The 72089-nt window shown below is 38.6% G+C and overlaps 1 protein-coding gene and 1 pseudogene across 2 annotated transcripts; one reads left to right on the forward strand and one right to left on the reverse strand.

The window, feature by feature from the left end:
• Positions 1-22596: 22596 nt before the first annotated feature.
• Positions 22597-33118, forward strand: CCDC195 (coiled-coil domain containing 195; the record flags this gene model as incomplete). The annotated part of the gene is made up of 3 exons (XM_080799437.1): positions 22597-22858; positions 27708-27960; positions 32995-33118. The coding sequence occupies 3 exons, from the start codon at positions 22597-22599 to the stop codon at positions 33116-33118; spliced, it is 639 nt and encodes a 212-aa protein (XP_080655563.1).
• Positions 33119-44336: 11218 nt separating this feature from the next.
• On the reverse strand, positions 44337-55671 carry LOC308340304 (large ribosomal subunit protein uL15-like; annotated as a pseudogene). The gene is made up of 2 exons: positions 55247-55671; positions 44337-44536 (listed from the first exon to the last, which is right to left on the reverse strand). The product of its transcript is annotated as a large ribosomal subunit protein uL15-like (transcript).
• Positions 55672-72089: the final 16418 nt, after the last annotated feature.

A 72089-nucleotide genomic window follows, 5' to 3' on the forward strand; every position in this document is an offset into this window, starting at 1 on the left:
TGAGAGAGAAACTTTTGCAAAGGACCATTACAAAAATTGCATCTCATCAGGCAGTAGTGGGGAAAAAAATGAGAATAAGATTCAGTCATTAGGGAACATTACTTTTCATATTTGCCCATATTTCATGCAATCATTCTCAAAGTTGTAAAAAATTTGGCAAAATGAAGACACATGCAAGCCATCTAATTTTTCATTCTATCTTTCTGTTGAAAAGAAAAAAGTGAGAATGTGCAATGATCATTATTATGTTCTGTTTAAATAGCAATTTTACATCCTAGGCAAATGCAGGTAAGAATTTCCCTAAAAATGTTGGAAGTAACCTAGAAGAAACAGGCCCATTTACCATGTTTACTGGTGATTTTTCTATGCAAACTTTTTAAACTTGGGTTTTTTTCTTAAATTATAGTACAGTGTCTGCAATTTTATGGTGACCCAGATTTGGGGAAGATCTAGATGACCCCATCCTATTTCAGTCTTCTCAAGTTTGCTTTATGAGATAAGACTGATGCAGTTACTAAAAAAGCAGATTCCCAGGCTTTTTCTCCAGGAGAATCTGATTAGTAGGGATGAGATGAGGCCTCAGAATCCATCTGTTTGGTTTTCAGACCAGTATCCTAGATTTATTTTAAAAAGATTTATTTATTTATTTGAGAGAGAGAGAGAAAGAGAAAGGGCAGGAGGGGAGGATGGCACAGAGGGAGAATGGGAGAGAGAATCTCAAGCAGACTCCCCGCTCAGCACAGAGCCCAAATGCAGGGCTCCGTCTCAGAACTCTGAGATCACAACCTGAACTGAAATCAAGGATCCATTGCTTAACCGACTGCACCACCCAGGCATCCCACCCCAGACTGGCTCTGATCCTTGACCAAATTTTGTATATCACAGAGGCCTCCGGGGATTATAGGCAACACATCTGGACTTCATCATTGCACCACTTCACTGCTGGGAAGTCCAAAATCATACACCAGCAGATTTGGTATCTGGTGAGAGCCCATTTCCTCAGGAGCAATGCCTTTTTGCTGTGTCTTCCCATGGTGGAAGGTACGAGCTAGCTCTCTGAAGTCTCTTTTATAAGGACACTCACCCCAACCCTGAAGGTTCTACCTTCATGACCTAACCACCTTCGGAAGGCCCTACCTGCTAATGCCATCACCTTGAGGGTAGGATGCCAACATGTGAATTTTATGGGGGCATAAACATTCAGACCACAGCAGCCAGGGATGTTTATCTACAGTATTTTGTTTAATCTAATCTACCTTGAGAACCTCAAATGGTATCTAGCTTACAATAAGCCTTTAATAAATTTTTGTAAATTGGAGTGCCTGGGTGGCTCAGTTGGTTAAGCATCTGCCTTTGGCACAGGTCATGACCCCAGGGTCCTAAGATCAAGCCCCGAGTTGGGCTCCTTGCTCAGCGGGGAGTCTGCTTCTTCCTCTGTCCTTCCCCCATGCTTGTGCATGAGCACGTGCGCTCTCTCTCTCAAATAAATAAATAAAAATCTTAAAAACCAAAAATATAAATTTTTGTCAATTAATATGTACATTCAGGGTCCTGCTAAGATCCATGTATGTGCATGTAAAATCACTTTGTAAGCCAAAAATTCCCCATTCAGGTATCTTACTACTATTAGGCTACTATTAAAAATATATATAACTTCATCTAAAGATATAAAATTATTTTTTACACAGAATGTATTTGAGGTCAATAGCAATGTTAATTTGCTCTTCCAATGTTGTTACATTTATTAATAAGTGAAATATTACATAACTATTACATGCAATAAGCTCCTTATAGATGAAAAGCCAGTAGTTTAAATTCTCAGTTAAAAATGTCAGAAAATCTGCAAATAATTAAAATTTTCATGGGATTGTTTTCATAATCTCAACATTAGATAAAAGCAATCCATTTACCAATCTGAGGAAGAACTAGAATTTCATGGTTCTTATCAAGTTGTTGCTGCTTTTTGGCATTTCAGTAATTCTGGTTATTGATGACCTCAATCTGAACATCGAGTTCTTTCCAGCCTCTTGACTGACACTTTACCACAAACAATACTTAGCAGAAAATGAAAGCTGAGTTGAATTACTTTTATTTTCATTCAGTAGCTTCTCCCTGCTCAATATCTGTATTTCCATTATGCTCTCCATGAGTCATATGGCCACAGTGCTCACCGTGAATAAACACCCAAAGCTGAACCTCATTAGCCATATATGCAGAATTCTAACGTAGGAGGTAGGCATTAATAGAGACCTCTCCACTTCTGTTGAAAATTTATAATCATTACTGCAAAACTTCTCATTCCATAAGCACGTACGCCTGGACACTGTTGCTGGTATAAGTATCAGCACCAATAAGAGTAATAATCACTTATATCATTTGAAAACATACTGTGGGGCACCTGGGTAGCTCAGTCAGTTGGTTAAATGTCTGCCTTCGACTCAGGTCATGATCCCAGGATCCAGGGATGGAGCCCTGCATCAGGCTTCCTGCTCAGAGGGGAACCTGCTTCTCCCTTTCCCTCTTGTTTTTATTTTAATGAAGATATACTGTGTTCTCTGCATTGCTCTAAACACTATTTACACCTCACAACGACCCTATGGAAGGATTATTATTGTCCCTATTTTATGGGAGAAGAAACACACATCACACACTTTATCAAAAATACAAACCCCAGCACTCGACACCGAGTGGACACGTTTGTCCTCAACTTATTCTGCCTCAGGATGGTTTTAAGGACCTCATTTCCAAAAGAAGCAAAGATGAACAGTAGGTGTCCAAGAGAAGGTATTGCATGGTTGATGTGGTAGAAAAAGAGTTATTTCAAATCCATTTTTAATACATAGGGAAAAAAGCAAATTATGAAGTTAGAGGTAACCTAGAAACCAAGAATTATACTTTTGCATATTAATTTTAAGTATTTTCATACAGTTGGTGGCCCCGTCTGAATGGCAAGTTTTTTTATTTAACTTCCATGGCTTTTATGTACATTTTTAATTGAGATAGAATTCACATGCTGTAAAATTATACATGCTACAGTATGCATAAATCTTAAAAACACTATCTTTAGTGACACAAAATGCTACATATGTTATGATTCCATTTGTATGAGGTGTCCAGAATATACAAATCCAGATACCAAAAAATAGATTAATAATTGTTAAGGACAGGGAGGGAAGCAGACACGGGGAGTGACTGCTGATGTTTCTTTCTGGAATGACGAATATAATCTAGAATAAGACAATGATGAGGACTGAAATGTAGTTTAATGTTGATGACTTGTAAATGGCAAAGGCTTGAACAAATCTGTAAGTGGACCAAAATGGTCACTGGCCATTCTTTGTTGAAAGAGAACACTACCTTTAATTTCTTCATCCTTTTAGGGAAAACCAGTAAACATTCAGTAGGTACATGAACCTAGGGACAGATTGGAAAGTGAGCTATAAGAAAACATGAATGTGTAGAGTTCTTGATGGTTAGAGAAAAACACATCTTAAAAGTTTGTATACTGTGATCTGTGATCTCAGTAATTAATTGCCCTATGCATTTATTTTTAAAAACCTGAAGAAATAAATAGCCCAACAAGATACCCTATTTCTGTGTCACTTCATTACCATTCAATATCCCCGAACCTTTGCCTTTCAGATTAATCATTTACCCGAGTGACATAAAAGAAGCAAGTCTAAAACCCCAGCATAATACTTTTCTGTCAAGAACACAAAAAAGAACAGAGGACCCCCAAATGTTAACTACAAAAAAAAATTTTTGATGGACTATTTAATTTGAAATAAAGTCAGAAAAAATGGCAATAGCAATATAAATACAGAAACTTCAATGGAAAAAAACAAAACCAGACACCTACTCGTGTCCTTTAGTTCTGATACTTTTTTTTTCTGATACTTTTTTTAAAGCCCACCTTCTGAAACACTGCTATTCTCTATAGTAATACACCGAAAATCATAGAGGAGGGCCAGGTCCCTGAACAAGGTTTACATGTTTTCCTGCTTCATTCCCAAGAGCCTAGAGCTAGAGACAGCCTCAAAAATGCTTCAGTAGATGAATGGCTGTCTAAAAACAAACAAACAAAAACAGATGGCCATTTGCTTAATTATAAGCACCTCCAGAAACCAAGAATTTGAATTGAACATAAGCAAGAATAAACTCTTAAATACTTGATGGAAAATATTTTTTAACAAAATCATGAATGCAATCAAAGACTATAATTTTTATTATTAACTTCAACCTATATGTTTCTATACTCATTGAACCAAATCTATCATAAAACCCACTGAACCAAATCTAATACAGATCTCATGTAAAAACTAGACCAGGGTGAAATAAAATCCAGTCACATTTTCAGTGAGTTGTAACTCTGGCAAGATCAAAAGAGAACTCACCCCTGCCCATCACTGTACGTAACAGTCCCTTAGTTAAATGGCTCTTCTGCCATGTGAACTCTTTTCCATGAGCTGGCATGTGAATTACTACTGCCATAGGAGGTCCGCCTCAGGCCACCATAATGGCAGTGGAGTTGGGAAAAGAAGGGGCATGGGATCCCTGTTTCAAGAACTCCCAACCCAGCCAGACTGCATAAAACCACATACCAATGATCTCACAGGGATTCCATCCAGAGTTAAATAGTCAAAAACTTGTGTCCAATCCAAAGTATTTTCCATGCTTATAAAAGAATCAGCCATAGGGCCCATTTTTAGGACATGAGCCATTTTTTTAAGCAGGTATTCTTAGTTCTCTCTCTATTGGCAAAGTACCTTCTATTTATTTTTTTAAATACATTCAGAGAAAATTACTATTCATTCCTTTCTTTACCAAACATGCCCTAATAGCATAAGGAACAAAGAATGCTCTTTGTTCTAATACAATGGCAGTAGTCAAAATAGCACTGTTTATTTTGAACAGTCTCTAACGTAAACTAGTAAGAGAACAAAAATAGTTCATTTATTCTCCTCATTGAAATAAAATTTTCTCTTCAAATCACACACAAATGACAAAATTCAGTGAGACAGTTCATCCTCAGATAAACCCAAGGATATCTTGCCTCTTAAAATAATCAGACACAGTAAGTAGTATTTCTTGAAAATAAAATTGTTTTTTTCTACCACAAAATGCAGTCACTCCAAAAGCAAGACCCTTCCAAACATGTCATAACAAGATCATTGTTGGCAAGCTTGGGATTGAAAATTATTTTACTAAAATATCCTGGGTAGGAGAAATTCCTTATATGACATTACATGTTAATGGATCACAAAAATATTTTCTCATAAATCATCCTGTCTCTTCACATTCATTACCAGTTACTTAATATCTGCTCTAATCTATTCTCCATCAAAAGCCCAAAAGACCTTTTTAAAACTTAAAGACTCAAAATGAAAGCCCGAGTCATCCATCTGGCAGTTTTTTTGTAGGGTTCTCACGTTCTCACCCTTTATGCTGTGAGAGATCTTCCCTGACCATCCTCAAAGAAAAATCTCCTTAAAGAAGCATGGCTTCTTCCTAATACTGATTAACACAACCACTAACTGTAATGCTAAGTACAATTTATGTTTTTATTATTGTCTGTATTTATTTAGTTGTCTCTCTTATTCAAGCATGAAACCTGTCTGTCTCCATGCCCAGGATAGTACATTCGATAGGTAGATGCTTGAAAAGTTATTTTCCAAAATGAAAACGAACAGGCGAATGAATAAATGAATTGCTTCAAACTCTTGAAAAGAATGACACACAGAGCATCTCAGCTTGTGATAAAGATAACTTTCCAAGCTACTGATGAAGTTCTAAAATATACGTGAGGTTCAGTGGGATGAGGTCCGGAGCCGATGACCAAGAAAGAATTCTTGAGACACCTTTGGTGCAAAATGGTGGTTTATTAAAGCATGGGGACAGGACCCATGGGCAGAAAGAGGTGCTGTTCCGGGGTTGTGAGGGGTGACAGGTTATGTACCAAGGGCAGGGGGGCGGGGCGGGGGGGTGGTGGTTAAGGAAAAGGGAGGTTTCAATAAAACTTTCATATGCTAAAGAGGACCTACAAGATACCGGATACCAGAGGCCTTGCCATCGCCAAGGTCATTCTGCTTTTTAGCAAGCTATTAAGAATAGTTGGGAGATTCCTAAAGAATGTCACATATGTCCCACCCAGGAGTGGGGGTGGGGGAAGGTTGCAGGGTATCAGCCTTTTGCTTTGTGCTCAACCAGCCTTCTGTTCCCTCATCACAGGGATAAATAACCTGCCCCCTACACACACACTACTGTCACCATTCAGAAAACCAGAACAGTCTTAGCAGCAACAGAAGCAGGGGTAATGTTTACTGACACTCACTACTTGCCTCCACAGAATCCTTCCATCTGGCTGACTAATGAGAAAAGAGAGAGAAAAGGAATAAGGAAGTCTTAGAGAACAAGCTTTTTCAGAGGTCCGGTGTGTAAGGAGCATAATTACTTCTTCCCATATTCCAATGGCCAGGACTCAATCACGTGGTTCCACTTAACTGAAGGGGAAGCTGGGAAATGTAGTTTATATGTGAGCCAAGAAGGAAAAATAAATATTTGTAGATATTTTCCTCTGAAGATTGTTGTAGTCAGCCCCACAAATCTTCATTTCTAATGGTCCTAATTTCATTTTAATTTTTTTTAAGACATAACTGTTTTTTTTCATTTCTATATGGTGAATTCTTTGGGGTAAGGAGTAGAGATTGCTCCCTTTGTCCATATTTACTATCTTCAGAGACCATGACTCATAATTTCCACTATTTTATTTTTAATTTTCAGAGGTTCTTTATTTTTCTAAATGTTCTCTTTTTATATATATTTTGGTTTTTTTCTTGAATGCTATTCTTCACATATTTTCCAGGAATGTTAATTACAGTTAATTGAATTTTCTTCTCCCTCTACTTGTCTCTGTTTCCTACAAGGACCTTTATTCCATTTGTTTGTTTGGGCCTCCTCTTTCTTGATAGATAATTCTCCTGATTGTTATTTATTTACTACCCATTCATACGCAAAGTGAGGTACTACTACAAGCTGACATAAACTCAGTGTATGCGAGATTGGGGGACGGAGTGAGAAAAGAGAAATTACCTCTCCATGGATAAAACCATCAACTGACAATGTCTATAGATCTTGGGCTGGTCAATGTCCCAGAAACCAGAGAAAATTAACTAATAGTTACAAGCATTTTTTTTTAAGTTCTAGAATTTTCACCATTGAGTGATGGTGAAAATGGTAATGCTCACTTAATCCTCCTTTTTCAGTATGGTATTCACACTTTGAACTTGGTGTGCCCAGTTCAGAATCCCTTCGGTTCATCCTCACCAAAGAATAAATCTCCAATGTTATATTAACACATGGGAAATCAACTGGATATGTGGCACAAGGAGGGCATCTAGGAACCCAATTGTTTTAACCATTCTCCTTCTTTTGGCCTTTCAGATATCTGCACATTTATAGGTACCTAACACCAAATTCTCAGCGTTTTCATGATGATTCAGCCTTTCAGAGATTTTACCCAGGCTCCCATGCCCTCTCTCTCTGGTTGGCCAGGTCAATTACCACTTTTCTCTCTGATTTCTAGTTTCAGAAAACTGTTATTGTCTCTTTGTCCTTGTAGGGTCATGCCTTCCTTTCCTTTCTCTTTAATGGACCTGTGAGAGGAGGTGGAGAAAAACATACACATTCTGTCTGCTATACTGAATTTGAAGACCCAGCATATCATGTTCTTTTTCTCTATTGTTAGATTGTCTGTGTCTTTTAAATCTTTCCATTGTAGCCAACACTGAGCTAGATTGTACAATCCCACACATAATTCCCAATCCAAGCATCTGTGTGAAATTTATCCATCCATAATTAGGGCAATATTGATTGTTAAGAAGTATTCTTTTTAGGTTTTTTTAATATTTTCTATTAACCAGCAAGTGGGGTTTTTTGGTGGTGCTGTAAATTTTTATCTCTAGTGGTTTAGAACCCTATACATACTCTTTGTCTTTTTTCAATACTGCCTCTACATTTTTTTTAATAATTCTTTTTTTTAAAGACTCTTATTCATTTGTCAGACAGAGATCACAAGTAGGTAGAGAGACAGGCAGAGAGAGAAGAGGAAGCAGGCTCCCCGCTGAGCAGAGAGCCCAATAGGGGCTCGATCCCAGGACCCTGAGATCATGACCTGAGCTGAAGGCAGAGGCTTTAACGCACGGAGCCACCCAGGTGCCCCCTGCCTTTACATTTTCGACAGAACTATTAAAATCTATGTTCTTCTATAGTTACATGAAATAAATCAATATTTACATATTTCCCTAAAGAGGAAAAGAAACTTAGCACTCAGTCACTTTACCAATCCCATAATACATCAGGTCATAAATTATGGGACTTTAGTTCCAGATAGGTTACTATGAATTGTTTTCCATATTATGCATCAAAGATTAATTCTATGTTTTACTGATTTTGTTTACCTGTCAATTTCTTATATATCAGGTCTTACTCTTTCTTTGATTCATTTTTCAGTTTGCTGTAATATATCCTCGAGTAAATCTTTCAGAGAATGTATTTGGCTGGTAAACTTTCTGGGTTCTAGCAGGTCTTAAATTTTCTTCCTCTTGCTCTTAGACTTAAATGTTGTTGGGCTGGGTATGGAATTCTAGGATCAAAAATATTCTAAATCAAGACTTTGGTATTTATGTCTCCTTTTATTCTAGTGTCCAAGTGCTGCCAATGACAAATATTTTGGGAGCAGGAATTGTTTTTGTCTGTTTGTTTTCTGCTCTGGACACTTTCAGAGTTTTCTTTTCATCTTAGAGATTTTGATAGTAGACACATTAAGATGTATCCAGATATGAGTCTTTTTAAAAAATTCATCCTGTTCAGCACTCAAGAAGATATGCCATTCTTCAACATGTCAGATATATTTTCTTCAGATATATTTTCTCCTCTTGTTTTTCTAATCTCTATTGTTGTTCTATTAGTTATCTGTCACAACATAACAAACCATGTCAAAACTTCAAGACTTAAAGCACTTCATCATTTCTCATAGTTCTGTGGACTAATTGGGTGGTTCTTTTGTTGGCCTTACCTGAGGTTACTCATGCTGTTGCTTTCAGCTGGCAAGTCAGCCTGGGCTGGGCTCAACTGGAACACTCTCTCCATCTGGGCTTCTTCATCCCATGGGAGGCTCAATGCAGCATTCTAAGAAGACACACATGGAAACTTCAGGGGATCCTAGAGTCTAAATGAAGTCACACATCACCTCCATCATTTTCTATTGGTCTAAGCAAGTGACAAGAACTACCTAGATTCAAGACTAGGGAAACAGACTCCATATATCAATGGGAGGAGCTGGAAAGAATCTGTGGCCATATTTAATCTCCCGTAGTTGCTTTGACTTCTTCGGGACCTCTTACTGGACAGATGTGAGACTCCTGGATCAATTCCCAATGTCTCCAAACTGTTCTCTCATTGGCCTAGAAAATGGGTCTTTGATTCACTGAATCTTTTGGCAAACACCCAAGAATATACTGCAGTAGTGTACATTCATTATTCACTCCTCATGAACAGAGGGACTCGTAGCCAGAGTTTTTGAAAACGTGAGGTACTCTGGCACGTCTGTGAGCAGTTCTATGTTTTTGTGGACCTTAGAAAACCGAGAAACTGTTACTTCTTTTGGGGGCACATCAACATTCTCTGTAGTATGGCCACCACAATAAATTTCCACATGCTTATTTTTTCAAATTATATCTTTCTATTGTGTCATCTCTCATCTTTCTGTTAACCACATCATTACATTGTTGTAACAACCACAAAACTTTCAATACATACAAAATAGTTTTATAATTGACTTGAAATTCTTTTCTGCCTGTTCTTTCATTTCACAGTTGGGAGCTAGTAGCAAAATAAAATAATTTAACTATATTTTCAACTTAGATGGTAGAGGTAAGTGGACAAATTATTACTGGTAAGATTAGATCTAACCTCCAAAAGATTTGGGTACTCCCAAATGATCGAGATTTTATCAGCCTCTAATTAATTGTATAACCTTGAACTTGTTTGCATGTCCTAGATTAGTGACTAGCATATAGGGAGGAATTAAGAAAATGCCTTTTGATAAAATGGAAAAAGATACCCTCTAAGATTCAAAACATATGCATTCCATTAATTAATTCCATTAATTCCCCCCAGAAACCTATGTATTTTAACAAGCATTAACAAGCATTACTACTATGTGTCTGGCACTCTTCTAGGTTATAAAGATACAGTAAAAATCAAAGCAGACCAAGGGCCTCCTTTCATGATGCCTATATTCTGGTGAGAGAGGTACACATGCATAAAGAAATAAATAAACGAATATGATATCAGGTAGATATGGCCTCGGGAGTTAAAAAAAAAAAACACCAAGGTGGGAGGTAGGGTGTGATAGTGGCCACTGTCTTAGGTATTAAAAGCCTTTCTGAGGAGTTGATCATTAAACAGAACACTGAATAAATGACTCCGAGGCACCATGACCTGAAATTCCAGGTCTCTATGATACAGAAGTGACTCAGATATTTGTGAATGCATCCAAGATCCTTGTATGAATCAGCTCAAGCTGCCATAACAAAATATCAGAGGCTAGGTAGCCTACACAACAGAAATTAATTTTCTCACGGTTCTGGAAGCTGGAAGTCCGTGATTTCGAGGTGCCCGAAAATTTGATTTCTAGTGAGAGCTCCCTTCCTGGCTTTTAGACAGCCGCCTTTTAGGTATGTCCTCAAATGGCCTTTCTTTGTGTGCATGGAGGTGGAGCAAGATGTCGGAGAGACAGAAAGAATGAGAGAGAGGGGGAGAAAGAACACTCTCTAGTGTTTCACCGCATAAGGACATTCATCCTATCAGATCAGAGCCCATCCTTATGACAACAATCAGCTACTTCCTTAGAGGCTCCATCTCCTACTACAACCACACTGAAGGGTTAGGGCTTCAACATATGGATTATGAAGGGACACACACATTCAGTCCATATGAATCCTACATCTAGAAAGTGACAGAGATGGAATTACAGCTCAGGGCCTTTTCTCTGCAAAGCTAACACACTATATCCATCATGGTGCAAGATAGCACTCCATAAGACAGGATTGCTCTTGGGACCAAGTAGTGCAGTGAATGGGAAAATCCTCTGTAACTATTCACGCACTCTAAGAATTAAAACAGTATTATTACCTCCAGGAATGTTGCTGTTCCTTACAACACAAACATCTTATAAAGTGCTGTAGTTTCATCTTAGTGGGGCTTATTTGTGTGGTGAGTAATTGTAAAGAACTAAGAGCTAAAGAATCAACACAATATGGGTCCCTGGATGGCTCCGTCGTTAAACATCTGCCTTCGGCTCAGGTCATGATCTCGGGGTCCTAAGATTCAGCCCCGCATCAGGGGAAAGCCCTGCTCAGTGGGAAGCTTGCTTCTCCCTCTCCCACTCTCCCTGCTTGTGTTCCCTCTCTTGCTGTGTCTCTCTCTGTCAAATAAATTTAAAAAAAAAAAAACTTAATTATAAAGAAGAATCAACACAATAAACAGATGAAGCACACAGAATAGGAAGTGTCCAAACACAGCAACTCTGATAATTGATTACTTTTTTTTTTTAATTTCAGAATGCTGACCAGCTACCAAAAGTCATTACAAAGTTGGCTTCTTCCTTCCCTATTTATTTCTTGTCCTCCATTCCAAACCTAATTCTCTGTACTCCTGTCCAAGATGCTGGCGAATGAGAAGCATAATGAAAATGCCCAAAGGGGATCTAGATTAACAGAAGAGCTTCAATCTTTCCTTAAAGAAAATGTTAATAAGCAAAAGGTTGGCACCGTAAAGGCTACTGAAGCAACAACCTCCCAGGACTGAGAGAAGACACATACTGGCTAGGTGAAAACTATCCTCCTTAGAGCTTCTATTTTCAGAAGCTCGTCCTAGAGGATAGCTTTGTAATATTCTGCAATATGAGCCAATGGAATGTGACCCTTTGGGAGAAAGAAGGAATGCCTTTTCAAAAGTAAGGAGGCCCTGATGCAGACATTGTAGTCTGCTTAACACTGTTAGGATTACGAGCATCATGCTATGCAAGACACTAAATGAAATCGGAAATTTTTCAAAGTCCCATCTCATTGATAATTAATAGTAGCCAAGGTTCAGCAAAACCACAAGACACAGATTTCTTTTCATCTGTAAAACAGGATAAGCAATATAACACCAGACACATTTCTGGTAAATTGGCTTCCCAAAGCAGATATGTTTCTAAATGGGTAACTTTTTTGTTATTTGCATAACTGTATTCCTCTCAGGGATAGAACTTGTGAGTCATGGCCTCCTGGAAAGACAGAGCACTCTGCTGACTCCCTGTGAATCATCTCACAGAGCTGTATGTGAGTGTGGATGTTCATAAAATCACCATCAGGTGACCATAAGGAAGCATATCAATGCTCACAGACTGTTTTCAGGATTTTTCTAGCCCAACACACCTGAAAGACCAAATGGGACAGTCCCTCTGGGTCACAGCAGTTCCTTGGACAATAACGTTTGGAGAAGAGAGAGAGCGTGGAAATACAAGTCCACAGACACACAGAGGCAGCCTAAGCTACAAATTATTGTCTAGAGAAAGTTCTCTTCAAAAATAAAAGACACTGAAATCAGTTAGGGAATACAAGTCAGTGGGAGATACTTCTTTTTTTATTGAACTGTTTGCTTTTCCCGCAGGATTTTGAGGAAATAAAAGAAGTGAGAGAGAGGAAGAGCACCAAACAGGTCTTGAGAAAGGATCTGACCCACACTGAGGCCTGCTGCTGGGTGCAGGAAGTGTGCACTTTTCAGATAGTCCTTCTTTAAGATTTTAGGTGTTGTGCATGTGAGGGTGTACACACATGCACACATGCACACACACACACACACACACACACACATCACATTGCTTGCGATAAACAGCATAATCAGGAGTTGTACTGTTGAAGGATCTCCCAGGACAGTGGATAGATCCTGTGTCTGGACTGTCTGATGCTGCCTGCACCAGCCTCATGCAGCTGTGGATCTCATCTCAGGGTCCTTCATTATCTTAATTGCATCAGCAAAGACCCTTTCTCCAAATAAGTTCACATTTGCAAGGTCCAGGCACTGAGACATAGATATTGATTCTGCGGAGCCCATTCGATCCATTCCAGAAACCACACCAGCCTGGGGCCCGTGGGAAGACCCACCCAGATCCCCCTTGAGAGGACCTTTTGTGGGAGCATTATTGCCTGGCATTCCCAGCTCAGCTGTCACAGCTCTAGATCTGCTGTGACAAACATGTCCAAGCCCCACGTCTCTGAACTCTTCCGGGTCAATGCTGAGCCCAGCAGCGGCAGGGGGTGGAGGGTGACCCGTGCTGGAGATTTTTGCCCAACACAGGCTTTCTCTAAGGAGCAGTTTTTGCTTGCGAACCCCACACTGACCTGGCCCAGATTTTCTCAATGTTGTGCTGAAGTCTGACACTCTCCTTATTCAGCCCTTCCTTCCCCCTCTCCCTGACTCTCCCTACTACTTTCTGACCCCTTTCCCCTTTAGCCTTCACAACATTTCCCCTACAAAATCTCCTGTATGTCTAACCCTTCTTGACATCTGCTTCTGGGAAACACAAGATGGGTGCAGTCAAGTACTGGGGGTGCTGTGGGAACAAGACAGTCCCTGTCTTCATGGGGCTTAAAATACAAAGGCAGAGGCAGCTATACAAGGAACAATTTTTTTCTTACTATTTTGACAAAAGCTACAAGGGAAGTATATGGAGTTCCCTGAGAGAATGTGTTGTGGTCTCTTAGCTGGTCAGGGGATTCCAAGTAAGCATCGGCAAGGAAGGCGTACTTAAGCTGGGACCTGAAGGATAAATAGGAGGTTTCAGGAGAAGATGTAGAAGGGAGTTTTCAGGTCAAAACCAGCAAGATGTGTCAAGACTCTCTAAGAGAAGAGGACATTTGGACATCTAGAAAGGTGCGGGTGGTGTGAATGTGGTGAGTGAGAAAAGGGTAACAGGAAGATGAACAATGAGAGGTAAGCAGGGACCTGGGTATTTTATTTACTCATAAAAGCAGACGTGTGAACAGATCAGAAGTCACTATGAATCATGAACAAGATAAATAGTGATAAAATCATATTCTAATGAATAGAAAAATTGCTTCCAGAGGAATGAGAATTAAATTTACCACAAATTTACTAGCAACAGAGGCCAAAAAGCAATCAAAAGGTGTATTCAAAATACAATTTTTTCTTCTGAACAAATAAATTCCTTTTATTTAGAGTCCATACAAATACCTTCAAAAGTGCAATGTTACTGGAGAAATAAAAGTTGAATCACATAGAGAACAAATCTTGCCCATATTCCTTCATAGGATGGAGGGTGTTATCCAAGCTACAATGTTTACACTATCTGATTCCATCAAAAACAACCAACATAGAAATGAAGTGGAAACAAACTGGAGAGATCCCGGGTATTGAAATCCTTACACCTGCCTCTTTCTGCTGTAGTGCTGAGAACAATTTTGTGATCTTGTAGTTGATAGATAGAGTTTAAAAAAAAAAAAAAAAAGTCAGGGATGTCCAATGAGGTCCAAGAACTTTCAGGAAGCCTTACAGGTATTGTGAAATTTTATATCCCACTAAACCCTTATTCACAAGTTAAAACAAAATAAAAGCCTATCTAGTTATAAAAGCATAGTTCAGATGCCCAAAGACCCTCATTTTTTAAAAAAACTGGTAAAAAAAAAATTCACTAAATCAAGAAGAAAGAGGAACCCAAGGAAAAACACAGGACAAGTCCAGAAGAGTCACAATATATTGTTAAATTTAGTAATCTGATGACGGCAAAAAAAAAAAAGCATGTTTTTTAAAAACAAATTCTAAATAACAATAACAAACAAGAAGTGTTTAAGGGGAAGGTAAAGAATGTTAGGTTTTGTAATGGCCAAGAGGAGGAAGTAATATCAAATAACATTTCACATTATGAAAAAATATGTGTCTTTAAAAATTGACAGTGTGTATATATGTGTGTGTGTGTGTGTGTATGTTAAAGGAATAGAAACACAATCAATACAGAGCTTTCAAACCAGCAGAAGAATAACAAACACATTTTGAGGACTTTCTGTATACTAGCCACTGCTGAAGTGCTCCACGCCATCCTTACAACCTGCCATGAGAGGACCGCTCCTAGTCAGCATTTCTCTCCGGTAGGCAGCCAAGGGCACAGAGAAGTGACAGACCCAAGGTCGTATTGCTAAAAAGCGGGGAAGCCAGAACTCAACGCCAGAGAGTGCTTTCAGAGACTGTGTTCCTTTCTATAGTACGATATAAAGGTGATTTTATTAAGCCATCTGATGACAAATGTTAAGGAAGAAAAGGAAGCCAAGGGAAAAAGAACTGCAGATAGAGAAATAAATAGAAATGAGTCCAAATACATCAATAATTTGGGTTTCATAAATTTATCATTTGGAAAAATAATCTGAAGCCACCTGCTCTGTCTCCCCCTCTACCTGGCTGACTTTCTAGTACTTTCTCCCAAATCCCATCCGTTCCAATGGCTCTGGGCTCTGTGACACCAGCACACATGACAAGAATACGGTTGCCTCATTGCTTGTGTTCTTTCCACTCACTATGCCAGACACGCTACTTTCTCATCAGTGTTCTCCCTCCCTTCCTCGGATCACCTTCACAGGGACACCTTTCCTAGCTGCTCAGCTTCTAAAATGAATTTAAAATCGAACTCTCACTGCCCTCACCTGGCATTCTGTGTGCCTTCTCCCTGCTCTATTTTCCTCCACAGCCACGTCGCTTCTAATATGCTTTACATTTTCCCTATATATTGTGCTTCTTTGCTCTCTGCCTGATTAGAATAAAAATTCCACTCAGGTAGGGAGTTTTTGTCTGTCTTGTGTTTTAGTAAAAGCCCAGTACTTTGCACAGGGCTTGGCACATGATAAGAAGTATTTCTTGACGGAATGCATGCGATGATAACAATAGAAATGACAAAACATTCAGAGCTACATGATAATGCAAGTATTGCATAATAAAACAAATCTGAGACTCCAATGGATAGAACTAAGAAACCCCATGGAAGTACTTAAAAGGAGATCTGAATAAATGTCATAATAAAGACTTAATACAGAAAAGATGTTGATTCTTCCCAAATGACCCATAAGTGACAAGAAGGATTTTCAGAAAGTAAAAATAAAGTGGCTCAGCAGAAAGGAATAACTTGCTGGCAGTGACACAAGTATGAAGCTTGCATAAAGCTTGCAAACCTTGCAGCAGACCAGGCTCTCTTCCCCAACCCCTCCTCTGCCTTCCCATCCCCCTCCTCGCTTGAGAAGCCCTCTCCCTGCAGGGCTGATGCTGGATGGCAAAAAGAAGGACCAACCAGCAATATTCGATTTTAACATTTGATGTTATTCAACTACATTTATTTGAAATTGACTCATTTCAAAGTACTTGTTGTAAATTCATTTACTCTTCACAGTTATTCATGGAGATAACTGTGCTTCTGTTTCACTTACAGGTACAGATACAAGCTCAGAAAAAAGGAGTGGCTTGGTCTTGCAGTGAAAGTTTATCCAGTAAAGATCTTTACAGGTTACCTCGCCTGGAGACATAAACTTGGTACTCAGCAAACGTTCATTAACGCAAGCTGATCTTGGAGAACTATATTACTTTTCCGATCCTAAATTTCTCATGGGAAAAAGGAAGGACTTTGTTTCCACACATTTAAAACTGAGAGAATCTATTCATTCTCTCTAACGCGTTTTGTTGGGGCTGCACAGTATATTTGAAAAGTTGAATTAGTTGTCTAGCTTTAAAAATGTGGGGATCTCATATAAAATCTGGATTCTCAGCTTTTTGGGGAATCCAAAGCACTGCATTTCTGCATGGCAACAAATGTCTGGAGGTGAGTAGTTGCTGAACTTGGCATCCTCGTCCATTGACTTTACCTGCCTCTCTGTGTAAGGCATTTGATTTATAATTTCTGCAAAGCCCACAATTTGTGAATAAGATTTAATAATGAATTAGTGACAGAGCAGAAGTTAGGACTTTAGGACCCATGATTTTGCCCTGTCCATTCTATCAGTGCAAATTCTTTGCACACATGCCAGTCTCAGGGAAACCCTGAAAGTCTTTTGCCCATTAGAGACTCACCAGAGGTCAGCAGTCACCTATCAGATGGTGGTTGTTCCTTTCCATACCTGTCTCTATGGCAGTCTCCTCATGCTCACAAAGCCAGCCAACGCAAGATCATCTCACATCAGGCTGCACAGAGAGGCAGCTAATCTCTTTCTTGTGAGTTGACCCAGGGCATCCTTAAACATCCCTCTCACAGACTTAGCATTTCATGGATGCTGTACCCATCAAAAACTTCTCATCTCCTCCTTCCTTTCCACATGGCTGCTCTGCCACTGTGTGGTACTCAAATGTCAAAACAATGGCGAGATGGCAGACTGTCAAATAGGCTCCTGAGTCTGGGCTCATTGCAACACCAGATGCTTCCGGTCACCTGGGAAATCACTCTGACAATGACTACATATCAAGTTCAAGGTCAGAGTGAATTCTCAGCAGATCGTGCAAAAGTCAAATTTCTCAGCAGCTGTTTAAATAATTTAAAACAGCAGGATGTATGCCTGCCTGAAAGCAAGACATAAGATTTCATGTAAGTGACATTTTTCTCTTATGTTTTAGAGGGGAAGGCAATCAGGTGTTTCCACATAGGATGTGTGGTCTAGTGGTAATGATGCAGTTAAATCCCAGAGTTCTAATCTGACCTTGTTCATCCTCTGTCACTGACTAAAACTGAAGGTTCTGACACATTGAGAAAGCCACATTAGCCCTACACACCATAGTCCAGCAAGGCATGATTTTACGTCCAGAAAAAAGACAGGCTGGGTCATCATTTATTCAAGGAGGATAGAAGGAAGTACCAACTCTGTTGTCTGGAAAATGGACATCCTAATGCACCTCATCTGCTTTCTTAAACTTTTTCCTTAGATGTAGGAAAAGCCAAAGATCTAGTGCATTTCCACCATGTGGACTCATGCTGGAGGCTGGAGGGGAGTGGTTTATTAGCTGATGTAGAAGATGAAGGAAGTCACTACGTGGAAACCTGGGAAGAAGCACCGTCAATCCCAGGGAGAGCTAAGACCAGGGTCCTAAGGCAAAAATGTGTCTGGAGTGTTTATGGAATGTAGAAGGCCCGTGTGACTGGGGTGGAATAGAGTGTTGGAGCAAGGGGAGTGGCAGATGAAATGAGAGCAGAACCAAAAACCAGAGGGCTAAGACTTTGGGCGTCACTATAGGAATTTGCCCTTTACTCCCACTGCTCTGGAGGATGACTGGAGGCTACTGTGCAGAAGACAGACCAATACCTAGTGCATTTAAGTATGTTTGAACTTACTCAGGTGTGCAAATCCACTTTTTCAAATAACTTTATAAATCTGAACACAGACCAAGTATTTCCAATGAAAATTTAGTATCTGAATTATGATGGGCTGGAAGTGTAAAATGTACACTGGATTTTAAAGACTTAGCAAGAGCATTATCATGTAAAAATATCTCACTAGCAATTTTAATATTATTTGCATTTGAAATGTTACTAATCTAGATCTATTGTGTTTAATAAAACATATTAACTTTAATTTAATCTGTTTCTTTTTCTTTTTAAATGTGCTACCAGAAGCTTTGTAATTTCTCCCAGGAAGCTTCTTATAACATAATTTACCAAGTCTACTGCAGGAGAGTGTGCAACAGGTACAGGGTTGAACCCTAGACCTGCATTTTAGCAAGCACTCCCAGGTGATGCTGATTGATTCCTGCTCTAGAAAAAAGACCCAGAATCTTGATTTTGTTGGCTCAAGAGAAAGATCCAAAGCCCCATCAAGGAGTCATGGTGGCAGTGGTCATAGTTCTTCCACACGTCAACAATCACCTGCTCTGCCATTCTTCAGACTGGATCCCCAAGCCAATTTATTGCCTGGATTATTACTTGAAAATAAATCACATATAGTTATAGAACCACCAGTCCTAGCATTTACATAAAAATGTACCAATTCTAAATAGCTTTCACTCATACATCAAATTTCAAAATTACTGACAACTATTAAAAACCAAAACTAGGGGCGCCTGTGTGGCTCAGTGGGTTAAAGCCTCTGCCTTTGACTCGGGTAATAATCTCAGGGTCCTGGGATCGAGTCCCGCATTGGGCTCTCTGCTCTGCAGGGAGCCTGCTCCCTCCTCTCTCTTCTGCCTCCCTCTCTGCCTACTTGTGATCTCTGTCTGTCAAATAAATAAATAAAATCTTTTTAAAAAAACAACAAAAAACAAAATTAGTTTGGGAAGGAAAAAAATTTCCAGTTCTCACTGCCATTTGACTTAATCAAAAGTTAAAAAGAAATCCCAAAAAAATGTGATGTTAGTTCATTTTATTAAATTTCTTTCATATTACCTACTTTCTTTCCATTTCTTAATTTTTTCCTTACAGAAGTCTTACATGTAACTATATATATATATATTTAATTCAGAGAGCATACAGGGATAAATAAAAATCATCCAAAATCTTACCAGAAATAGGAATTGTTTTCCTTTTGGGGTGTTTCCAATCCATTTCACATGGTTTTGATTTTACTCTATATACAGTTGGATATATTACTTTTTTACTCAGTGTTTTCAGGTTCAGAATACTATTCTGTTTTATGGCTATACCATATTTTATTTATTGATTCTTCTTTATTGAACATTTAGATATTTCCAAGGTTTTGCTATTAGTGTGCAATGAGCATCCTTTTATAAAATAAAAATAGAAAATATAAAAAACTTTAAATGTAATTACTTTCTTAGGTAGAATTTAAAGGTAGAATTTAAAAGTCTACAGTTAAAAATTTTTTAAATATCCTTACTACTTGCTTTTAAATTGCTTATCAAAAAGAAACCAATCAATCAATAAGTATTGTCAGTTGATATGTGTCTATAAACAATTGTTATTTTACATTAATTTTATTCACTTTTCAAAATCTTTGTTAACTTATTGGGCCCCTCCAAAAAAAAAAAGAAAAAAGTATTTCAGTGTTACAATTTGTAAAATTACTAGTGATACTGGGCTTTTTTCACATTTTTTGCCATTTGTGTTTCTTCTAGGAATTGTAACTTCCCATCTGCAAATTCACCAATGTTCACTATTTTCACTTTCAGAGCTTCAGACTATACTGAAAAATTTAATAAGGCAAGGACCCAATAAATACTCTACTTTCGCATACTTCAAAACTATTGTCTCCAGATGATCTTTAGAATGGGTTCATCAGTTTTGTTTTGTTTTGTTTTAAGTCCCATAGAGATTTCAATTGGGCTTCCATTAAATCTATAAATTAGAAATAAATTAAGACTTCTTCAAAATATACAATCTTCTTACTAAGATCATAATCTCCATTTTCTCAAGTTTTCCATCTCCATAAAATCTAAATTTTTCTTCATTATATACTTTACAAACTTTTTAAAAGATCATTTCTGAGTTTTTATATATGGGGGGACCTCTTCTCAGTAGAGTACTTTTCAATTATATTTTCTATACAGTTATTAATAGTATTAAGGAGAACTATTGATCTTTAAATGCTTATTTTGCAACATAAGGGTAAATTACAAAATAATTTTTTTTATTCTTTTCCTTGAACTTTCTAGATATTCAATCAAATTGTCTATATAGAATGATGGCTTTCTTGTCATTTCCAACAGTTATACAAGTTAATTTTATTTCCTGCTCTGTTGTGCTGGATGCAATTCCAAAAATGATTTTTACTGCCCACTTTCATGGCATAGTTTCCAAAAAACACTTCATAGAACCTAGGGCAGTGTATTCTATGTTATTCTGATCCTTCAGGAGAATGTATTCAGGGCAGATGTTCTAATTCAAGAGGCTTATCAACAAATGGAAACATGTTTGAAAGAGAGTGTCCATGATGGACCTAAGGCCCTTGATCCCACATTAGATCACAAATAGCTGAAGAAATTGGGGAGGTTTATTCTGGAGAAGAGACACTCATTGGAATATGATGGAATGAGACTTTTCATTAAAACAAGGATTAGATGTGTTACATAACCTCTCCAAAGAGAAGAATGAGAAACAATATAGATAGAGGCCAATTTTTGGTCATTGTGGATAATTTTAATTAAAACATAAATAGCATACCTTGGTAAGAAGGGGATCCCCCTAAAGGAGAAATTCTCAAATATAGGGTCAATAATCCATTACAGAGATGCTCTGGAACAGATTTTGAACATCTGATAGGTGGTTCAACCGATAATCTTTAAAATCCAAATTCTGTATTTCCACTACCCACTGCTACAGCATGTAGAGTGCCTGGCACAGAAATGTTTACTAGAATGCATTTACATACAAATAGAAGTAGTATAAACAGCCTTATTATTTTTAGACTGATTTTTTAATAAACACATCCCAAGATTAAATACATACAAAAATGTGTATACATATAAAGGGAATAAGACTTTCTCTAATCACTCCTTCAAACTGCAGCCTTGGATCAATCAACAAATATTTATTAAGCTAGGCAAAAAAAAAAAATCAATATATACAGAAAACAGAAGGAAATGAATGTGCAGGGAAAACAATCACCATGAAAAATTTTCTAATCATTTTACCCTATTGCAGAAGTGCGTATGTTTAAACATTAATTGAATTTCCAAATAGATACTGCTATCAGAGCATATGCTATTTAAGATTCATACTTTTCATTCCCAACAAAGAAGCCTCTTCAGGAAATAGGTAATGAAAGCTGTTAATTGTTGTGTGTCCTTCTCATTCAAGATTAATGTTCAACCTATATCTTCTTACCTTCCCAAAACATCCCTGGGCAACCTTTGCCCAAGCAAACAATCTAAAACCAAATAATAGCAAAAATGCTTACAAGATAGAAACCTACTGAAAAGTGATAAGTGCCCTTATCTTGAGGGATTTAGGTATAACTAATTATCTTTTATAATAATCTCTATAATCATATGTCCCCTATGAATACTGTTACCCTCAATCAACAAGTGTCAAGATTAATAACTTGCCCCAAAAGTACAGAATTATGACATTTTATAGAAAAAACAAGGCATAATTCTTATGTGCCCATTTTCATTTACTAATGACAGTTGGTGATTCTATAAAACATTTGATTCCAGAAGTGGTAACACAGAAAACTGAGTAGCTGGTAGGTTGTGAGTTCACGACAGAAACAAGAGATTCTATTCCACCCTGGAAATTTTTGGAATGCTCCCTTCTTTTCAGTCACATAACAATATTCTAGAACTGTGGATTGATATGAAATGAAAGATACAAAGAAAAGCTCTGTTCTGAAAAACAAACCCCAGAATGAATAAGTCATGGAGATCCTTTTCCTCCCTGACAGTCTAACTCCCCAGGTGCTGAAAGATGGCCCAGAGAAGAGTGACATCTATTGTTCAGGAAGGTTTATGGGTGGGATCGACCAGTCCTGCTGAGTAGACTGTGCATTTGGTCCATGAGCAAAAGGTGACCTGTCTCCCCAGAGGAGCAAACCAGGGCCACCCGAGAAGGGGCAAATGGAAGTTAACATCCAGTTCATAAGAATTATCCAGGAGATGCGGGCAGAGATCAACAAACTGAAGAAAGAGAATCAAGACCTCCGGATGAAGCTGGCCTCAAGGAGTCAGAGAACCCCAGGCCCCAGCGGAGAATCAGAAGATGAGAGGGAAGAGGAAGTCACAGACCTTGGTAACCTCGAAAAAGCATCCGAAAAATCTCCAGCAACCCTTCACGGTGGTGTTTCCGTTGATACGGCACCAGCTGTGCACGAACCTCAAGGTACAGAATGTCCATAGCTCTTCTGGGCTGTGCCCATCTTTGCAAAGCCCTCCTAAACATTAGGTTTATTGTGCCTCTCACATACCTGCAGAAGTTGGCATTGGTAGTGGTGAGTTCCATCCTTTTTCTCCTGGTAAATTACCTCTAAATCCCTAGGGGGAAAAATCATTAGCATCTTCAAGCAACATATTTTAGCAACATCAAAAACTATTTCCAGATCTTCCTGGAAAGGTGGGAATGGCAGGTTTGTGAAAATCAGTCACATAAAAGACAATGTGCTTTTTTCCTTCTTGACCTCAAGCCTTTAAATGTCACATCATAGAACACTGAATGGGTGTGTGTCAAAAGCCATGCTCACTTTTTAAGTTACAATATCGCACAATAGCTCAAGGTATGATGATTACAGTCAGACAATTATGGTTGCAAGTAATTTGTCATTCATTATCCACTTGACTCAGAGATACTTAGGAGAAATCTTTCACCTTTGTTTTCTACGTCAGGAAGTGTTAGAGTACCTACCTGACATGGTTATAGTACCTATCTCTCTGTAATAATAGACTGAGTGCTTAATTTGACACCTGGCAAGCACACAACAAATGGCAGATGTTGTTTCTTATCCATGTTTTATAAAGAAACTTCCTGCCCTGTGTGAATGTGTGTTGCCCATAATTCAACGTCCTGTACAGGTCGAAGGCCTCAAGATGCAGGGTCAGGGTTGCTGGGAGGGAGGAGTGGGGGAGGTATGGGGTAGCTGGGTGATGGACATTGGGACGGGTATGTGCTATGGTGAGTGCTGTGAATTGTGTAAGACTGATGAATCACAGTCCTGTACCCCTGAAACAAATAATACATTGTATGTTAATTTTTTTAAAAGATGCAGGGTCAATGTTTGATACATTCTAAGAATCAAATCTCTCACCTTTTGTGGGAGAAGAATATTGACTGTCAAGACTCTACACAAAGTCAGAAATCAGCAGGGCAAACACTACGTTCTGCATTTAAATGATCAGTGCTTGCCTACATGCAGCATATTCAAATAAAATTGCTATACGTAATTAAATACTCAACTCTCTTTTAATATCATCTGTCAAAGGCTTCAGGCAATGCCATTTAGAGGTTCTGAACAGCTTGGCAAGAGAACGTGTCCTATTTGCAGCTGGTTTCCTTTGTTCGAGAGGTCTCTCTCTAGCATGGGACCCTACATTTCAAAGCTGAGAAGAGATTCCCTTTTTGTCAAGTGCAACTCTGGATCTGAGTAGTTCTGTCTGCTGGTTATTTAATAAAACTAAAAGAGTAACTAACAAGGAGGTTAGACTTTCTCCTGGTTTAAAAAAAATAAAAAAGGAAAAAGAAAAGAAAGATATGGATATTGTAATACATCCTTACCCTAAAGTTTCTCAACCTCTGTAATCTTGGACATTTTGTACTAACTAGCTCTGTATTTGTATGGGTCTGTCTTCACTATAGGATGTTTAGCAGCTTTTTTGGCTTCTAAATACTACATGCCAGTAATACCTGCCTCTCACCCTCTAGTCACGAAATGTCTTTGGAGATTCCAAATGTTGCCTGAGGGACAAAATTTCCCCCAGTTGAAAACCACTGCCTTACTCCAAAAGCAAACGACACTCTATCAAATTTATTTTCTTTTTTTTTTTTTAAGATTTTTATTTATTTATTTGACAGAGAGAGATTACAAGTAGTCAGAGAGGCAGGCAGGGAGAGAGGAGGAAGCAGGCTCCCTGCTGAGCAGAGAGCCCAATGCGGGGCTCTATCCCAGGACCCTGAGACCATGACCTGAGCCGAAGGCAGAGGCTTTAACCCACTGAGCTACCCAGGCGCCCCAAATTTATTTTCTATAAAACTTATCCTGATAAAAAACGTAAGTTTAGTCTTAGTATGTATTGTGGTTATTTTACAAGAATTACACCAGTGAAAGAACAAAAAGTAGAGCAATACCCTTTATACTCTTAGGGCCTGAATGCCATCAAGCTTAGGAGAGTTTAGACTATTAATAAGAGCTAAGCACACAATTGATAGCATACTTTTTCAACATATGGATGGTAACTCCCAATAGGAATGTTAGCACTAAGTTTAAAAAGGACTGGTAAGGGGCACCTGGGTGGCTCAGTGGGTTAAGCCTCTGCCTTTGGCTCAGGTCATGATCTCAGTGTCCTGGGATCGAGCCCCACATCAGGCTTTCTGCTCAGCGGGAAGCCTGCTTCCTCTTCTTTCTCTCTCTGCCTGCCTCTCTGCCTACTTGTGATCTGTGTCAAGTGAATAAATAAAATTTTAAAAAAAAAGGACTGGTGAAAAACTGGTAAAATTGGGGGAACTCTAGTTAGTTGTATCAGTTAAACACAGAAAGAGACATGATTTAAGTTTGTGCTTGGAAGCCCAGTTGAGTTACTTTACATGTATTTATCTGTGTCTTAAATGCGATATACTATCATTAAAGAAAGGGACATAAGTAGGAAGAACATTGGCCTGAACATTAGGTCACCAGATGGCAGTCCCAGTTTTGTAATACTTGGTCAATGCTGAGTAGGACACATACATATATGGACATATATATGCTACAGCCCAGCAACACAGCTGCTTGGGGATATATAGATATAGATAATAAAGGGATATATATATTATAGTAATAAGGGGATGTCTATATTATATATCTATAGTATATATGGGGACATATATATATAGTAACAATGCAGAAGAACACCTGCTTAGAATGAGTCTTTGCTGGCTAAATTCTCATGGAAGCATTTGTAACAGTGGATAAGCATTTGGTGGATATGAAATCCAACCAGCACTTTCAGGGATGCTGCCCTTATATATTTAAAAAAATGACTCTTTACAGGGATCCCCCAGCATCACTGGACCTCCAATTCTCTGCAATGTATTCACATCCTTTGCTGGCAAATACACTGCATTTGGCAGCAAGTTCTGAAATTGTGCTAATGACCCCATGAGGCTGTGTTGAATATCCTTTGCCTTTTACTCATAAGAAACTAAAGGATATAGACTTGAGTCTGTATTTGTGACCCAGAGCGATGAACAAAGAGCCAAGTTGCTAGTCAGTCAAACTGGAGCACAGGTTCCAAATAAGAATAATTCCCCTTGCCATCATCAGCACAATTTCTTCAGTTGTAATTTCCTACCATTCACTTTAAAGAGAATACTTTATAATCCTTCCAAACAGAAACTTTTATGATTGTCAATAGCCATAAATTTGTTCTTAGATAATTATAGAAGTTATAGATGATGGCCAAAGTAGTGTTTAAAGATAATTTAGGAACAGTATTTGCATGCAGTTAAACACTTCGGATAGATTTGAACTTAAAACACTTCCCTCTGGGACACCTGGGTGGCTCAGTTGGTTAAGCCGCTGCCTTCGGCTCAGGTCATGATCCCAGAGTCCTGGGATCGAGTCCCGCATCAGGTTCCTTGCTCGGCAGGGAGCCTGCTTCTCTCTCTGCCTGCCTCTCTGCCTGCTTGTGTGTACTCTCTCTCTCTCTCTCTCTCTCTCTGGCAAATAAATAAAATCTTAAAAAAAAAAAAAAAAAAAAAAAAAAAAAACACTTCCCTCTGCCCCAAACTCTTGCCTGAAAGCTGATCTTCCACTCTTCCAAACCATAAAAAGCCAAGGCAGCCTCCACGTTTTGCAATGGCCTTAGTAATCTGCTGTCTGCGTTCTGCGGATGTGGGCAGCAAACTTAACTAAGCAATAATTGTGCTTCTAGCACTCTTAAAACCCAAACACGATGCAAGCCTTTCTTAAACATCCATGCTAGTTCATGCTAAGGCTGTGACTAGAAAGAAAAAAGATTCAGTAAACATTCCTTAAGTGTTCCAGAAAATGAAAACAGACCCGAGGTCAGGCTTCTTCAGCCCCTGGATAAGAACTGGATGTCTCGTCAGCATTAGTATGGCGTCACAGGGATTCAGACAAACTAAACTCCCTAAAACAAAGCTCTTTTAATCGAAGTGCCTGAGTTACAAGGAGCAGAGAATTCTTGATTCACATCAAGAAAAGAGTTTATTGGAAGACACTTATAGACAAAAATTGAATTGAAAGCCCTCACAAACAAGGCCATAAATCCCTCCATCTCTCTCAAGAACACTCCAGTTTTCTATTGAGGCACCTTTGCGGCTTTCCACAGACCTCCTGTGCTTTCCTCTCTCAGTCAACAGGCCTCCTCATAGTGACCATCTCAACTAAAGTCTAAAGTCAAGACACACAAATGGAGCAGCCAGTTCAATTTTTGTGACAAGAGGCTATGATGAATATGTTTTTCTTCAATCCTCTAGAAGGAGAGAGAAAAGATGTCCTGCATTGTCATCTCCAGAATAACCATGTTCTTGCCATGTTAAAGTCTTGTTTTATTATTTCTACAGGTCCAGGTCTCTGTTCTAATGCTGTATCCTTATAAAGGTCTCACCAACCACACTATTAATACAGCTTCCAGACCTCCTCTTTCATATGTCTCTATCCCCTTGCCTTTATCAGCCTAACTTGACTTTCCAGGATCTGTCACTACCTGAATTTTATTACATAATGTTTGTTTATCACCTGTCTGCACAAAAAGATAGTAAGCTCCATGCAGGCAAGAGTTTTGAGTGGGCCACTATCCCCATCTCTATCTCATAAAAAAGTGCCTGACATGTGGCTGGCCCTCAATTATTTGTCAAATAAATAAATGACTAGATGTAGTTTATGTGAAAAAAATGAATCAAAAGTAATAGTTTTGTTTAGGTCATTTTAATGAAGTACTATTAATATAAAATGACATCTGTGGACATCATTAAAGGTAAAATTTACATAAACTTAAATTTTGTGTCTCCTACACAGGCAAAGTCATGATTGTTAGACGCTATTCCATCTCCTCACCAATTCATTCATTTGCTGCAAATGATCCCTGGAAACCTGGGGAAAGACACCCAAAGAGTGGAATTCTAGGAGCTCAGGGAAGAGTTAAATCACTGGCATGTTCTCCAATTAAGAAGCAAGACAATGAAGAAAAGATGTTTGCTGCGGATTCTTTAACCAGCATTAGTTCCAACCAAAGAACTTCTCCTGATCATGTTTTTGATAATGTAACCAGGTAATGTACAGTCTGCCTCAAGTTAAATTATAGGCACGTGCTATGAAGGCACTCAGGCATTCCCATTGATAGGCAAGGTCTTAGGTGGAGGAAACAAAACCAAATAGTATCTTAGGTCAAAGTAATTTCCATCTCACATGTGCATTTAGGGGGTCAAAAGAAAGAAATTTTTTTGAGATCAAATGTCACTCTAACAGATGCCTCTATGAGCAGAAGATTTCATTGGTCTGCCCTTACTCATCGAGCACTAATGACTGTACTCTGAGCTGGCTGCCAGTGATACAAGATTCAGCAAAACCAAAATGTTACATTCAAAACTTTCATTCCATGACAAAGACACACCAATGAACTGATCACTCTAACAAAATACTTCTCAAGGAAAAGACACACTTATTTTAGGAACTGAACACAGAAGTCTTCTCCGAGAGAGGACTGTTCTTGAGGGAGAAGTGACCCAGTGGCTTTTGGGTGGTATAAAAAAGGCATTACTCAAGAGGGCAAAGAGACAAAGAGAAAAGGAATTTGTTTTTCAAAACCCAGGAGCTGATGTTTGGGGAGGTAGGCACAGTCTGTGAAAAAGAGAGATTTAAGAAGACATTTGAGAGATGGGCAGGAGTCTTCTAAGAGGAAGGTCAGATGGTGACCCTGGGAGTGGATAGAGCCAAGGGCTCCTTTCAGAACAAAATTGTCACTATCAAGTCTGACTTATCCCCTCTATAAGGCTAGACCATGACCTCCCCTCTCCCACATGCTCCACCCCAACTTCCAATTCCCAGTTAGGCCCTGACTTTCTAGGGAAGAGTCTCTACATATTTGTCTCCTACAAGGTGAAAAAGAGGCCTGGGTTCTCATGAAGAAGAGAAAATGGAATAAATGGGGTGCAGAGAAAATAAAGAAATCATCAAGCTCAGCAGTGACAGGAAATCCAATCAAGAGATAACAGTGATAGGCCTGCAGAGATTCTCATCAATATTGGAAAGAGCACTGGACCCACCCACAGGATGCAGGACACAGAGGCTGTGCCAGTTTCATTTGGATTTTATAAGACAGGATGAAAATTGTGTTTCACTTACAGAAAGTTCTATTACAGGAACAGAGAGAGTAGCCTGAGTCATGAAGGACAGCTGCATATGGTCATGCAGGGGAAAATGGGAAGATCACCTCAGGTAGAGCAGAAAAGACAAGACAGAAGGAAGCACGACTGTGGGGAAAACCAAAGTAGTCAAGTGAATGAGGGTGAAGGAGGGAGCACAATCATAAGAGGATTCCGGGCAAGGCTCACAGTGTGTGTTTTGTCCTGTAATTATTGGAAAGCTAGTATAAAATATGTCTTTCTGAAAAGTTTTAAAATGCAAAAATATTCAGGAATGAAAGTTACAAAGATCACAGTTTTACTCTGCAAGAATTTTGTCACTTTTTTTCAGATATTTTTATATATAAAAGGAAAAAGATGTTACTAACAGAGAGAAAGATCCTATATCTCTTTTCCCTGGTCCTGCCAATGAGCAAGTGTGATCATGAGTTTTGCTTCTATCCTTTTGACCTATTTTTTTCTATACCTTCATTATATTCATTCATTCATTCAACAAATAATCCTGGAAGCGTGTTATGTGCTGGGTAGGATTCTAGGCCATGAAGATAAAGAGGAAAAAAAAATTGTCAGAAGTCCCTGCATATTCCTTTGTACAATGATAATCCATAAATAAGACAATACATAAAAGTGTATCGTTTATATCAGATGGTGATATGTATGAAAGAGAACACCGAAACCAATTAAAAGGGAAAAGGACGGGTTAGAGAAGCAAGCATTATTGAAATTGTATATATGGTAGCTAGGAAATACCTCACCTTCTGTGTAAAAAGGGAAAGTATTCTGAGGATTTCTGGGTGGGAAAAACTTTCCAAGAATTGAGGACAACAAATGCAAGAGATGCTGAGGGGTGCATGACCGTGTTTGAGGAAGGGAAAGGAAGCTGGTGTGACTGGAAGAGAGTGAGCAAGCAAGAGAACAGGGGAAGATGAAGACAAAGCACTAGGGTGACCTTCCACTCCCCTCCAATGATTCTAGATTTATCCCAAGTGAACTGAGTACATAACATATTCTTTTCATAAAAAAAAAAATAAAGATAAAGATAAAGGATCATGTTGGGAGTCCTGCTTTAAAAAGACTGTAGAAAATAAAAAGACCAGGTTTAAGGCTAAAAAAAAAAATGATCTAGGAAAGAGATGATCATTTCTTGGCCAAAGTAGTAATGGTGGATGTGATTTCTGGATATACTTTGAATATGGAGCTCATAAGATTTGTTGGCAGAGCAGATGTGGGACATGGAAACAAGAAGTGTATAACCAATCATTGTGTGTCAATGACCATGTGTTTTCAGAGGGAAGAGAGCGGAAAGGCAGAGATGCATCTTTTGCTTAAAAAAAAAAAAAATATATATATATATATACGTGTGTATATATACATATACACACACACACACATATATACACTAAATGTTCATCATAAAAAGGAATGTCTTTTGTTTTGAAAAATTATATATATACATATATATATATCCAAATGCATATATATATCCAGTTATATAGTGGAACTAAATATTCATTATAATAAGAAAATTGCAAATTACAAAGTATAAATGCAATATTCAAAGTAAAAAAGTATAAAAAGGAAAATCTTCCATAACTTCACTATCTGAATAACCACCATGTAGATTTTGATGCACATCTATCTTTCCAGTCTGTGTCTGTCTATTTTGAAATTGTGCAGCGCACATTATCATAATGTTTTATTTTTTGCACTTAATCCATTACATTCTCACAAACCTATCATGTTGAGAAATACAGTATTATTAATTTTCATAAAATTCATATTATTTTCTGTGATTGCTTGGGAGCCTAGCCAACGTTTATAACATTATTTTTCTAAAACAAAATGTTTTCCAAATTCCAAGCTGCCAAGGAATAAACTATTTAGAACACAATCTATTGGTAATTTAGAATCTACTTTAATGGGAAAGACTGAGCCAATTGCAGGTTTGTGTGAAAACAAGAAAGTCAGTAATGGCTTGAAATCAACAGCTGGGTTGGCATAAAATCCAGTCAATTGCAGAGAACTGTTGACAAGAATGAAGCGTGTATTTTTTTGTTATAGTGCTTTTTTAATTTTATCTTTTATGTCCTCAGTGATTAACTAGTAAAGTAACGTGTCATTACATTAGCCCTCTAATTTTTTTGGAAATTCATTTACTTTCTAATAGTTCTTAAAAATTTTTTCATAAGATTTATCAAGAACCAATTTGTTTGAACTGGCTTTTGAAGCAGTCAGACATCGTACCTAATTTGCTTATGAGCCTTTTCATTATTATACCAAGAAAGTGTTTTACAGAATAATGCCAATGTCAATATTTCTAAGAACAAATGCTCTCCAAAAACCAGAGACAGAATTTTAATTTTTCCTGAATTTTTGGAGAAACTAGAAACCTAGAAATCTAATGTCCTGCATTTAAGAAAAAGATTAAGATTAAGAGAAAGAGTCCATATGGAGCATAGCATGAGACACAGAAATATTGAATCACTATGTTGTCTACCTGAAACTAATGTAACATTGTGTGTCAACTATACTCAAATTAATTTTTAATAAAAATTAATCAATTACTAATTTAATTAGAAATGTTATATTATTCATTCTGCAGATAGGAGAAACCAGATACATGAAGTACATACACAATTGACTCTTGAACAACACAGATTTGAACTGCGCCAGTCCACTTATGTATGGTTTTTCAATAGGTACAGTACAGTACTGTAAATATCCTTTCTCTTCCTTATGATTTTCTTATGGAACATTTTCTTAATGAGTCCCCTTCACTTTCTTTTCTCTAGTGTATTTGATTGTAAGAATATGGTAAATAATAGATACAACATACAGAATATGTGTTAATCAACTGGTCATGTTATTGGTAAGGTCCCCAGTCAATAGTAGGCTAGTAGTAGTTAAGCTTTGGGGGGAATCAAGAGTTATGCACAGATTTTCCACAGCCCCAGAGCTGAGTGCCCCCAACCCCTGTGTTGTTCAAGGGTCAACTGTATCTTTTCCTCTTCATATCAAAATGGTTTAGAAGGCAACCTCTGAAATCAGATGGCTAAAAACTCAAATGCATTATTGGCCTTAAAGAAGTTATCAGTCTGTTTTATACAATAGTTTATTCTTTTGAAAAAAAATTAAAAATTTAAAAAAGGAATCACAATAGCATTTACCTCAGAGTTTTTGTGAAGAATAAATGAGATAGTCAAGGGAGGGCTAATAAATGACAGAGCAGTTATTATTTTATTGATTCCAACATATGGAACCACTGACCTTCCTCCCAAGGGAGGGAGCAGATGTGTTCCCCTCGATGCACACCACTATATGCCACTCACAGAAATGATCGCCTTATCGAATACAAAGAAAGAGGAACAGAGAGAGGACAATATTGGAGAAAAGGCAATAATTTCAAACACCATTCTTCTGACTTTTTCCTGAGAACAGTATATCCTAATTTATGTCAAGATTCTATATAACAATTTCATCCCTCAGATGACATGATTCATTGCCGTCTCTCCTCTCTCCCATTTACTGTTCTGGTGTGATGGATATTCCGTTAATTCAAAGTCTGTAATTGCTGACTGATCTGGATTATAAAATAATTGCCTCAAATTTCTGCTTCATTTCACCTGAAGATTTCCAATGTGAAAGACCCTTCACCTGAGACAATATGTTATTCTTTAACTTTAAACATCAAGAGGATAATCTTCCCTCAATAGTTTTAAATTTTAGTTTCATCAACATTCTTCATTGGGTTTAATCAAAAGCCAATTCCAATATATTTTTTGTATGATTGTTGAATAACTAAACAAAATATATTATGATATGTTTCAAATGAGCTTTTAACAGTTAAGGCAGTCTTTGGTGGCTTAGGAAAAAAATAGATGTTTTATATAAAGGCTCACTAAAAAGTCTTGCTTATCTTCTTCTTATTCTGCTTTCTTTAGGGACAAGATAAAGACAATCAGTTTCCAGTTACCCATGGACTTGTCTTCATATCCCAAAAATTCAAGTTCTTTGAAGTGTTCACCAAATCAGACCACAAACCAGCTAAGTACCATTGCAGAATAGGCTGTGTGGGGTGATGAAATTTAAGAAACAGCTGATTCCCAAAAATGAGAACACTGAGGCCCCTCTGGGTCAGTGTCCTCCCCTACAAAGAGCTCTGGAAAGATTCCCAGTAAGACACACAAAATGCTTGGCATCAGGTCAGTGGACTTGTCAATGGACTTGGCCAGGAAATGGAAGTAATTTCTTTATGTCATTGTCGAATACAAATGTTGATTGCTGTACAGTGACTATTGCAGTCTCTCTATGCAGCAATGAGCAATTAAACATAATTAAATTAAATTGCATGGTAGTGTTCAGTAGCTGCCTTCTGCCATCAAGAAATGCCGCTGTTTACATTATAAGAGTCCCTCTCCAGATGAACTTACAACAAATATAAGGGGAAAAAAGTTCTTGTTTTGATTAATGGTGTAGAAGCAAGAGTGATTATCCTTATAGTTAATTCTTGGTTGATATTTCACTGATACTAATTCATTTCATCTTTTAATATCCTATGTCACAGGCATGGGAGCACAAACACAGCACGTTCCCATAACATCCATGGTGGGCTCAGAGCAATTGTGGGTTCACTAATGACAAAGCCTAAACCTGCTTGGAAGGAGAGAAAAAAGGCTTCAGATGATCATTATTTAGGAGTTGGAAATCTCAGAATTCCCTCAATTCCTGAACTTCTTTTCAGGAGAATATTTCACCATCTTGGTTTACAGCAATCATCATCAAATACCAATACCCTTTTAAAACTAATATCTTGTATACTAATATATTAAAATATTCAGAGCATTAAAATGCAGACTCCTGGGGCACCTGGGTGTCTCTGTTGGTTAGGTTTCTGACTCTTGGTTTTGGCTCAGGTCATGATCTCAGGATCCTGAGATCAAGCCGGCACTGGGCTCCAAGCTGAGTGGGGAGTCTGCATGAGATTCTCTCTCTCTCTCTCACCCCCTCTGCCCCTCTCCCCACCATGTGCGTGCTCTCTCTAAAATAAATAAATATTAAGAAAAATAAAATGCAGATTCCTTGTTTCCATCCAAATGCCAATACTCTTTTTAAACAAATATATTAAAATAGGCAGATTCTTTTATTATTATTTATTATTTATTATTATTTTATTTTATTATTTATTATTTATTTTAATTATTTTATTATTATTTATTATTATTCTTTTATTCTATTAAAATACAGATTCTTTGGTCTCACCCTAACTGAACTGGCTATAGAAGTAGGGGGACCAACAGGGAGCAAACCAGAAATTCCCATTTTAAATAAGCTTTCTCAGCTGATTTCTGCTAGACAGCGATGCTTACAATTCACTATTGTAAATACTAAGAAGCACACTCCAGGGCTCCCAAATCTGGGGCTAAGTTGAAGTGGAAGCAGTGAAGCAATGAAAGGGTAAGAATGGTCCAATCCATTTCTAAGAAAGGATTTTAATAGTCGCAGACAGGCTCCTAGAAGGCAGATGGATGAATCAATGAATACCCTGAGGTAAAAGCCACATAATGGGTCAAATGTTTCTTTTATTTATGATATTCATTTAAGATTAACAATATTCTCAACATTAAAACAGATGTACCGTAGAGCAAGGTTATAACCAGAGGGGAAAAATACAAATGAGATTTAAAAGCACATTCATCTGGGAATAAAGACACATACTCAATAGATAATTAAGATAGTAACCTACGAGATTCCTGGCATTTTTAGTTTTTAGTTTATGCACAATTTTATTTTCTGCCATTTACAAAATAAAGACTTTTGTGTTAACATCAGTTAAATGAAACATTTACCAAACAGTTAAAAAACTAAATAAATAAATGACAACCACCCAAATTACAATGTCATAACTGACAAAGCTGTAATGACAAATTATCCCCAATACCAAGTTTAATGACTAATATGTGATTGGCATTTCGTACATGCTCTGTGAACTGAACTGAATTAACAACTACATGATTCCAACACTGCCCAGTAAAAAGCACGAATCAAATGTTAAACTTTGATATTAAATATTTAACGTTATGATTAAAGAAACAAAACCCACTTCTATTCCCTGGCTTATTATACTGTTTGATAGTAACCCTTCTGAGATGTTTAAATATGATGAACCACAAAGAATATGAAGTCTATCACAGTCATGTTCTCACCAATTATATTTGTCTTATTCTGTGCCACAAAATTCTATAAGTCAGGAACTCAAATGCCTATTAGGGACTGTAAGTAACAGAAATGAGTGGGGGCTCTGGAGAACAGACCCCATCCAAAAGGAGTTGCAAGCTGACATTTGGGTTCAAGATATTGACATGAGAACTCTGAACTCACCTTCTCCATGGAACATACTAAATTACACCTATGGATGGAAAATTCTTCCTGAAGAAGAATTGAAGGCTGACTGAACAGCTACAGAACACCCAAAGACAGAGAGAATGGCAAGAGAAGAGCAAGAGACACGGAGACACAGTAACAAAGGGAACACCCAACCCAATGCTGTGAAGAGCAGTGGGGAGCGAGACTACTGAGAGCCTTGGAATAGATCCCTCTATCCTTGGGCACAGAAAAACAAAAACAAAAACAAAACAGAACAAACAACAACAAAAAACATGGTTTAGAAGAGGAGCTAGCATGTAAAAGAAACAATGCAAGAACTCTGCCAAGCAGTGAAAGAGTTGCAGGAAAGTTCTCCAGGTCAGAGGGACTAGAGAACAACACAGTTTACATTCCCACCCCACTTTAAAAGCCTAGACTGAAGCAGGGTCTATACACCACAACCGGGGAGTCCAGTATTTTTCATGAGCTCACGACTTTCAAGAGCCCAGGACCCTCAAGCCCACACCAGCTGCTCTGTGGTGCTGGGGCTCAGAAAACAAGCTGTGGTTTGGGGGGGAGGTTAATTTTTATTGTTTTATCCTGTTTTATTTACTTTTTAAAATTTAGGTGTTGTATTGTTTTTATTCTTTTATTTTTGGTTTTATTCTTTTCTTTCTTAATCTCTTTTTTTTTCACCTCTTTCTTATTTCTTCTTTTTTCTTTTCTTCTTTTTTCTTTCCTTTTATGATTTTCTTTTATGATTTTTTTCTGACTCACTCTGTAAAAAGCCATGATTTAAAAGAGTAACTAGTACATATAGTCAAAGCTCAAGCAAAAGCCATCAAGCACACACAGTCTGCACATGGTCACCATGCAGGAGACCATTCCTTCAACTTTAGAAGAGATAGCCATTTCACATAATCCATTGAAACAAACACAGAAAGTCAAGCAAAATGGGGAGAGAGAAGAATATACTCTAAAAGAAAGAACAAGGAAAAAACTTCAGTAGAGAAATTAAATGAAACAGAGATAAGCAATATGCCTGATAAAGAATTTAAAGTAATGATCACAATGATACTGATCAGACTGGAGAAAAGAATGAAAGAACTCAGTGAGACCTTCAATAAAGAGATAGAAAACACTAAAAGGAACTAATCAAAGCTGAAGAATACAGTAACTAAAATTAAAAAAAAAAAAACAAAACAAACACTAGAGGGAATCAACAGTAACTTGGAGGACACAGAAGAATGTATCAGCAATCTGGAAGACAGGATAATGAAAATCACGCAAGCTTAACAACAAAAAGAGAGAAAAGAATTTTTTTTTAATGAGGATAGATTAAGAGATCTCTTGGACAACATCAAGTGAACATTCACATTATCAGGGTCTCAGAAGAATGAAGAGAGAGAAATGTGTAGAAAACTTACTTGAAGAAATAATAACTGCAATCTTCCTCAACCTAAGGAGGAAAATAGACATCCAAATCCAAGAAGCACAGAGAGTTCCAAACAAGATGAACCCAAACAGGACCATACCACAATACATAATAATTAAAATATCAAAGTATGAAGATAAAGAGAGAATCCTAAAGCAGCAAGAGAAAACCAAAAATTTACCTACAAGAGAAACACTATAATAGTATCAGCTGATTTCTCAGTAGAAACTTTGCAAGCCAGAAGAGAGTAGCATGACATATTCAAAGTGCTGAAAGGAAAAAAACCTACAACCAAGAATATTCTACCCAGTGAGATTATCACTCAGATTTGAAGAGGAGATGAAGAATTTCCCAGACAAACAAAAGATAATGGAGTTTATCACCACTAGTTTATCACCACTAGCCTTACAAGAAATATGAAAGAAACTACTTTAAGTGGAAAAGAAATTACCATAATTAGACAAAAGAAAAATATGAATGAAAAGATGTAAAATGCAGCAACATACACATAAACTGTAGAGAAGGGAGTAAAAAGGGAAGAGAATGGGAAAAAGAAAAAGAAAAAATATTTTTTTCATTTTCTGTTTTTCTTCTTTTTTTAAGAATGTGTTTGAATTTAAATGACCATCAAATTAATATGGCCTGCTATTTACTTAGGAGTTAAATATGAACTTCCTGGTAACCACAAACACAAAAACTTATGATAGATACAGAAATAAATAAAGAGAAAAGAAAGTCCAAAAAACACTAGGTACTCATTGGTCACAAAGAAAGAAAGCAAGAGGAAAAGAAAAAAAAACAAAGAAGAACTGCAAAATAATAAGAAAACAAGTTTTTAAATGGCAATAAGTTCATGCCTATCAATAATTATTTTACAGGTAAATGGCCTAAATGTTCCAATCAAAAATATAAAGTGCCAGAATGGCTTAAATAACAAGACTCATCTACATGCTGCCTTTAAGAGACTCACCTCAGAGCTAAAGGCTCATACAGGCTGAAAGTAAAGGGATAGAAAAACACCCACCATGCAAATGGAAGCACAACAAAACAAAACAAAAAACAAAAAAACAAAAAAAAACAGAAACCTGGGGTAGGAGTACTTATATCAGACAAAATAGACTTTAAAACAATAACTGTAGTAAGTGACAAGGAATGGCATTACCTAATGATAAAGGGATCAATCCAACAAGAAGATACAACAATTGTAAATACATGCGAACCCATGACTCAAGTACTTAAAAACCTAAAACAAATATTAATGGATATAAAGAGAGAAGTTGATGGTAATACAATAATAGTAGGGGACTTAACACTCCACTTACATTAATGGATTCATCATTCAGAAAGAATTTCAAAAAAGAAACAATGTCTTTGAATGACACATTGGACATGAGTATAACAGGCATATACAGAATGTTCCATCCAAAAACAACAAAATATACATTCTTTTCAAGTGTACATGCAACATTCCCTAGAATAGATCACATATTAGGCCTCAATAAATTTAAGATCAAAATTATACCATGCATCTTTTCTGACCACAACAGAATGAAACTAGAATTAAATCACAAGAAAAATAAAACTGGAAAAAACAAACAAACATGTGGAGACTACACATTATACTAAACAGCCTATGATTCAATGAAGTAATCAAAGAGGAAATCAAAAAATACATGGAGACAAATGAAAGTGAAAACACAATGGTTCAAAATATCTGGGACACAGCAAAAGCAGTTCTAACAGGGAAGTTTATAGCTATACAGGCCTACCTCAAGAAACAAGAAAAAACTCAAATAAACAATCTATCCTTATGCCTGAAGGAACTAGAAAAAGACAAAAATAAAAAAGATAAAAATAAGAAAGGAAATAATAAAGTTCAGAGTAGAAGTAAATGATGTAGAGACTTAAAAACCAATAGAAAAAAAATCTATGAAACCAAGAGCTGTTTCTTTGAAAAGATAAACAAATTTGCAAACCCTTAGCCAGACTCATCAAGAAAAAAGAGAAAGGACCCAAATAAAATCAGAAATGAGAAAGGAGAAATAACAACTGATATCACAGAAATATAAAGGATTATAAAAGAATACTATGAAAAATTATATACCACAAACTGGACAGCCTAGAAAAAAGGGAATAAATTCCCAGAAAGATGCAGTCTCCCAAAACTGAACCAAGAAGAAATAGAAAATCTGAATAGATTGATTACAAGTAGCTAAATTAAATTGGTAATCAAAAAACCACCAAAAAATAGATGTCCAGAACTAGAGGGATTTACAAGTGAATTATATCAGACACTTAAAGAATAGTTAATACCTATTCTCCTCAAACTATTCCAAAAAATAGAAAAGGAAGGAAAACTTACAAATACATTCCATAATGCAGCTTTACCCTGATACCAAAACCAGATAAAGACACCAAAAGAAGAAGGAGGAGGAGGAGGAGGAGGGGGAGGAGGAGAAAGAGAGAAAGAAGAAAGAAAAAGGAAGAAGGAAAGCTATAGGTCTATATCCCTGATGAACATTGTTGCAAAAATCCTCAACCAAATATCATCAAGCCTCATACAAAAACAACACATTAGAAAGGTCATTCACCACAATCAAGTGGGATTCATTCCTGGGATGCAAGGATGGTTCAATATTTACAAATCAATCAACATCATACACCACATCAACAGAATGAAAGATAAAAATCATATGATCATCCCAAAAGATGCAGAAAAAGCATTCAACAAGGGTCAACATCCATTCATGACAAAAACTCTCAACAATGTGGGATTAGAGGGAACACACTGCAACAAAATATGAAAAACCCACAGCTACCATCATCCTCAATGGTGAAAGATTGAGAATCTTTTAAAATTAATTAATTTATTTTAGAGAGGGCGAGAGCACAATGTAGAAGAGGAGCAGAGGGAGAGGGAGAGAGAAAATCTCAAGCAGACTGCACATTGAGTGCAGAACTGGATGCTGGGCTCCATCTCATGACCCCAAGATCACAATCTGAGCCAAAATCAACAGGAACAAGACAAAGTATCCACCTTTGTCACTTTTATTCAACATAGTATTAGGAGTCCTAGCCACAGCAATTGGAAAAGAAAAAGAAATAAGGGGCATCCATATTGGTAAAGAAGTTAATCTGTCATTATGCAGATGACAGGATATATATATCAAAAATCCTAAAAATTCCACCAAAAACTACTAGAGGTAATAGGTTCAGTAAAATAGCATGATACAAATTTAAGGCCCAGAGATCAGTACCATTTCTATACACTAACAATGAAGTCACAGAAGGAAATTAAAAAAAAAATTCACAATTGTACCAAAGGATAAAATACCTAGGAATAATCTTAACCAAAGAAATGAAAGACCTGTACTCTGAAAACTTTAAACACTGATGAAAGAACAGTCTGTGTTAACTATACTGGAATTAAAATAAAAACTTAATTTTTAAAAAAATGCAAGAAAGTGGATCCGGAAAGCTATAATTTGGAAAACAGAAAGGGGGAAAGAAGTTTGAGCTTGGGAAAAGAAGGCAAGATCGTGGGAGTAAATCTACTTCAATAAAAAGGTTCAAGTTCTATATTATCACAAAAAAGTGAAGCCTAATCCAGAGTCAATACATAGTTGTTCACAGAACCAAAATATAATATGAGAAAACATAAGCTGTGCTTTGTTTTAAAATGTTCTGCTTTATTCATTTTGGTTTATTCTACATATTTCACTCAAATGGAACTCTTGGGGGATGGAGAATAATATATAAGCAAACGCAAATAATCTGGTTGACTTTTTTTTTTTTTTTTGGTAAGGAAAGAAGTTTCTGAAGTCACAGGATCATAGAATTTTCCAGCACAATTGTAGTTCCAGGCCAGAATTTCAAAGAGTAAGTATAGCTCAGGGAAGTTACTCCACCAATCTGACATGACAGAGTTTAGAGCAAAACCCGAACCAAACCCCGTAACTGCTGATGCTTCCTGTAAGAGTTCCATGTTGTCCCATGAATGTGTTGAGGTATTCTTTTTTTTTTTTTTAAGATTTTATTTGTTTACTTGACAGACAGAGATCACAAGTAGGCAGAGAGGCAGGCAGAGAGAGAGGAGGAAGCAGGCTTCCCGCTGAGCAGAGAGCCCAATACGGGGTTTGATCCCAGGACCCTGAGATCATGACCTGAGCTGAAGACAGAGGTTTTAACCCACTGAGCCACCCAGGTGCCCCGTGTTGAGGTATTCTTAACAAGTGAGGATGATCTCAATGTTCTCAATGTCCAGGGTACTGAAAGACCAAATGAGATCCTGTATAGGGATATGTTGCATAACACACTAAACAAATACAAGACATAGTTCTTTTGCTCCATTGAAAACAAAGACTCTCAACATATGTCTAATTTTAAATCCAAGTGTTAAGTTGGTAAAAATTCACCTGTGAAATTTCTAGCTTTTGTGTTTCCTGGCTTTTGATATCCTCTCGGTTAAATTGCTGAGTCATCAAGCAATATGTGGACAGCAAGAGGCATCCCTGGCATTCAGAGTCCTGCACTTTAACCTGTAAAGAAGAGGAAGAAGAAGAAGGAGGAAGAAGGAAGAAGAAACTGCCCCATGATGGATTGTTAGTGGTCACCAACACTGCCAATAATGGCAAATTAATAACTGTGGGTGAGAAAAGCCAAAGGGTAACAACTACCTCAATCTGTCATCAAAGTATGCCAGCATCTGTCTGAGCTATTTCCTTTCATAACTATGACCTCCTGCAAACTTCCTTTAACAAATAAGCATGTTGAAACAAAGGAAGACTTAAACAATGTTTTCAGAATCCAGTGGAAAGCCCTCGCCATTTTTCTAGCATCCCAGTTCAGTCTGCTCCCAATTCCTTGAGCTACTTCTTCCTAAGCTGTGAATCTGAAATACACTTCATCATAAAGATAGTTGTCAACGGGGAAATGGGAAAAATGGAGTTCATTTTATTCCTTGATCCAAATTCTGGTTTGTCCTCTAGAAAAGAGATCTTAGAAATCTCTACTAATCTTGGCAGGTACAACGATTGAGCCTGGTGTTTTTGACACCAAAATAAGTTCCTTAAGAGACCGAGTTATGCCACCTAAGCAATACTTAATTTTTAAATATGATGCAGGGAAATATTCTTTCATTCCAACTGTGTTTGAGAAAGTATGTGCATAGTTGGGGAATACTCTTTCTCATAAAGGAATGAATAAAAGGCCTGCTGGAGATATAGCTCTTCTTTGACTTCTGCCTTTATCATCAATGCCATGAGACAGTCAAAATATTTCATGACTACTATAATCTGCTCACAATTAGTTTTCTAAAAGGTGAGAAATGAAAGACTGAATTTATCTAATCTCATACATACATACTTAATAGTTTGACATTATTAAAACTACTTGGAAAGTTGAACTTGACACGCAATTCACCCTGAACTGAGACAGAGATTAAGCGTGTTCCTGGCCAGGTTTCACTAAAAGATAATTCTCTGTAGCACTCAGGTTTCTATTCAGGAAAAATCTCATTTTTCTTTTTTCTTTTCACTAGGATTTCTCCTCCTTCAGTCACCTCAAAATTCTTATGCTTGACATGTATGAATCCGAGGACCAACTAAAAACCTATTCTTAACAATGATTAAAAAAATTTCATTCTGCTCTCTGCTCAATACCAATTTATGAAGATCATATAGACACACGCTTTTGTGAAGTGTTCCAACACTCCTCTTATCATCTGTAATTTTATCTGTTCATGAAAATTGTCCCTAATTCCACCCAGCATTAATTAAGCCCATACCCTTTCTCCTTCCTTTCCCCCTTCATCTTGAGGATGTTTTGATTCACACTAAGAACTCCCTTCTAATGGAAAGACAGGGGTGCAAGCAAGATTTTCCAGGAAGGAAAAAATTTCAGTTTCTAAAACACACAGAAGATTCTTGATTTTGAAATACCATGTTGTCCAACAAACCCCTTTCTTTAAAACAAGAAAGCATTCAGTGGTGAAGACTAGGAGAGTGGACAAATAGCTCAGAAGTAAATAACTCTTTTGCCCCCTTGCCATACCATGTAGTACACTAGGAAAAGTAATTTACTAAATGGCTCATGGTCACATGTAACAGTTAATTGGGCATCCAAGAAGTGAGCCCAATTACTCCCTTCCTACTGTTTTATCTAGCATGCGTGATTTTATATAGTCCACCATACCTGTGGCCTTTTGCATCACTCTCACTGGTCTTGGTGATGATCAGCGGATCATAGGGAAACTGGCCATCCCATCATCAAACACAGACCCTTTGACACTTCAGATGCCCTGTGACATCAAAGCTGCCCTAAACTAACTAATTCAAGTGTTCCTCCCAAATATTTACTCCTTTCCTTCTTCAAATACTTTACATTTCTAGAGCTTCCCTGAGGCTAGTCCCAGCCACAGAATCTAGCATTTATAGTAGGCCCTCAAGAGGCTATTCCAAGAAAAGACAGCTGGCTCAGAAAACTGAGGCTCCAAAATCGGAAAGTGCCTCGGTCTTCTCAGCCTTGCAATTTCATGTCAAGCAATGGTTCTTGATTCTGGCTGCAAAATAAAATAAACCAGGGCGCGTTAAGAATCTCATTGCCCAGGCTGCAGCTTGAACACATGACGTCAACATACCTGGGGACAGACCTACGCAACAGTATTCTTAAGGCTCCCCCAGCAATTCCCATGCACAGGCAAGGCTGAGAAGCACCGCTGCAAATGTGAGGGGTTGCTAAGACCAACCCTGCATGTCATAGGCCTTGAAGAAGGAAGTGTGCATACTCATATGATCTTAAGCCTCTTTAAGCCTCAGTTCCACATCTGTGAAAATGGAGATATACTGACATTCGGTGGCCCGTGGAGATTTAATGAGCTAAGATTTGTAAAGCACCTATGACAGTACTAGCTGCCAGTAAGAACTCACAAGTAACAGTCAGTGGCAGTACTGGTAGTATGTCCAAGACATGGCATTCTCCAGCATGGAAGAGTTAGGTAAAGGTTTATGCCCACTCCCTGCCCTGCCCACGGTGCTAGTGACAGGCCACACCTAGAAACCACATCCCCCAAGTCATGGGCCAGTACCTTTTCCACCACAACTCACTTCTGTCCTTGATGGACAGTCCTGTGGCTGTTCCATGGCCGCAGAGGATTTATGCAGTAAGACTGAAAGTGATCCCACTGTTGTTACCCATAAGAAATACTATGTTTGTTTGGTTTTTTTAATCTCCTCTTGAATGTATCCTTGAGGAGTTCCTTTCTTGTTGAACATGGGAGCAACTTTTTTTTTTAAAGATTTTATTTATTTATTGACAGACTGAGATCACAAGTAGGCAGAGAGGCAGGCAGAGAGAGAGAGGGAGAACCAGGCTGCTTGCTGAGCAGAGAGCCCAATGAAGGGCTCGAGCCAAAGGCAGAGGCTTTAACCCACTGAGCCACCCAGGCGCTCCTGAACATGGGAGCAACTTGAAAAGATTTCAATTAAGTCAGAGCCATCTCTCATCAGTTGCATTCTTCCGCAAAGGGACTTGCTTCCTACAGGGACTGTCATTTACAGAGCTGTTGAGCTGAGCTACGGTGGAGCCTCGATGAAGTTGCAACTGCCCTGGTGAAGATATCCAACCAACTTTCCACACAGACAAGGTATGCCAGTGAACCATGACATCATCCTCCTGCTCAGCAGGACCTCAGAACAAAACACGGTGTAATTAACTGAATAAGCTCCTAAACGGACTAGGTCAATGAAATCTATTTATGGAGCAAAAATCACCTTGAGAGAGTATTAGTTACAGGCAAATAAGTACATTTTGGTCTTTTTAAAAAGAGGTTTGCATTCAGAGCTTTCAAAAGATTACAAACCTTTGGGGTAATGGATGTTTCCACAGCTACTCACGGAATTAAATTTTGTTTGATATCCTATGACACTCTGTGCATGATACTTTATTAATGGTGTCTCCAAATATTTAATAATATTTGGATAATATTTGTTGAGAACAACAAATGTTTCACTTGGGGGAGAGTGCCCTGAATGCCAGCTCTCATCCTTATCGAACATGACAAGAGAATCCAGAGGTTCAAAGGTCACTTACCTGTTCAACAGCATATCTCAATATCACACAATTCCCTGCAATGTTTCCTTTAGCTATCCCGACTTGAAGGTAACTACAAAAAACAGTGGACAGACAGGCCAAAAACCATTCTGCTGTATGAGAAGGTGTTCTTTACTACTAAAAAATAAACACAAAAGTCATTCTCCCTTCTTGACTGAAGAGTGAGGTGTGAGATGAGAAGCTTTGAACCAAAACAGCAATCTTGTCACCATGAAAAGATTAGTCAAAACCACACTGAGGATGTGAAGGAGAAATTTTAGAAAGAATTTAGGACCTAGAATATGTCATTAGCTGCTAAATTCAGGACCCCTGAAACCACCCTACTTCCTATCATCACTCTGGGAAATCCTTATTAGTTTCCTATTCTGGCCATAATAAATTACCATAAACTTGGTGACTTAAAACTACACAAGTGGAGGTCAGATGTCCTAAAAGGGGCTGTGTTGTTTCTGGAGACTCAAGGGGAGAATCCATGTCCTTGCCTTTTCTAGTTTCTGCTACGTTCCTCAGCACGTGACCTCTAGATCTCTTCATGGCCAACAGAGTAGCATTTTCAAATCTCTGTCTTTCTCCATCTCCCTCCGCCTCCCTCTTTCCTTCCCTGCCTCCTCTCCTTCTTCCCTCCCTCCTGGGCTCCTATTATTACATTGCTTTCTCTGACTCTGACTTGATGAAGTCGCAATCATCCTTGTGAAGATTCACCCCCGCCCTTCCCTTACAAGACCCTTGTGATTACTTTGCTCTCCTACCCAAATAATCCAGGATAATTTTCCTATCTCATATCTTTCACTTAATCACACCTACAATTCCTGTTTGCCATGTACTGTAACATATTCATAGATTCAGGGACATGGACATCTCCCAGAAGAGGGGTATTATATCCAGCTAACCACAGACCCAAGGAAAGGCAGATTTCCTCTGGCTCTATTATAAAAGAGAACAAGAAGGTGGACATTGCCCTGGGGTAAAACTATAAATGCATGTTCTTTTCTCTTCCATGTGAATGGAAATTTTTTCTCATCTTCTTTTCCAGTTGGGTTCCAAAAGAATGTGTTTGCCAAATCAATGGCTATATACTATATGGTTATGAGGTTTATTAATCTGTTCTAGCAAAGATACCTTACCTTGTTTGCTCAACTTTTTGGAGGGCCTATACTGGTAAATTAAATGAAGAGATGATAAGGACCACCAATCTAGCATCTTTTATATCCCTCAAGGTGGCACTACTCTGTCCAGGACCCTTTGATGCAATATTGTTTTTTTTGTTTTTTGTTTTTGTTTTTTTAACTTTTTCAGTGTTCCAAGATTCATTGTTTATGCACCACAGCCAGTGCTCCATGCAATACATGCCCTCTTTAATACCCACCACCTGGCTCACTCAACCCCACCCCCAACCCCCTGTACTGTCTTGTCTGGGGATAGATAGTGTCAGAGCCTTCTACTTGAATTTCCTCACTCCAGAAAGATCTTACTCCACAAGCCAGCAACCCAATGTTAGGGTACAGTTAAAGGAAAGAAGAAAGGAATATGTGGGTAATACTAGCCTTCTCTTTGAAAAGAGGAAAACAATATATAACCTTCATGAGAAATGATTGTTTACATAATATACCTTGAGAAATCTCTCACGGGAAAAGAAACAATCTCAATAGAGCTATTCTTTTTAATCCTAGAAGAGACAGTTCATATCTAAAAAAGTAAAACATAAATAATTTTCAGAAGAAAAAAGTAAGTAGGGGTAAGTTTATCATAACAAAGAAAACTACAGTATTTTGTTAAATTGCAAGTATTAAAAGAAAAAAAGAAAAAATACAAGTCTGGGATGTAAGAAGATGAAAAACTATGTTTTTCTTGTACTTTCAATTACCATATTTTTTGTGTGTGTTCTGTTATTCTCCGGATTAAATAAAGCACTTGAGGTTTTATTGTCTGAGGTGTATTTTGAATCTCTCCTCTCGATGAATGATAACATCCATTATCTAGCTACCATGCATACAATGAGAGTTATCTCAGAAAGGAAACAGAATGAGGAAGGAGATTCACTCAGCGATTTTCAACCTTATCTGCCACAGAATCATAGGAAGAACATTTAGGAAATACATTCTGGAAGAATTCCAGAAAATAAGGAAGTACCTAGAGGTACCCAAGTGATGACCTGAGTCCCACATGTTTTCCTCCCTATCCCCACTTGACATGCCAGCTCTGGTCCCCTTGCAGATAAGGGGCAGTTACCCTGCCATGATGTAGATGATTCTCAGCTGCTGATCCCTGGATGCAAGGAGCTGCCAGTGCTGGGTAACAACAATGGCTTTTAATTCAATGGAACCCTTACTGCGTTGACTGGAAAGAGAGCACCCACTTTGAGAATCAGAGCCTCAAGCCTACAGAGCCCAGAGGTCCAGGCATACAAAGTGTCTCAGTCAGGCATCAACCTGGTTGTCACAGTTCATCCCTTGTGACTTAGGGAAGCAGCTCTCTGGAGACCCAAGTTCAGGGAGAAGCTCATCCACAGGTCACATTAGCCTCTCTTGCTGGGGAAGACAAAGGAGGGAGCTAAGCGGGATGAACTACAGCCCCGGTCACCCACCCTCTCCTCCACTATCCATTCTAAATCCCTTGCTCTCAGATATTACCACTGCCAGTCCTGCTGGCCCCTGGTGGTGTGACCCAGCCCCTCAATCCTAAAGGTTCTCTGGCTCTGATAATACACCCTGCTCAGCCCAGGAAGATAACACTCACTATCCCCAGGCACAGGTAAGGAAGGCACAAGCAGCCCACACCCCTAACACCCCTCAGTCACCATTGCTGCAAGCTGGCTTCATCTCCCCTGATCTTTACCGACACTGTCTGAGCAACTGTTTGGCACTTGTTTACTGCCCTAGTGGCAGAAATCATTTTTATATCATTATTACCACTTTGAAGCTTCTACCCCACCTAGCATAGTCTTACATATAGCAGATGTCCATTAAATAGTTGTTGGTTGACAAGTTCACAGTATGCACTCTAAGGATATTTTACAGTTTATGAGTCCTTCAAGTGATTTGCTGACCGATGATATTTGGAATAAAACAACATGTATATTTTTGCTGCTAACATAAACAAAAAACATTTGGCTACTTGTAAATGACACATCACTTTTTTCAGAACATTTAAACTTGAATGAGTCGTAGGAGGGTTTTTGATGACACACAAACGTATGTGAACACTTGTGAGAGTAAACGTTACTATGAGAGAATATTAGAGAAATAGTTGAAAATCAACAGGAGTAGACCTCAAGGTCACTGGCCTCACTTTCGAGGTCAGATACTCCAACAGTGTTTACCACCCTTCTTTCCCAGGCCCATCACAATGCAATGTGCTGTACATCTCCCCGCCTTCCTCCCAAAGCCATCAAAATATTGGCCATTTGGTCATTCTTCTATCCCTAGAGTCTTCAGATATTTGCTCAATATGTGAGGAATGAATGAGTGAATTAGTGGTTGAAATAATGCCAGGGAAGCACAGAAATGACTTGCTATGATATAAGAGCCTCATTCAGAACCACAGAGGAGGAGTGTGGTAATGAACATAGACTGAATAGATCTAGTTTTGCACATGTCAGATTTAAGGAGAGTCCTTTCTCTGAGGCACCATTTCCTCATCTGTTAAATAAATACTGAAGGGGAGGAAAAAGTTGTTTCGAGAAATAAAAAAGATACACGAAGAACCTAGAGCACTGCCTGGATCAAAGGCGATTTCCTACATATGGTAGTTGCTATTATTCGTGGGCAATGCAGGTGTTTTTAAGCCCAAGACCATTGTTAGAAACATATGAAAGGTTTATTTGGAACCCACACACACTCAAAAAAAGGAAATCGAGACCACTTCTCTACACAATGTTTATAAATATTCAAGATTTCAGGTTGGAAAGGGTTACTGTCCTTAAAGGTCTTCAAGGCCAATGTGCATGATCTCCTTGTAAATGCTGTTAAGAATGTCCTAACAGGAGAGGCACCTAGGTGGTCCAGTCAGTTAAGTGTCTGACTCTTGATTTTGACTTAGGTCATGCTCTCAGAACTGTGAGATCAAGTCCCACGTGGGGCTCTGCCCTGGGCTTGGAGCCTCTTAAGATTCTCTGCCTCCCCTCTCTAAAAACAAGCAAACAACCAGAATGTCCTAATAAGAAAGTGTGTGTCAGGTCCTCTATGGGCTAGGATTTTCTGACTTCAAGAAAATTCCAAAAGAGGAAGAACCTCAAATATGTATATTCTCCTTTTAAATTTTTAAACAATTTTTGTATCCACATTACCATTTTTTTCATCAGCTCATCAGCATTAGTCATAAAAACTCGTGATTTGCAGATCTGATTTAAAAAACAAGATTTTTTTTAGCCACAAGTACTCCCCTTCCAGGAAAATGGTTTAAAAAGAAACTCTTCTATCAAAACAGAATATTAGGCTGTACCCCAGAAATACATTCAGAGGGGTAGGTCCCCCAGCAAGGAAGACAACCACCTTCCCCTCTAGTCTTCTGTATCAAAAGTCCCTACCATTGGAATGGGGCCAGAAAACCCTGAGTCAATACTAGGAAAATTCCCAGACTGCTCATCCTGGTAACTACGGGTCTAGAAATTTATCCCAAGAAAGCAATCAAAGCAATATAAAATATATTCAAAGACACCCATTGTGATGTTATTTTAAAGAGCAAAAAATAGATTTTATGTCCAAAAATTGGGGATTGCTTCAGCATATTGAGGGACATCATAGATTTTATGGTTTGGGGAGAATATTTCATAACTTGGGAATATACATGTGGTATATTAAATTTTACAAAATAGAGCACCTCACCCCATCTTGTTATTTGAAAAATACACACAAAGAATATCGCAAAAGATAAAATACATAGCAACCCTAAAGTGCTCATCTCTGAGTGATATAGTTATTAGTAAATAATTTTCTTCTTCACACTTTTATTTTCCAAATTTTCTATAGTGAAATTTTATGATCTGTGGAAATGTTATTGATCACACAGAAAAACAGCTCACATCTTATGTCATGCTGACTGGGTGACATGATAGCATCACTCATGCATGAATAACAGCATAGTTGAAACATTCCAGCATCTTACATTTCTGGCATGGTTGTTTCTTTCCAGACTATGTCATCATCCTTCTCTCAGTAAAAAAAAAATTATATATATTTTACTATACACACACACACACACACACACACATATATATGCATATATAATAAAAATAATACATAATTAAAATAAAAATATCAGCTGTGAATATACAGCCAAACAACATATATTGAAAATTACTTCAGGGTGTACAATATGAAATTAATGGTAAAATCAAATGTCTGTGTTCCAAAGATCAAGAACAATCTTTTTGATACTCATGCCAGTCTCCTTCCCTCTGAGCCCATGAAAAAAGAATGCAGTTCCATGTTCACGAAGTCAATAAACTAGGCTTTCCCCCAAGTGTTACTTTAGCTAACCTGTTTCCAACAACCCATCAAAAATGCAGAACACGCCTTCAAACAGAGACAGAGTGAGTTGGCAATTTTCTGGTTAAAGATGTTTCTTCAGTATCGTACTATCAATCAGTTGGAACCTGGACTTAGAATGATAGACTTCTACATTACCTAAGAAACGAATGCTTTTATTTATGGTTATTGCTCAAGTATACATGATGCTAATGATACAGAATTTGCTTTTACTATACAGGTTTTTTAAAAGATTTATTTATTTATTTGTTTATTATTTGAGAGAAAGGAGAGAGAGACCGCATGTGCACCAGTGTGGGGGGAGGGGCAGAGGGAAAGACTCCCAAACAGACTCCCCACTGAGTGCAGAATCCCATGCAGGGCTGGATCCCATGACCCTGGTATCATGACCCAAGCTGAAATCAAGAGTCAGAGGCTAAACCAACTGTGCCATTCATTGGGTCAACTATATTGACTTTTTTTAACATGAGTTTCATATATTGCTATTGTCATGTCCTCTCCTCAGCTCAATTCATATTTGTTAAATAGAAGGCAGTGAAATCAATGGAATTCCAGATCATGGCAATCCCTCCACCTAGCTAAACCTCAAATTTCTCAACTGTAAAAGAGGACATTGAACACATAGACTTAGTGTCTCACCACTACTATCATTCTCTATGCCCATTGTCACAACCTTATCTATTTTAACAGGGAAACACAGGCATTTGCAAATATGAAGCCAAGTGCCCAAGACCTAAAGGAGATTGAGAGGGGCTCCCATGAAATTTGGCTAAGGACCCAAAGAAATCCCATCAGTAGGTCAACACAAACTCAATGTGTCCTCTTATTTCTATGTTAGTTTGATGTGTTTTATCACTGGGAATTTTTCAGGGATATCAGTGGTCTCACCAGGCTAAAATCACAGTATTGGCAGGGTTGTACTCCTTTCTGGAGGGTTTAGGGGAAAATATATTTTCTAGCCCATTCCTGCTTCTAGACACCATGTACATTCCTTAGTTCCTGGCCACCATCCTCCAGCTTCAAAACCAGTAATGGGGGTCAGGTGGAGTCCTTCACACATTGCGTAGTTCTGACCTCCAGTTCTGCCTCCCTCTTCCACTGTTAAGAATTCTTGTGATTTCATTGTGCCCACCCAGATAATCCAGAGTAATCTCAAAGTTAATGAAGCAGTTCTTCAAGATTAGGACAGAAGCCAACAGAATCCAAACTACTGAAAGTTAATTTGTAATTCACTAGTTAGTTTACTAATAATCAGCCCAGTTTAGCAGTAAATCGACTATCCAAGCTTATGCTTTGATTTAGCTGAAGGACATATGCAAAATCTACATAAAATATAACAGAGTATGCAAAACTGTTATGCAGCCTAAGAATCAATTCGTCTGTTTATCTCACGCCCCTTAAACTAACTTACCCAAGAGACTGTTAACTGTTATTTGATGATATGGATCACTTATTTTGCAGTTAACGTTGACTTTTAACTGGATAAACAAGCCAAGAGATAAATCATTATCCCAATCTTGAAGGTTTTTATTTTGAACTTCCTAGTTAAATGTGCACTTGACCGAAAAGTTCTTGAAACTGGAAATTTTATTTTTAATGCACAAACCTTAGCTGGTGAAAAAATAATGAAAACGGATGCCAAAGAATGGTGTCAGCCTTATTTTTTAAAGGCATTTTAACTATTGCTTTGTTCTCTTTAAAAAAGTATTCACAACAGATACTTGCTATTTAAATTAAAGTATTTGTCTAAATACTCTACCATATGGTCTCAGTTACATCTGCACTATTTTGCCAACACGTACTATCACATTCACTTGAGGAAAAGGGACTCAGTGGATTAAGTAAGAAAATAACAGAAGATGAAAAGCCATACCTCTGGCCCTGTGCCACCCTAATTCTGCTTACCTGTGCACCTGCTGCTCTGCTAGAGATTTGGGCCATCTTGATTCTTGATTAGTATGCCCCCTAAGCCTGGATATTGTGCCAAATATATTTCACCAGAAGCTATTTTGCATCTCCACTGATTATAAATAATACCCTACCTGAAGTTTTCCAGGTAATGAGGATAGTTATGTATTCATTTGCCAAGTGATCTCTCACCATGTGTGAGATTGAAAAATGCCTTTTGGGCTCAGAAATTCCAGGGGAAAGGGACTTTCATAGGCATGGAATTTAGCCGCTAAAGGCAAAAATCCAGGCACCCATATTGGTAGGCATTAGCTCAGATGAGACAAGTCACCCTCCCAAGTCATATTGCCACTAAGTGAAAGAGAAAAACTGATGAACCCAGGTGGCCTGATTTCCCCGGATTTAACCACTACTCATACCATTCATGCACTGTTCTGTGGCCTCCCAAGCCACAGAAATCATGGATGTGTGCGCATATACCTTCAATTAAGTCTACCTTTATTCTCATTGCATTGGGCTGGTCAGGGAGGAAGAACAATGTTCCCTAGGTTTGATGATATTCTGAAATGCCATAGGGAGTCCAGTTGCAGACTGGTTCCAGCTCAAAGGACCTCAAATTGTTGCATATGTCGTCAGAATTTCCAAGCCACACTCAGGGAAACCAGCCAGTGAGGCAGCTCCAAAGGCATCTCAGATTTGTTAGGATGATCCAGGAAATAGAATCAAGATGACACTTTAAAACACACTTGATTTCCCCAGTGTGAAACAAACTCAGGAAAATGTCCTAGATGCTGAGCCCATAGGGATAGTCAACATCTTTTTGTACTGGACAGACTTTAAGAAGGGTGGAATAAGAGAATCAGGATGGGTCATCTTCAGCTTCTCTCGATTTCCAAGCTGAGGGGCCATAGAGACATAATTAAAGTTACCAGGAATACTCAAACATGCTCGTAGAAACATGGCTTCCAAATTCCCGAAGATGTAGTATAGCTTTATATCAACTGCAATTTGCCTCTACAAGACCCTGCCATTCAAGGACACATGGTTGCTACCCAGCCCTTCTAGAAAGTCTGTTCATTTTCTCTTCAAGCAATCTTAACTTAGCACCCACTAACTAATCAGCCTGTGCTGGGATTACAGCTATGAACTCTACAGGCTTGTCCCTGAAGGGTTAGCACCCACATTATAGTTGGGGAAGTTGACAAAGAGATTTACCAACCAAGCAAGCAATGCAAAAAATACATGGAATAAATACTTATTTTAATAAACGCCAGGAAGAAAACCCATTGAGTGCTGATTAGAGAATAATTAGGTACAACTTTAAGGAACTAAGGTTGAAGGATGAGGTAGAGCCAGCTTTTGAAGAAATGGGAAAAGAGCATCCAGGGAGAAGAAAGAATAATTCTATTCCTGGTGCATGTGAGTATAGTCAGCCCCGCTCCCAAATTTAAGGAACAATTTTCCACTACCAGTGTCCCATAGTCTTCCGGGAAAGAAGAACGACTACTATGCAAAATATCCCTTGAATATGATCTTTCTGAGATCTCGGACCACAACCTTCATATATACATCTTGACTCCGTAAGGAAGGTAGTCCAGAAGACCTGAATGTCTTCGAAGCCGAGGCTCTGGCCCCAGCTCTGCCCTTCTCAGGGTATGCCCTAGCCAAGTGTGCCTCTCATCATTTAACTAGTCTGGGCTTCTCTAAACTGCAGGCGTCAGATCATAAAGTCCCTTTCATCACTCATGCAGCTTGTAATTAGCTGGCAATTGCAAGCTTGTACCATCCCTTAATCTTTTTTATTGTATTACATAAAACAGACTATATTATATAGTTTTATTCCTTATTATTGGCTTTTAGGAGCTTGCTCTTGTGGTTTTGCAAATGGATACAATAGGGGACCACTCCAAATGGTCCCTTACCCCAACCATCCTAAGAAAATCATTTTTCTGTAAAAGTCCTACCTTACATTTGCCATTATAATTTGTCCTTAGCAGTGAGCTGACCTCCCACTTTCCACATTTTAAATTCCATCTGGCATTTTTTGTCCTTAGTTCTATTCACACAGGCTCAAAAATGTCTCCTTTAGAATTTCCTTTTTACATAATTTTCCTTTCTCTCCAGGTAGACGCCACCACCTGTTACCGCTGGACTCTAGGAAACTTTATTCCAAACCTGCACACTCCATGGGCATGGGGGTTTCTCTGCAAAATTTATAGACAATTTCCACTAAGATGTTCTAATTCCCATTGAATGATTCAAGCACTCCAAAACAAGGCAGACTTTTGTCCAAAAAAAAAAAAAAAATCCTATAATTCCATTTATAGGAAGTTCAAAACAGGCAAAATTTAACTGTAGTGTTAGTGGTCAAGAGAGCAATTACCTCTGGGGAGGTAGATGGGGTAGTGATTAGGAGGGGGCATAAGTTGGGCTTCTGGGTACCAATAATGTGCCACTGCTTGACCTGAGGGGTATTCAGTGGCATGCCTGCTTTGATAACTCACCCAGCTGCATATGTGTGATGTTTACACTTTCTTGTCTGTGTGTTATATTTTAATCTAAGATTCACTAATAAAGAAGTCAAAACGACTCCCCAAACTTTTCTTAACATCATATCTTAGGGTAGGTGATTCAGTGGTGAAGTACGTAACTTGTGGAGCTCTGATAACTGGACCTGCTTTGTTGCTCCAAGGACAAGAAGAGCTACAATCTGTAGAGCCCTTCCTTAAACAATGCCAGGGCCATTGAGGGCAGTATTGTATTGTATTGGATTGTATTGTATTGGATTGGATTGTATTGTATTTATTTAGAAAAGCGCTTGTTAGCATTTAATGAACCTCCCTCAAACTACCAGGACACAGTCCCCCGACCCCCCAAGACACAAACACATACCCTTAATCTTCTCTTCAGCTCTTCTACTGAATGACAATGCCACTCACAATGACAGGCTGCTCTGGGAGCATTCCTTTGCCCAAAATTTTGTAGTAGACCCATGATACCACATCGATGATAGGAGCAGCTCCTGTCTTGTTTTGGGCAGCACTCCGCCATGTCTGCCCACTGACCAAAGTCCATGGTCCACGGTTTATCAAGGTTAATTGTCAGACAGAAGCTCTGGTTCCTCTAAATGGTTAGGCGTCATACCAACTTTCCCAAGGTAAACTGTGGGTGATATTTGTCAAAGTGGATCCTGTGGTGATGCCTGCCACCAGCATTACCCGGGTCTCCTGGGGGACTTCCAATGCTTGCCCACAGGGGCTATGGCCACGGCTCACGTGGCCCTGAAGTTTCTGGGTCTTCCTCAGTGTGGATGACATGTTGGCAGCCCAGACAAAAGACAGTGAGAGCAGTATTTACACGTTGTTTCTCAGGGAAACAAAAGATGGCCCGAGTCATTACCAGACTTTTAAGTGTGCAACCTGCCCATAAAGCCTGAGATGTCCTGGGGGCCCAAACCCAGCCTATCTGGCCCTCTGATCCCCAAACCAGGTAAATGTCACCTCAGTAAACATTACCAATATTCACCCAGTCGCTTAAACCCAAAACCTAAGGGTCATTTAGGATGCCTTGCCCTCCCACACTTAGTCACCCAGCCATTTGCAAGTGCAGTCAATTCTAGGTCCAAATCTGCTTTCTTCTTTTACCTAGACTCATTCCTACCTGCTCTGCTTGTTCCAGACTTGTCTCCTCCTGTCCTATACAGTAGCAAAAAATCATCTTCAAAAACAGAAAAGTTTCTCAAAGCTCTCGAGTGGCTCCTCATTATGTTTTGGGGGGACGGAGGAATCCCCAAATCCCTTGCCATGCCCTATAAAGTCCTTTGTGTGATATCACATCTGTCTGCTCTCAATGTCTTGGAGCCCCATATTTTACAGATAAAGAAAGCAAGGCACAAAGAGGCTAAGCAACTCACTGCCAAGGATAGAGGGCTAGTGTGTGGCAGAGGCAGGATTGGAGCAGAGGCAGGATTGGAACAGACTGCAGCCAGCATGCTTCATCCCCACACTAACCGCCCCAAGTTCTTCCTGCCCTATGTCTTCACTCATACTTTTTGTGTAATTCATTTATTTTTACCCTTAAGATCACAGTTTAAATATCCTGCCAGCCACATTTGCCCTGACCTCCCACCATTATTCTCAGTCCTTTCTTTGCTGACTTTGCAGTATTTATGCTAATGAATAATCATTTGGTCCTTTCAGTTGTTTTTCTCTGCCTTTCCCATTAGTACCTAAGCCCCATGAGGGCAGGCACTTGTGTCTGCCTTGTTCTTTACCATTTCTCTGGTTCCTGAGACAGAGTAGCGTGCCACACAGACTGGATGGATAAAAGGTGCCTGATTTCCACACTGGATGTTTGTTACTCTCTAAAAGGGAGAATTAGCCCAAAATTTAATCCTTTTTTTAAAATATATACTTTCAGGTATCAATAGAAAAAGTTCTAAGTTATGAGTGAATTTTTTTTCATTCATATTTTATAATCTTTACAAATGTGTACTCATTCAAAACACTCAACAGAAGAAAGTTCCATGTCCTCATGAAATTTACAGTCTAATGAAGAGAGTCAGATATTGGACATCAGATAAAATAAGAGTTGAGAATAAAGGTGATGGATGCCACAGAAAAAGAAGAAACAGAGGGTGAAGTAGAGTATGCTACTTTGGTGGCCCTCAAAGCTCCTTTTCCATAGGGGTTCATGTCCTCATGTAGTAAGTCCCTTCCACATCACCTCAAGCTTTGGCCATATGATTTGCTTTGGCCAAGGATGATGCAAACAGATGTTCCATAAGTGGTTGCACACAGGGGCTTTAACTTTTGGAATGGTTCTTCTTGGGACCCAGCAGCCACTATGCTGCAGACAAGCTTGGGCTAGAAAACCCAATCAGGAGACATCATACAAACAGGGGCCCTGGAGAAGAAGAGGCCATCTTGGACATTGAAGCCCCAGCCAAGATCCCACTCAAATTTAGTTGCAATCAGATCTTGAAAGTGGGCTAGGGTCCTAACCTCTGGTGGCAGAAGTTTATTGCCTAAGCAAGCAAGCCAACCTCTCAGGGCTCCTGCTTTCTCAACCACAATGAGGTTTCTGAGATAGATATCTCTAGCCTCTCTCTTAATTCCAACTTTCTAACATTTTAGACGTTTAAAAACTAAATAAAATATGCAAAATATATTGGTTTCATAATGGAGAATTGCAATGATAAAATAATCCAATTTACTTCCATTGTGATATAGAAGGTGAATTTCTGTGTTTCTTTTGAAAAACAGGATGAGCTTTGAACCATAATAAATAAAATATATTCCTTTTGTCCTGTTTTTTCTTTTTTTTTCTTTTTTTTGTCTGTTTATAAATTTCCACAGAAATTTTAGTGTTGAGAAAGTAAACACAGGGTCATTGTTCTAATGCCTGGTGAAAGGAGAAAAAAATGTGCCTAGAAAAGGGAAACTTTCCACAGTTGAAACAGAAACACATTTTTACAGACAAGTTTGAAAAATGTGTCAATGTCCACATGGGGTCAGTTTCCTTCTCCTCTGGGCTGTATAGAACATATTTTCCTTTTCCCCCCATTAAAGGGTTATAATGGGTGTTCTCTCTCTCTCTCTCTCTCTTTCTCTCTCATGCCTGGGTGGCTCAATTGGTTAAGCAACTACCTTCAGCTCAGGTCATGATCCCGGAGTCCCTGCATCAAGTCCTGCCTCGGGCTCCCTGCTTAGTGGGGAGTCTGCTTCTCCTTCTGACCTTCCCCTCTCTCGTGCTCTCTCTCTCAAATAAATAAATAAAATCTTTTTAAAAATTTTTTTTAAATTGCCTCTCTCTCTCCCTCTCATTGAGGTATAAATGACATTATATTAGTCTCATGTGTACAACATAATGATTTGATATTTGCATATGCTAAAAATGATCACCACAATACCATCCGTTGCCATCTGTCACCAAGTTTTTTTCTTGTGATAAAAAAATTTTAAGATGTACTCGTCTAGCAAATTTCAAATATCCAGTGCAATATTATTGACTATAGTCAGCATGCTATTTATCACATCCCCAGGATTTACTCATTTTATAACTGGAAGTTTCTGTCTCTTGACACCTTTCACCCATTTCACCACAACCCCTGCCTCCCCAGCCCCACACCTCTGGCAACTGCCAATCTGTCCTCTGTCTTATCAGTTTTGTTTTGTTTGTTCATTTGTTCTGTTTTTTAGATTCCCATATGAGTGAAATCATACGGTGTTTGTTCTTCCTCTAATTGATTTATCTCACTTAGCACAATGTCCTCAAGGTCCATTCATGTTGTTGCAAAAGGCAGGATTACATTCTTATGGCTGAGTAAGATTTCATTGCGCATATACAAAACATATTCTTTATCCATTTATCCACTGATGGACACTTAGGTTGTTTCCATATCTTGGCTATTGTAAATAATGCTGCAATGAACATAGGAGTGCCACACATTTTCCTAATAGCATGAATCTTCTTTACCATTTGTCATTGGAATAGAAATCATTTGAGGTCAAAGGTATTTGAAAACATTATAGTTTTTCCTCCATTAGCTCCCAGGAAGGGACTTGAATCTCACCAGAATCAACACAGGGTAACAAGGGAAAACTCAAGAGAAGTAGGCTGAAGGAAATGAGAGAAAGCAAAAATCATTATCCAAGAAAAGAATGAGTCATCATTATTCAATCCAACCAGGGCCGTTGCAATTCTGGTCCAAATTTCTTTTGAACCTGACATCCAGTGACAATCTGATGATAAGAAATACAATGGAAGTGAGACTTGAGAAGTGTCTCCAGGATAAATCATTCAGGGAAGACTGGGAGAATGTTCCTGGGAAACTGAGTGGGAAATGAGAAAGGTAGAGTTCCGTGAAATGTAAAGAAATGCCAGCCTCCCAAAATATCTGGACAGAAAAGGAAAAGCAAATATTGTTGTCTGCCCTCAAGTATGTAGGTAGGAAGGAGGATGGAGAGGTGATGGTAGCATCCAAGGTTATGTCTAAGTCAACTACGGCTGATTAATAAGCCATCCCAAAATTGTGTGACTTGAAATAGCAGTAATGCGTTACTTTTCACAATACTGTGTGATAGCTGGGTGGTTCTTTTTTTTTTTTTTTTTTTTTTTCAGATTTATTTATTTTAGAGAGAAAGAAAGAGAACATGTGAGCTGGGGGATGGACAAAGGGAGAGGGAAAGACAGAATCCTAAGCAGCCTCCCTGCTGTGCACAGAGCCTCACACAGGGGCTTGATCCCATGACCCTGCAATCAGGACCGGAGCTGAAATCAAGAGTTGGATGCTTAACCCACTGCACCACCCAGGCACTCCTAAGCTGGGTGGTTCTTCTGATGTCTTGCCAGGACCCTTTCATGATCTTCACTCAAGTGAAAGACTATCTAGGCTAGAAGGTCCAAGTTGAGTTCACTCAAGTCCAGGCAGTTGGTGTAGTTGTCTACTAGGGCACCTTACTTCCCCTCCCTGTGGCTTCTTGCAATCCAGCAGGGAGAGAACTACTTGCCTTGCTGGTAGTCTCTGGGTGGTATTCTGAGAGAGCACAGATGAAGCTAAGATTTAGGCATCAGACTCACACTGTATTGCTTCTGCCACATTCTACTGGTCAAGGTAAGTCTCAAGGCAGCCCAGAATCAAGGAGAAGGCAAATCAGTCTCACCTCTTGAGAGGAGCTGCAAATCTGGAGGCAAGGCTTTTCAGTTTATCACAGAGTCTACCATTTCAGCCCTCTGCTTTGTCATAATCAAAATTATGATCACACTCTACGACTCTGCTGAGTGAAAGTTAACTTTACACTACCTGGTGGAATTCTCAGTGATCCCAAGTTTGAGTAGAGACAGCCTGTGAACGGTTGGCTGATCAATGAACAATAATGAGCTCATGGTATTGTTGGGGCTGAAACTTAGGAACACCACAGGAACTTACAATGATTCCTGAGAAACTAAGTATAAATCTGAGAAAACTACCTTGTTTAAAATGGGAATACTCATCTTTTGATTAACAAAAATTCTTTCAAGAATGTTCTGATTTTTTTTTTTTTTTTAAAGATTTATTTATTTATTTGACAGACAGAGATCACAAGTAGGCAGAGAGGCAGGCAGAGAGAGAGAGAGAGGAGGAAGCAGGCTCCCCGCTGAGCAGAGAGCCTGATGCGGGGCTCGATCCCAGGACCCTGGGATCATGACCTGAGCCGAAGGCAGAGGCTTTAACCCACTGAGCCACCCAGGCGCCCCAAGAATGTTCTGATTTTTAAAAGTTCTGTTCTGCACTTTGATGAATGTTAACTAGACTTATCGTGGTGATCATTTTGAAATATATATGAATATCGAATTATTACATTATACACCTGAAACTAATATAATGTAGGTCAATTATACTTCAATAAGAAAATAAAAATAAAATAAATTTTTAAAGGGGCACCTGGGTGGCTCAGTGAGTTAAAGCTTCTGCCTTCAGCTCAGGCCATGATCCCAGGGTCCTGGGCTCAAGCCCCACATCGGGCTCTCTGCTCAGCGGGGAGCCTGCTTCTCTCTGCTCCCCCCTTCTCTGCCTGTCTCTCTGCCTACTAGTGATCTCTGTCTGTCAAATAAATAAATAAAATCTTTTACAAAAATAAATTAATTTTTTAAAGAATGTAATAAAGTAACTATTGCTATTAATGCTATCTGTAACCATCTCTTTTTACAGTGATTTTTCTAGAAACATTATTGGCTGTGGTGAGATTCTCCTACCTCAATAGGTGAATTCTTCATAACTTAAAAGAAAAAGCACAGACTCTGAATAATAATACCATGTTTACTTTCGTGAGTAAGCCTAAATCCCTCCTTTATAAAATGAATACAAACAGCTGTCTGCCATTTAAGTTCCTTTCCAAAGCATAACGCTATTTGGTTGGGCTTTGCCAGGTTATATTTGTTTTGCCTTTAAGCAAAATGAGCTCTGCATATGTTCCCAAAGCTCATTGCTCTCAGTTGTTTATAAGGTGCCCTCTTGGAACAATCCTGTACAATGTCTCTCATCCCAAATCCGTACAAAAAATAGGCCATCTCTGAATTTCAATTTTGTAATATATAGAAGCAGAAAAATATTAATTACTTAATAATAATTTCCAATTGTTCCTTGGATTTAAATCTTTTGAGAAACCCACTAGATGATTTTGTTAAATTAATTCCATCTTACAGGTCATGGATTTAACTCTAAATGTATGGAAAAGGGACAGAGTTGAGAAAAGTATCACTAATCTCATGCTTTTATTCAAGAGGAGTCTGATCTTAGGTCAATACTTCTCAATTCAGAATTACTTGAAGAGTTTGTTGAAGTATAGATTCCTGGGCCACACCCTAGAGATTCTAACTCAGTAGGTCTTGGGTAGAGCCTAAAAATGTATACTTCTAACAATTTCTCAGGGGATGCTGATGTTTCTAGTTCATAGACCACATATTGAGTAAGGCTGTCCTCATCTACATCAGGTGTGAAAAGTCTGCAACAGAAAGTACAATTTTTAATATTTCACCTTGGCTTCAAGGTGATATGTAACATGTCCTTCAGTACAATAATCTGTGAATGCTCTAACTTGCTCCATGAAGGAGCTTATCTACTAGAAGCAGATTCCACTGAGATTTGAGTTTTGTTGTTGTTGTTCCAAGTAGACCTTTCACACAGTTTTAGCAATGGTCTTTGGTATGACAATGCCCAAATTACCTAAACGATAATGGCGACCTCTTAGATCTCTTAGATTGCCATTGTGGTAGACCATTTAAAGGCCAGAAATTCCTCCCATCCTGCATGGATTCTCCTGCCCAGAACTGGAGTCTTTTTTTCAGCTTCCTGAACTTGAGCCAGTCTTGTCACTTGCTTTAACCAATGGAATTTGCTGAAGGTGACTTTATGCAAGTTGCAGACCCTAGACTTCAAAAGGCCTTGCAGTTTCCACATTTGGCTTTTTGGAAAACTCTCCTGAAATTGCCATATAAGGAAGTTAGTCTAGTTTCGTGGAGGATGAGAGACCCCAGAGGAGAACTAAGGCACCGCAGCCCATGGCCAGCACCTACTGCCAGGTATGAGTAAAGCCATCTTCGACTTTGAGCCCAGTTTCCTTTAAGCAAAATACCATTGCATGAATGAGCCCAGGCAAAAGCAAGAGAGGATTTGCACAACCAGCCCTTAGAAACTTAAAAAAAAAAAAAACAAAAAAAAAAAACAAATCATTACTTTTAACCACTAAGTTTTGGGGTGTTTTGTTAAGCAGTAATAATGAACTGACACAACCAACATGCATGTGTCAGTGAATCTGGGTAAGAAAGGATCCTGAAATTTTATAGGACAGAAATAATAACATAACAGCACCTCACAGTCCGCAGTGCCTGCAACTATATGGCAGAATCCACATCAATGAGCAGCGGTGGCTCACTACTAGCAGATGGCATTGGCCCAGCCTCATTCTTCTCTATGCAAAAAGAAAGTGCATTCATCTAAAGAAAAATAAAATGAAAAATAATAATAATAATTCTATATCTGAAGGAGTAAATAACAATGAAATCAAGCAAATGGCCCTCTGCTTTTCCAGGTTCACCCGAAGTTCAGACAATCTCAGCAAACTTGCTTTGAAGCACAGTGCATGATGGTGTGCAATAGAGAAGAGGAATTTCTCACCACACAGTGAGGCAGAGCATTGACTGGGGTAAAACAGAAGTAAATCTCTCTAGAGCATAACTATTGATAACTCAGCATGGACTCTCTCAAGACAAATGAGGAGGATTTGCACTGAAGTAACATCTTCCTCCATATTCCTCACTTGAATGACCTGAATAAAGATACCCTGTTACATGAGCCTGCCTTTCTAAAATCCTTGATAATTCTTAACTTTCCTTTTCAAGGGACTTGATTTGAACTTGGTAGGTGAGATAGTAAACATTGTATTGTCCTCATTTAATTGAATGTAATAAAATAAATTAAAATGTTTTAAATTAAAATATATTAAAAACTAAAACTGAATCTTAAAGTCCAGGTAAACACTGGACTTAACATGAATTAAATGTCCGACATTTAATTGGCAAACAAATCAGTATCCCTCGGTATTTCAATCACCCCAAGTTCAATGGACCATAGTGAGGAGGTTGGAGGACTCTAATTTCAGAAGTAAAGTAAGTAATAAGTGTGTCTATTTGAGTTCAGTTTCTTGCCCCACTTCCCCCAATTTTATATTCAGTGGTTTGGGGTAAAATCCCAAATCTTCACTTTTAACAAGCATCACAAGTGGCCCTTGGACCAATTTTTGGAAAACACTGGAAGATTTTTAAAACACGGTATTGGAATGACCTAGATCAGCCCCTGCTCTGCCTCTCACTGGCTGTTTGACTCCGGGCACCTTTATCCCTCTGAGACCCAGAATCTTCATCTATTAAATGGGGAGCATAATATACGGACTTAGTTTGTTAGGGTTGTGGCTTAGTGACAGGGATTTATTGTCTCACAGATCTGGGACTGCAAGTCCATGGTCAAGGTATCAGCTGGGTTGATTCTTTCTCAGGAACTGTCTCACAGGCTGTGAGGGACAATCAGCTCCACACCTGTGTCCTAACTCCTGGTGGTTTGCTGGTAATCTTTGACATTCCTTGGCTTATGGATCTCTGCCTTTACCTCCATCTCCCTATGTGGGTGTCTGCATCTGAATATCCCCTTCTTGTAAGCATACCAGCCATATTGGATTAGGGACCCACCCTCCTCCTGTATGACCTCATCTTTACTAATAACATCTGCAATGACCTATTTCTAAATAGATCACAATCTCAGATACTGCAGGTTAGGACTTCCACATAAGAGTTTTCAAGGGAGGGGCACCTGGATGGTTCAGGAGGTTAAAGCCTCTGCCTTCGGCTCGGGTCATGATCCTAGGGTCCTGGGATCGGGGCCCCCGCATGGGGTTCTCTGCTTGGCGGGGAGCCTGTTTCCCCCTCCCTCTCTCTCTGCCTGCCTCTGCCTTCTTATGATCTCTGTCAAATAAATTAATAAAATCTTTAAAAAAAAATTTTTTTTCGAGGGACACAAATATTCATCTCTCAAGGTTGGACAGATTTTAAGGAGGAAAATATGGTAATGTGTTTAGCACACTCTCTGGCATTTATAAGCCCTAATAAATGATAGCCATTAACTATTATTATATTCCATTGTCTCTCACAACACTAGGAGTGTGTGTCTCCTTCCTACCTTCACTCTGGGTTGTGACATATAAATATCATTTTAAAAAGAGAATTGGCCTTGTCAAAATGTTTTTATATGCTAGAAAGAGAAATGATCTGGTATGTTTTCTGAATTTTACAGACTGTAAGAAATAGAACAATTAAGCAAATCCTGCTAATGTACTCAAGGTCTGAAAATTTTGCAGAAACCGGGCCACTGCCTTGGTGCTTTCTTCCACTATAGAAGACAACTGCTCTTTTTACATGCTACATTTAATTATATTACTTATGCTCCAGGGTACAGAGTCTTTTCTAATCTTTTGCCTTTTGTACAAGTGTTTTCCTATTATTCCAAGGTTTTATTTACTCATTTATACCTCGACTAATAGAATTGTTGAATCTCTTGGAAATTAAAAGTAATTTAAAGAGTTTATTGTTTAACTTAATTAAATTCTCCATGTCCTCCCATAATGTAGCACTCCGTAAAAGGAAAGACCCACTATTAAAAAGTAAGTTGATTCGTGCAAGAGCAATTCTCCCAGTAACAGTGTCTACTCTCATTATCTTCTAGCGAATTATCCACTCTGCAGATTATCTGCTGAAAATTAAACTGTTGTCAAAGAAAGTAAGTGAGAGCTAAGGTACGTGTTCTGCCGTGAACTCTCTGTAACTTTTTGCAAAAGTCTGAAAGCTCTCAGAATACGGCATTCCTTGGCTGGTATGACAGGGACAAGAAACTGTGTAAAGCATCGGGTTTTTCAAGAAGTTCTAGAGTCTTCCAGCAAGGGGGTCATCAGCATATAGTCAGAATCTGACGTTTTGTAAGACTCAAGGAAATATTCTCCAAATTCCTTCAAAAAATCATATTGAAGTATTTGGTAAGATAAAGAAAATTGAGTATGATTTATCTCCCTCTCTAGTCCCTTAGTCATGGACCTGAGAAAGATAACTTATAATCTTACCCCACCTTTGTAATTCCTTTACAATTTTTAGTGTTTATTCAAGGATTAAATTTGACCCTGTGTAGTAAAGTAAGGTACATTTTACTGTCTTCTCTTTCCAAAAAACAGATTTTAAAGCCCATTATATTTTACCATCTGGTAGGGGATACCTATTGTTTTAGCCTGGCCGCCCGCCATCCAGCCCCACTCTGAAAGTCAGCACCTAGTCTTCTTTCAGGGAACTGTCTCTTCCCCAACTCTTAGACCACATGATTAGATGAGCTGACCCCCATTCTCCCCAACAGCCCCGAGGCTCTAGAAATGAACATGTGATTCAAGTGAACCAACAGGTGCGTTCCATTTTCCACATAACAATTACAGATTCAGGGGGTGGACCAGTGACCTTAAGACATTGCCAAGAGCATCTTTCTTAGAATGGTGGATTAGAATTGGGAAAGATGAGCTGTTTTTCCAGAAGGCACTAAGCTGGCATGATGCCATCTTTGTCACCACAAGGGAGAACCTGCCCAAGCATAAAGGAAACTTGAAGAAAAACAGAACCAGGAACTGACAGAGACATAATTGATGATGTTTTGCATCTGGATTTTGCTGTCCTTGTAACGCTACTGCTTGACTTTTCAGATACAGGGCCAGATATATATATTCTCTTTTTGGCCAGGTTAAATAACATTTCTTTCATTTGATACTAAAATAGCCTCCTGTCTCTACTAGGTTTATTAACAATGCTATATGTAAATTTCTGGTAACAATAAAGTGAGCCACAGATAGGGAACAGAGCCACTGAATTGTGATTTCTTTTTGAAATGATTTTCTTTGCCGTGGTCACATGATGACTTAATAAAATATTAGCAAATGTCCAAAACAAGCACACTCCAAGAAACCACGTGACTTGGTACATCAGCTTATCTCCTTCCCTTTGTTCCTTCGTGGTCTCCACTCGGGTTCCCAGAAGTTAAATACTGTTTTTAATTTTCTGCAATCAGTTTAATATCTAATCTTCATCAGTACAAAAAAGTCTATCCTCCCAACTTACTAAAATTACCACTGTCGGTTGGAGTTCAGACATTCTATAGAATTCTCATGCCAAAAGTCCAGATTCTTCCCTTCCCTGCTCTTCTGTCTAGGAACTTTAAAAAGCTACATGAAATCCTTCAGATTCCTTGATTTTGATTCACAAAATGCTTTGGTAGCCTTAGAAGACTTATACCTAATTTATGAACAAAGAATAATTTTATGTTCTATTCTATCTTAACCTTTAATCCCTTTGCAGGCTTGAAAAAGCAAGTATTTTCATTCATCATAATACATTGCACAGTCATGTATCCAAAAATAAGAGCGTATTTTAAATCTACAGTTAGGCTTCACAGTCATCTGAGGGTAGACACAAACTTGCAGACAGAACTTCCTGAACAATCACGAGGTTAAATCCAGATAAACCCATCAAAAATTGAAACCGTCCTAAGTGGAAAATACATATAATACACCTAATCTACCAAACATCAAAATTCAGCCTCGCCGACCTGAAGGTGCTCAGAACACTCATATTAGCCTACTCTTGGGCAAAATCATCGAACACAAAGCCTGCTTTATAATAGAGTGTTGCACATCTCATGTAATTTATTGAGCAAGTATTGAGAGTAAGAAACTGACTGGTGGTGTGGGGACAGAATGGCTGTAAGTGTATCAGATGTTGAGCCCTGCGGTCATGCGGCAGCATCATGAGAGTATCACACCCCACATCAAAGATCAAAATTCAAAACTCGAACTATACTTTCTCCTGAATGTGTATTGTTTTTGCACCATCGTAAGATCAAAAAAAATTGTTAAGTCTGGCCATTAAAAGTCCTGGATATTGTGTGTGTGTGTGTGTGTGTGTGTGTGTGTGTGTGTGTGTGTATTCATACAGATACTTATCTTCTAGGAACAGCAAATAAGCACTGAAATTATGTAATTGCCATGTTCTATCCTTTTGTATCTATTGTCCATGGCGTCTATTTATCGGTTCTTAAAATCACCCATATTCAATAAAGTTTTGTTTACTGACTTTTGTATTTCACTCCGACGGTACAAAATTTAAAAGATTGGCCGCATCCTTGATTTACCAATCGTTTCTGACTATTTTCAGCCACTGAAATAAAGCCTAAGAGCTCTTCCAGCTTTTTTTTTTTTTTAACCACACAACAAAACTTTTATTAACATTTTGAGCAGCCATTGAGAAAACCGGTAATCCAGCTATTACTGAAACTGGTAATTTCTAAACTTAAACTGGGGCAAATGGCTATAGCGCAGAGCAGTGCCATCACTGGGCACTTTGAATTCAAGACTGAAGAATTAACAGCCACCGGTCAGATGGAGAACCAGGTGGAGAGTCGGCCCTTTCTGGATGTTGTAATCAAAGAGTGCAACCATCTTCCAGCTGCTTGCCTGCACAGGTAAGCCACTGCTGGTCAGGAAGGATGCCCTCTTTATCTTGGATCTTGACCTTCACAATTTCGATGATGTCACTGGTCTCCACTGCCAGCGTAATGGTCTTGCTGGTCAGGGTCTTCACACAGATCTGCATTTTGACCTGTTAGCAAACGCAAGGACACTGAATGCAATCACATTCAGTCATGCAGATGCCAAGACACCGACACCCGATGACGCCAGCTGATCCTGAACCTCTTCCAGCTTCTTTAAACATATAGAGAGCCCATGAATTATGTTTATGTTTTTTAAAGGTTTTATTTATTTATCTGAGAAAAGAGAAAGAGAGAGAGCACAAGCAGGAGGAGGGGCAGAGGGAGAAGCAGACTCCCCGCTGAGCAGGGAGCCTGACTCAGGGCTCTATTCCAGGACCCTGGGATCATGACTTGAGCCGAAGACAGACTCTTAACGACTGAGCCACCCAGTCACCCTGAACCTATGAATTATTTTGCTATCAAGTTGAAAACCTCTGAAAATATGAGATAGCTGATCAAAATGCTAACAGATTTGTAGGAGCATCTCCGACCGTGTCAGTAACCATTTTCCTCTCTCTTACTCAAGACCATGTCCTTTGAACTTCATTTAGAAAGCAGCTTTCAATCATTTTGCCCTACTGCAGAGAGAGCAGGGCACAACCATGGGGATTGGGATAACAAGAGGGAAAAGAGAGGAATTCATATGTCTTCTTTTGAAAAGTTTCTCTCTAGATAAGTCTTGCCTGAATGAAAAGAAGCACATAGATATTGTTTATTTCTGACTCCTGAAAGTGGAGAGAGGAGGAAAGGCATTTACAAGGCTGTGGGGTGGGAATCAAATTAGACTCTCATCATTCTTTCGCCAAGTGGTTAGCCTTAGTACTCATGAGATACTAAAGTTAAGGCCTGAGCCACACGTTGCCAACAGAAATGAACTCTTTGTTAATCAACTAGAATCTTTTAAAAATATTTTATTCATTTATTTGACAGACAGAGATCACAAGTAGGCAGAGAGGCAGGCAGAGAGGCAGGGGGTGGGGAGGGACACAGGCTCCCTGCTGAGCAGAGATCCCGATGTGGGGCTCAGTCCCAGGACCCTGGAATGATGACCTGAACCGAAGGCAGAGGCTTTAACCCACTGAGCCACCCAGGCGCCCCTAGAATTTTGTTTTAAAAGAGAAAGAGTACATAAGCGGGGCAGTGGAGGCAGAGGGAGAGAGAGAGGATCTTAAGCAGGCTCCACGCCAAGCACAGATGCAGGGTTCCATCTGAGATCAGGACCTGAGCTGAAATCAAGAGTCCGACACTTAACCAACTAAGCCTCCCAGATGTCCCTTAACGAACTAGAACTTAAAGAAAAAACTTGGAACAAATAAAAGAACGAACATTTTATTTGAAAACAAATGATTCAGAATCAAGTGACCATCTATTCTAAAACTTAGAGGATTTTTAAGGGGATTCTTTCCCAGAAAAAAAGAAAATTATGTCATTTCCTAATGATTACAAATTTTCTCTTACTTCCTTTCTTGGATACACACACTTCTTTATGTCAATTAAAGACATGTGCTGTACAACACTTCAGCGTCAGGGCAAACAGTGGGTACTCCTCTCTTACTGGGACCAGTAAAAAGTTTTGATTTAAAAGTCGGTACTCTAGAAAACATTCATGCCAACACTCCTCACTTCCACACAGAAGCTGAAGTTCTCCAGACGTCCTTGATTCCTTTACCCTTCAATAACCACTCCTTCTTTGGACACCTGGGTGACTCGGTTGTTAAGGGTCTCCCTTAAGCTCAGGTCATGATCAAGTTCATTTTGTGAAGTCCTGGGGTCAATTTCAGCCTTAGGCTCCTTGCTCAGCAGGGAGCCTGCTCTTCCTTCTGCCTATGCTTCCCCCTGCTTGTGCTCTGTCCAAAAGATAATGTATTTTTTTTTTTAAATAAAAATAAAAGAACCGCTTCTTCTTAACCTTCTACGCCCACCCCACTGTCACTGAGCAAACACCAACAGGCACTTAAGCACTCAGGAGAAATTTAAAATGCTTTTCTCATTTCTCTGTTTCGCCAAAACTAAACTAAAATAAAATAGAATCCTATATACTTATATAGCTATCTGTCTCTCTCTAGTTATTGGCCAGAGCCAAATGTCACTGGGTGCATGTGTGTTTTCTTGGTCCACCCCCCCGAGTGACTACCAATGTGTGATTGCACCACCACATTTGACGAGCTGAGCTGTTCTAAGCACAGTGCTAAAGGGATAACCCCATGCTGGGGTACCTGCATTCATTCCTCAGACCCTGGGGGCTGATCGCAAGGTGCTCGCCAAGCTTGAAACTGTCAGGTTACTCTTGTGAACATCCTCCAAAAACACAGCCACAAGAAAATAATTTGCCAGCCAAATTCAGCAGAATGCAAATCGCAGAAAAAACTGCAGCTGGTTGACAATTAGGTTGGATGCTGGAAGCCAGGAACTCAAACTTAACCCCAGTCTGCCCTATGACACGAAGGTCTTTGCAACGTGAAACGTTCTAGATGGGTGCAGAGGTTGCTATGCATTAAGATAGAATATTGCTACAGAATTAGAATGTTACTGTAAGAATGGACTCCATTGCAGCTATTGAGTTCAGAACCTTACATTTCCTCTACAGGTTAAGCCTGTTTAATAAAATAAAAGATATTTTTAAAGTTTGGGGATTGAATGTTTATGATGTCATGCATTTTTATATTAAACCATTATTTGGTTGGCCAATCAATGTTACATACGCCACCTAAGTTAGTTGAGTCGTTTTAGAAGATAAATAGCGTTGTGTATCACATGCAAGACTGTGTGTGTGTGTGTGTGTGTGTGTGTGTGTGTGTGTGTGTGTATTTATTTGCTTGTGGGGCTCAATTTATCACAAAATGTGTCCCAGTCCTTTCACAAGTACCAAATACTGAATCTGTAACTATTTTCCTTTTTTTTCCTAGAAGACACACAACAACACAACCCATTATATTTTTCATAACTTCAAATGCTTATCAAATCCTAAGTGATTTCATCATCCAAAAAATAATGTATACAAATTTCAAGTTAATAATCATTCCATTCAACACTCTTTAATATCAACAGAGACCATTTCAGATCATTTTCTAAAGATGTTTTCCTTTATTTACATGGCCTTATAAGGAATGTAATGAGGGGGAAATATTTGTCAACATGTGACTTCAGTTGCAATATTTAGTTCCCTAAAGCTACATACAGTTCAGATCCTTGATGCAAAAAAGTACTTCTCTGTGCATTCTGTAAAATTTAGTCAGTGATCCAGTATTCCTGTGTTTAGCCAGACAACATTCTTTACCTCCTAGATATCCACATCTGTATTCTGAGTTTTAAGAGCTATATCTTTCAAGTCAAATTCACATCCTGCCTTTAGAGTCTCAGAGTATTTCCCAGACGCTCGAACTTTTATTTACTGATTTTATGCCTGACTCCAAAAATCGATGGTCTGGAAAGAACCACCGACTAAGATACAATCAGCTTTCAGCTCACTTTCAATGAGGAACCAAAAAGCTGTTCTGAAATATAGGATCTTAAAAGAAAGGTGATTATTTTTTCCTTTTCTTGAATACAGTTTTCTAAACATACTGATGATAAATAGCGGAGAAGTAGGGAACACTAACTAAATTACATATCTATTACATATCTATTGCTATTTTATTAAGGATTCACATATATAAAAAGAGTAAATGACTTCAACATTTGATTACCAGCTTGCTCATAAGATGTAAACTGAACTACTCAGAAAATGACTTCCCAGTCCTTAAAAGTTTTTAATATTGAAACGAGTGCTTGGATCATCAGTGATCCAAGCAGACCAATTCAAGTATCTTTGGTAAGTCCCATCTTCGCAAGGAAGTAAATTTTGAATAAAAATATTCTGTTTAACTTTGGATGCCAGTTCAAGTGTTCATAAATAGATAAATAAATAGATTTTGTTAATTACCACGGTAGTTGTATTTTCAAAAGCATTTCTCCCATGCTCCACGCAAGCACCCACAGCCTTTCTCACCCTTAACTCTTTGCACTTTATTAATTTACTTCGGGACATTCATAAACGGACGATATAAGAGGAGCACAAGCCAAAGTTAGTGAGCCCGGCAATTTAATACC

The sequence above is a fragment of the Martes martes genome (assembly GCF_963455335.1).
Source record: "Martes martes genome assembly, chromosome: 3".
In the NCBI taxonomy this organism is placed as follows: Eukaryota; Metazoa; Chordata; class Mammalia; order Carnivora; family Mustelidae; genus Martes; species Martes martes.